The 71,634-nt window shown below is 44.1% G+C and overlaps 3 protein-coding genes across 3 annotated transcripts; all 3 read left to right on the top strand.

Annotated features, from left to right (window-relative positions):
- Positions 1-511: 511 nt before the first annotated feature.
- On the top strand, positions 512-32,846 carry HRNR (hornerin). The gene is made up of 6 exons (XM_070397092.1): positions 512-649; positions 2,228-2,664; positions 3,115-3,453; positions 3,532-3,698; positions 3,738-5,996; positions 32,782-32,846. Exons 1-6 carry the CDS (start codon positions 512-514, stop codon positions 32,844-32,846), a joined length of 3,405 nt encoding a protein of 1,134 aa, XP_070253193.1.
- A 2,606-nt stretch (positions 32,847-35,452) lies between these two features.
- RPTN (repetin) lies at positions 35,453-40,640 on the top strand. Its single transcript, XM_070396557.1, has 5 exons — positions 35,453-35,590; positions 36,608-37,034; positions 37,395-37,670; positions 37,743-38,665; positions 39,098-40,640. Exons 1-5 carry the CDS (start codon positions 35,453-35,455, stop codon positions 39,902-39,904), a joined length of 2,571 nt encoding a protein of 856 aa, XP_070252658.1. The 3' UTR covers positions 39,905-40,640.
- A 21,102-nt stretch (positions 40,641-61,742) lies between these two features.
- Positions 61,743-67,411, top strand: TCHH (trichohyalin). Its single transcript, XM_070395925.1, has 2 exons — positions 61,743-61,880; positions 62,647-67,411. Exons 1-2 carry the CDS (start codon positions 61,743-61,745, stop codon positions 66,370-66,372), a joined length of 3,864 nt encoding a protein of 1,287 aa, XP_070252026.1. The 3' UTR covers positions 66,373-67,411.
- Positions 67,412-71,634: the final 4,223 nt, after the last annotated feature.

The following is a 71,634-nucleotide window of genomic DNA, read 5'->3' on the forward strand; positions in this document are numbered from 1 at the left end:
TTGTCTTTGCTCACTTTATTTACTTTTTCTGGCCTAGAAGTCTAGAGGGTCTAGTTTAGACCCTGATACCCCTTAGTTGGAGTCAGGCATGCCATGTAGATAATAGACTTGTCCTTCCCTAGTGTGATGGTTGAGAGCTAGAAAGGAACTGAGGAAATGGATGGATTGGCACACCCAGGACTTCTACAGCTCCAGAACAAAGTTCATAAAATTATCCCTGGTAGAGGCAAAGAGACCAAAAAAGGAAGTTACCACTCCTATATTCATTCAGGAATGGAAATATGAGATATAGTTTCTGTTCCTAATTTCATCACTTTCTTGCTATATGACTTAAACAAGTCATTTAACTCTGGATTGGCTCTTGATCATAACAGAATTAATCATCCCTCATTAATTCTGAATAATTTTTACAAATAATTGAGACTACTTATGTATTTAAGCAAGAAAAAGGAACAATAAGAGGTGGGTCTCTCCTTTTCTTCCCTTTTAGGTTAATTAAATCTCCAAAAAGATGCCTAAACTCCTACAAGGCATTGTCACTGTCATCGATGTTTTCTACCAATATGCCACCAAGGATGAGGAGTGTGCCATGTTGAACAAGGGAGAAATGAAAGTATTTTTGGAAAATGAATTCCGTCAAATTATGAAGGTAAGAACTCCATATCAGGACTAAAACACTGCAATTCCCTACTTCTCCCTTTCTACCTTTTGTCACAAATGTCAAATTTCTAGAGGACTCTCCCAACTTAGTAATAGAGAACAGGGTTTAGTAAAGGCTTAAAACAAAGTCAAAAGTTGACCCCATAATAGTTTCTATAACATGAACAAGAAAAGTGATCCTTTTTTTTTTTTTTTTTTTAAAGACAAAAATTCATAGATTAAATGTCCTAAGTGAGTAATTCTTCTGGAACAACAACTGAGATGGTCCTCAGAAAAACTGAAAAGTAGATAAAATGTATCTTCTTCCCTTTCTTTGTCTTTCTTCTGCCCAAAATATCCTGACCACAGCCCATTTCTGAGATGCTGACACTATAAAGCCTTTGAGTTCAAGAAATTAGCATCTTACTCCTAAATCATGAAAGAGGGTGACCACCACCTTAAAATGTCAGTTCTGGAAATAAATATCTGGGAGCTTAGATGTTGTTCTTGATCTCCAACTCATTGAATCCAGCTACATACTAAATATTTTCATTTGGATTCCTATCAATGTCTCAAATTCAGTGTGTCAGATACAAAACTAAACTCTCCTTCTCCTGTGTGCCCAAAGCAGAAATGTGGTGCCATTTTAATTTCCTCTCTCAGCATGCTCCATCCTCCAACTTCCATCAAATTCATCAATAGTCTCTCAATCATCCCATTTCTCCCCATCACTATTGCTGGTTCAAGCCATTTCTTACTTCCAATCTCAGCATTAGATACAAATCTAATCATTTCACACTCATTTCAAAATCCTTCAATAGCTCCCAATTCTTAAAATAAAGTCCAAAGTTACTTAACATATCTTCAAAGGCATGATTTGCTCCATATTTACCTCCCTAGTCACGTCTCTTGACTGCTGAGACTCTAAATTTAGCAATTCTTTCGGTTCTTTCTATATGAGCCATGTCTTCTCTTACCTCCGGATCTTTGTTCATATTGTTCCCTCTACCTGGGTCCAACCAATCCTTCAAAAGACATCATTTCCCCTCATTAAACTTCCTTGAACCCCCAATGGCTCCCCTCTGGTGTATTCTCATAGAAACATCACAATAAACTGATTTTTAAGTTTGTGTGTCTGGCCCACTAGACTTTAAGTTCCATTTTGTCAAGAACCAGACTTGTTCATTGCACCTAACTGAATGAGAGGCAGATAGCAGGTGCAAAATAAATCTGTTAAATGAGTAAATGAATTAATGAGTCAATGAATTAAGCTGGACAAATAAAGAAAAATCATATATAATATAGGTATCCAAAATTATTATTTATAAATTAGCTAATCATTTATATTTGACCCATTCCTTATAAAAAATAATCTTCCAGTTGCATATTCTTCTATCTATTTCTCACTACATTATTCATTGCCTATTTCCTTCTCTCATGCTCAGGATAGCACAGTCCAGCCTAAGGGACTATGTGGTTTAACCTATGTAAGCTAAGCATTCATATTTCTACAGCCTTTCTTCAATTGGTTATCTGGGTATGTGGTCCATATTGACAGAGCTGCCCTTTGTACCTTGTTCCTGTACAGAATCCAGATGATCCAGACACTGTAAATATCATCATGCAAAGTCTGGATCGAGACCATAACAAGAAAGTGGATTTTACTGAGTATCTTCTGATGATATTCCAGCTGGCTCAGGCTTGTAATAAAATCATCGGCAAAGATTACTGCCAAGCTTCAGGGTCAAAGCAAAGAGATCACAGACACCAGCACCAAGAGGAACATAGTGAAACAGAAGAGAAGGACAACGGGGAAGAATCGTCTTCCAGCCATTCAAGTTGGAGTGCAGGAGAGAATGATTCCTATTCCAGGGGCTCCAGAGGACGCATTAAACACAGGCCTCAATCCAGCTCCAGAAGAATTGGGCATCAAGGAGGTTCGTCTAATTTGGGACACAGGCAAAGCTCTGGGGAAAGATGGAGAGAGTCAAGCTCGGGCCACTTCAAGGATAATAAGAAAAATAAGTATGGCTCTCATCAGCAAGAAAGGTCTAGGAGTGAAGAAGATGGTTATACTCAGTCAAATAACTATAGAAAAAGATCACACTCAGCAAATCAGTCAGGCGGTTGTGGAGAACAAGGGCATGGTTCCCACTCACAGAATCAGTCTTTCAGTTCTGACCAACATAGGTCTCACTCAAATGAATCTTTAGGAAATAGACTACAGGAGAAGAAATCAAATCAACATCATGGATTCAGCTCAGGGAGTTGTGGAGGACAAGACCACTGGTCAAATTCAAATGAGTCCACTGGTTATGGTCATGAGTCTGGCTCAGGTCAGTCCTCTAGTCAAAGAAGACATGGATCCAACTCAAGTGGTCAGTCAGGGAGCCATGAAAGACAAAAGCATGGCTCTGGATCAGGACAATCCTCTAATTATGGAAAATATGGATCTGGCTCTAATCAATCTTCTAGTCAGAGATACCATGAGCCTAGTTCAGAATCCAGTTTAGGTGAGTCATCAAGCTGTGGACAACATGGACCTGGGTTTGGTCAGTCTTCTGGCTTTGGGCAACATGGGTCTGGTTTAGGTCAATCCTCTAGTTATGGACAACATAGTTCTACTTCAAGGCAGTCATCAAACTTTGGACACCATGGAACTAGCTCAGGCCAGTCTTCCAGCTATGGTCAACATGGGTCTGGATCAAGTCAGTCTTCTAGCCACAGCCAACATGGGTCAGGCTCAGGTCAGTCTTCTAGCTATGGCCAACATGGATCAGGATTAGGCCAGGCTTCCAGTTATGAACAACATGGGTCTGAATCAGGTCAAACCTCTGGCTATGGCCGACAGAGGTCTGGCTCAGGTCAGTCTTCTAGCCATAGCCGACATAGGTCTGGATCAGGTCAATCTTCTGGCTGTGGTCAACACAGGTCTGGCTCACGTCAATCTTCTAGCCATAGCCGACATAGGTCTGGATCAGGTCAATCCTCTGGCTATGGCCGACACAGGTCTGGCTCAAGTCAGTCTTCTAGCCATAGTCAATATAGGTCTGGATCAGGTCCATCCTCTGGCTGTGGACAACACAGACATAGCTCAGGTCAATCTTCTGGCTTTGGGCAACATGGATTTGGATCAGGTCAATCCTCTAGTTATGGACAACATGGTTCTACTTCAGGACAGTCATCAAACTTTGGACACCATGGATCTAACTCATGTCAGTCTTCTAGATATAGTAAACATGGGTATGGCTCAGGTCAGTCTTCTTATGGTCAACATGGTTCTGGCTCAGGTCAGTCTTCTTATGGTCAACATGGTTCTGGCTCAGGTCAGTCTTCTTATGGTCAACATGGTTCTGGCTCAGGGCAGTCTTCTTATGGTCAACATGGTTCTGGCTCAGGTCAGTCTTCTTATGGTCAACATGGTTCTGGCTCAGGTCAGTCTTCTTATGGTCAACATGGTTCTGGCTCAGGTCAGTCTTCTTATGGTCAACATGGTTCTGGCTCAGGGCAGTCTTCTTATGGTCAACATGGTTCTGGCTCAGGTCAGTCTTCTTATGGTCAACATGGTTCTGGCTCAGGTCAGTCTTCTTATGGTCAACATGGTTCTGGCTCAGGTCAGTCTTCTTATGGACAACATGGTTCTGGCTCAGGTCAGTCTTCTTATGGTCAACATGGTTCTGGCTCAGGGCAGTCTTCTTATGGTCAACATGGGTCTGGCTCAGGTCAGTCTTCTTATGGTCAACATGTGTCTGGCTCAGGTCAGTCTTCTTATGGTCAACATGGGTCTGGCTCAGGTCAGTCTTCTTATGGTCAACATGGTTCTGGCTCAGGGCAGTCTTCTTATGGTCAACATGGTTCTGGCTCAGGTCAGTCTTCTTATGGACAACATGGTTCTGGCTCAGGTCAGTCTTCTTACGGTCAACATGGTTCTGGCTCAGGGCAGTCTTCTTATGGTCAACATGGTTCTGGCTCAGGTCAGTCTTCTAGCTGTGGTCAACATGGTTCTGGCTCAGGTCAGTCTTCTAGCTGTGGTCAACATGGTTCTGGCTCAGGTCAGTCTTCTAGCTGTGGTCAACATGGTTCTGGCTCAGGGCAGTCTTCTTATGGTCAACATGGTTCTGGCTCAGGTCAGTCTTCTTATAGTCAACATGGGTCTGGCTCAGGTCAGTCTTCTTATGGTCAACATGGGTCTGGCTCAGGTCAGTCTTCTTATGGTCAACATGGGTCTGGCTCAGGTCAGTCTTCTTATGGTCAACATGTGTCTGGCTCAGGTCAGTCTTCTTATGGTCAACATGGGTCTGGCTCAGGTCAGTCTTCTTATGGTCAACATGGTTCTGGCTCAGGTCAGTCTTCTTATGGTCAACATGGTTCTGGCTCAGGTCAGTCTTCTTATGGTCAACATGGTTCTGGCTCAGGTCAGTCTTCTTATAGTCAACATGGTTCTGGCTCAGGTCAGTCTTCTTATGGTCAACATGGGTCTGGCTCAGGTCAGTCTTCTTATGGTCAACATGTGTCTGGCTCAGGTCAGTCTTCTTATGGTCAACATGGGTCTGGCTCAGGTCAGTCTTCTTATGGTCAACATGGTTCTGGCTCAGGTCAGTCTTCTTATGGTCAACATGGTTCTGGCTCAGGTCAGTCTTCTTATGGTCAACATGGTTCTGGCTCAGGTCAGTCTTCTTATGGTCAACATGGTTCTGGCTCAGGTCAGTCTTCTTATAGTCAACATGGTTCTGGCTCAGGTCAGTCTTCTTATGGTCAACATGGTTCTGGCTCAGGTCAGTCTTCTTATGGTCAACATGGTTCTGGCTCAGGGCAGTCTTCTTATGGTCAACATGGTTCTGGCTCAGGTCAGTCTTCTTATGGTCAACATGTGTCTGGCTCAGGGCAGTCTTCTTATGGTCAACATGGTTCTGGCTCAGGTCAGTCTTCTTATGGTCAACATGGTTCTGGCTCAGGGCAGTCTTCTTATGGTCAACATGGTTCTGGCTCAGGTCAGTCTTCTTATGGTCAACATGGTTCTGGCTCAGGGCAGTCTTCTTATGGTCAACATGGTTCTGGCTCAGGTCAGTCTTCTTATGGTCAACATGGTTCTGGCTCAGGTCAGTCTTCTTATGGTCAACATGGTTCTGGCTCAGGTCAGTCTTCTCATGGTCAACATGGTTCTGGCTCAGGTCAGTCTTCTTATGGTCAACATGGTTCTGGCTCAGGTCAGTCTTCTCATGGACAACATGGTTCTGGCTCAGGTCAGTCTTCTTATGGTCAACATGGTTCTGGCTCAGGTCAGTCTTCTAGCTGTGGTCAACATGGGTATGGCTCATGTCAGTCTTCCAGCTATGGCCAACACAGGTCTGGATCAGGTCAGCCTTATAGCCAATCTGGGTGTGGATGGAGTCAGCCTTCTAGCTGTGGCCAACACAGATCTGCCTCTCACCATAGTCAACATGGATCTGGCTCAGGTCTGTGTTCTAGCTCTGAACAATCTGGGTTTGAATCTGGTCAGTATTCTGGCACTGGACAATATGGGTTTGGCTCATCTCACTCATCTAGCTCTGGACAATATGGTTTGGGATCTGGTCAGTGTTCTGACGCCGAACAATCTGGGTTTGGCTCATCTCACTCATCTATCTCCGGACAATATGGTTTGGGATCTGGTCAGTGTTCTGACGCCGAACAATCTGGGTTTGGCTCATCTCACTCATCTAACTCTAGACAATGTGGTTTTGGATCTGGTCAGTGTTCTGACAACGAACAATATGGTTATGGCTCGTGTCATTCATCTTGCCCTAAACAATGTGGTTCTGGATCCAGTTGGTGTCCTAGTTATGAGCAACATGAATTACAAGGAAGATGTGGGTTAATTTTCATTGGTACTCATGATGAGGACAGTAAACCCAAAATAGGCTCAACTCCCAATCAATCAAGAAGAAATAGCCAGGAATGGTCAGGGTACAATGAAGAAGAAAGAAGTAGTGAGTCTGAGAGATACGAGAGTATTCATGGACAAAGACAAGTAGAAAGCTCCTTGAGTTGTGGCTTTGGACAACCTACAGCCAACACACCCAATTTAGTGTTAATGTTCAAGGAGGATAATAGAGAAGATGGCCATTATTATTATCAGACAGAAGGCGATAACTGTGGAGATGGAAGCACCAACTCAAGTTCCCACAGTTCCAGTAGCAGCACTCCACTCTATAAATATGTCCAAGAGCACAGGTGTTAATTCTAATGATGAATAATAAATAGAAGTGAAATTAACTCAAGTAGTAATTTAAAAAATAAGAAACTATAACAGATAAGCAACTTAGTATAAAGCGTCTTTCTAAAAGTGAATGTATTTGTTTCTATCTTTTTCATTTGACTGTATTCTATTCATTGTTATTGGGTTCCTTCCAAAGAATGTAGGGTATGTGGGCTACATTGCTAGGAAATCCTGAGTTGAATAAATAATGTGTGGGACTAAATTTAGAAGCATAATATAAAGTATTTATGGAGCCTAGGGTTTAATTAAGGTGTCTTTTTGAGAGTTCACTATTCATTATTTATGCCAAACTAAGCCTGCATCTTTAAAAAGCAAAACATTATACTACCAGTTCTGGAGCCAAAGCTTCTCTCACATCAATGTAAACCATAATTTTTGGTGTGTCCCACATTGGATGGTAGATAGAAGATCCTAAAAGCAAAGATGTAATGTAGGAAGTTTCCCAGTTTATCAAAACCATCAAGCCCTTATTCTCGGGTGCATCTTTCACCAGTAACCTACAGCGTCATTAAAAAGTGGCACCAGGTGTTTGTTTCTCCCTAGCCAGTGAGTGAGAGCATTATTTCTTAAACAGCAGAGATGGACCAGTTCAGGATTAAGAAATCCAAATGAGGACTCTGACTTGTTTTTAGCAAGAAAGATGTTGCCCAAGAATTTGCTCTAGGTAAAAAAAAAAAAAAACTTTGGAAGAGCAATACCATGGAAATACAATGGCTCCAACCTATCTCTATAGTTCATTGGCCTTTCCACATAGGAAAATAGCCTTTAAACCCAGAGGGAAAGAAAGGCTAATCTGCCACTGCTGTATAGTTCCTTGGTTTGACTATAACATATTTGTTTCAAATAACTGGACTGCATTAAAATTAACAATAAAAAATAGTGATTAAACACTAAGGTTGTCTCATCTCTACTTCACTTCACTGTCACACACAGGTGGTCAGACTAGAACAGGGATGGGCAAACTTTTTGACTCGAGGGCCACAATGGGTTCTTAAACTGGACCGGAGGGCAGGAACAAAAGCATGGATGGAGTGTTTGTGTGAACTAATATAAATTCAAAGTAAACATCATTACATAAAAGGGCATGGTCTCTTTTTTTTTTAGTTTTATTCATTTCAAACGGGCCGGATCCGGCCCGCGGGCAGTAGTTTGCCCACGGCTGGACTAGAAACTAGCTCATATAGCTATTTTCAAGGTCCTATGCTTCATGAATAACCCAGATTTTAAAAGAAATTATTAAAACTCAATAATAAGACAAACAACTCATTTTGGACACTGCTGGAAACACACCAACTGAAACTCTACCTCTGATTCTCCTTTTCCTACCCTCAATGCAACACTTAATGTCCTTGAGGGACACTTGAGAAACACCCTCTTTCATTAGCAACACACTTAGAGAACAATTTCCAAGGGAGGATCCCTGCTTCAGATAACTCATCTCCTCACAATTAATTTATCTCGTCACATTTAATAATTCTCATTAGCTTCAATTCCAGAGGGTGGCATTTCTGACCTAGTCTTCCTTAGTACGCGCCTTATTTGAAGTTCACTATGGACTAATTATAAACAACCACCCACAGTTTTCCACTCTTTAAAAGACAAAGATCCTACATCCAATTCCCCTCAATAGCCAGAATTCCATATTTTGCCCTGTCCCCCTATCTACTCCTGTGCTCTGACTCTCTCACCCTGTGTGCTTTACCCCAAACATGAAAGATCCCTGAGCAGCGCTCCTAGCTGCTGCTCAGTCCTCATCTACACATCCTAGTCAGAGCATTCCAGATGTTGAAGACCTTAAATCAGTGGGTGCTCTGAGGCACATAACTAATAGATCTGCCATGCGATATTCCAGACTTCACAGACAAAGAAACTTCATGTGCGAAGACATCAAGGAAATAGTGTGTTCAAGGACCCAAGGGTATATGCCTTTGAACGAAGCACGTAGGGCAAAGAGTTTCAGGAATTGTGGCTTGGTAAAGCAAGCTGGAAGCAGGCTGTAAAGGGCTTTTAGGGGAGTATGAGGTAGGCAGAGAAGAAAAGTCAGTGAAAAACACTGATAAAGATAAATCTAGCCCTAGCTGGTGTGGCTCTGTTGTTTGAGTGTCATCCTGTGTCGAAAGTTGCTGGTTCGATTCCTGGTCAGGGTATGTACCCAGGTTGTGGACTCGATCCCAGGTTGAGATACATGTCAAAGGCAACCGATTGATATTTCTCTCTCACATCAATGTTTCTCTCTCTCCCCCTCTCCCCTCCTCTCTCTCTAAAATCAATAAAAACATATTTTTAAAAAAAATTAAAGAATGTGCCAGAAACATAGGAGGCACTTGATAAAAATTTATTAAATGAGTGAAAAGTATTTGTAAGCCAAGGGGAAGGCGATTGTGAAAAGGAAGAGGTTGTCAATACCAGAGAAGGATGTTCACTGATGACTCAAGTACCCAGAAGAAATGGCATAAATAGAATTAAAAGCACATATAGTGAAATCAGCCTTGAAAAGGAATAGGATATATCATATTCTTGAAGCAAAAAGAAGGTAAAAATAAGTGAAGATATAATTACCTCGGTGTTTCTAAAAGGATGAGCTGCATGGAATCACCTGAGGTAATTATTTAAAAAGCAAATTCTTGGACTCCATCCCAGACCCACTGAATCAGAATTTCTAGGTGATGAAGCCCAGCAACTTGCATTTTCAATGGTCTGTGGCCCAGTGAATTTCTTTGAGAAAAATGGAATTTAGGAGAATTCACATCTGTTGGCCACTTAGAGAAAGCAAAACTGATCCTTTGCCCAGCTACCACTATGACTACAATTACAGATCCCACAGTTGGAGAGGAGGAAAAAACCCTACACCCTGAGATAGCCTAGAAATAAGGAAGAAGATTTCATCTAGAATTAGTCTCCCCGAATCAATGAAGCTTAAGCCATTTCCTGTCAATTGCCGACTTCCTAATGTAAAAAAAACTCCCTGACTTTTGCAATACCGACGTCTACAAATATGATAATTATGTGGGGAAGTTTCTGTTTTGTCCACATAAACATACTAACTATAAACTTGGTAACCCTGTGATTTTGATTTTTTTCCTTTAAATGCCTTCTGTGTTATTTATTCAAGAGCATATTCGTCTCAGGAATGAACTAATGCTTTTTTTAATCACTCCACCATCCTCCCACTGATGGGGAGGGGAAAAGATAGGAGGCTTGGAAAGAGTCAGAAAGATTTGAAGCATTAGTTGAGGAGTCTGTAAAAGGGTACCAACCAGGAATGAGTAAAGAGAATCCCAGTTAGTATTCAGAATTGAGATAAAGTTGAAATCATAAACGTGTAGAGAGAAGCTAATGAATCACAATATGTGATATTCACTAAAACCAACAGCCTGGCAGAAGAAGCAAAGAAAATGAAGTCCATGTTAATTGTAAGTTTGGGATTTTCAGGGCAGGTGCAAGACTAAGTTATGGGTCCAGGACACTCAATGATACATACTGAGAATTACAAGTATAGGTGGGAAGGACAGAAACCCTTACAGAACTTCTCCTGGGCCTAAACCAGGAGTGGGCAAACTTTTTGACTTGAGGGCCACAGTGGGTTCTTAAACTGGACCGGAAGGACGGAACAAAAGCATGGATGGAGTGTTTGTGTGAACTAATATAAATTCAAAGTAAACATCATTACATAAACGGGTACGGTCTTTTTTTTTTTTTTAGTTTTATTCATTTCAAACGGGCCGGATCCGGCCTGCGGGCCGTAGTTTGCCCACGGCTGGCCTAAACTGCATGTGCGTGAAGGGTGGGATAATTTTACAGCCAAATTTCCCTCTACATTCAATTACTGTAGTGAAGATGGGCTTTGCTAGTAGCGGCAGCTCTTCAAGTAAAAGAAAATAACTATAAAATACACAGTCAGGAATATGGGATATATAATGTCAGGCCACGTATCCCTTTTAATTCACAATAACTTTTGGGGGCAGAGATCCTTAAGCTTCTTAGTGTGCAAACTGAGGTTTTTAGAAGTTAAGCCAAGAACACACAGCTTGTCCAGGATGTAGTTTAGACTTGAACTTAATTAAGTGGGCTGACTGGGAAACATTCTCAGTCCACTAGCCCATACTGACTTCACCAGGAATAGCTAGGTTCCACTTCATAGAGTTAATGGAAACAGCATCATCCAAGAAAAAATAAATTTCTGGTAGAATGGAGGGAGCATTCTAAGAAAAAATTAAGAACAGGGGCATTTTTTGGCAAGAGAACTTAAAAAGAGAGTCTTCTAGTTATGGTCAACCTAGGTCGATGCTCAACCACTGAACCACGCCAGCAGAGCGGGTATGCAATTTTTAAATAAATATGTTCTTTGTCATGTCTCTATTTCTTTAGTCTGTCAGTCAATCCTTTTTGCCTTTATTCATATCTATGCTGAATTTCATAATCACACTTTTGAAAATGTGGGTCTCCATGTTATAATGCAGCAATTTTCAACATTTTTCATCTCATGGCACATATAAACTAATTACTAAAATTCTGTGGCACACCAAAAAATGTCATATATTTTGCCAGTCTGACAAAAAAATAGATATAATTCTGATTCGTTCACATTGGGTGGCTATTGTGTTGGCTGTTGTCATTTTTTAAAATTTGATAATCTAAGGGTAAAGGGGTCAGTGCTCCTGACAAATAGTCAGGTATTGCATGCTTTAACAATTCCTGTGGAACACCACTTGAAAATAGCTGTTGTAATGCATTGTGATTATTGTCAGCGATGGGTAAGCATCTCAAGGAGCAAACCTAGTCTCCTGATTGCTTCCTAAAGAGGCAGAAGGAAAGGATGGGGTTAAGGGAGCAATAAGAGCCACCTCCTCCTGCCAGGAATGATGACTTCTACCTAGACAAGGCCTCCACCTCCTTTGAGAGGTCACACATAATGACAGTGAGTGGGCTAAGAACATTTGCTTCCTCTCACTTCCTTCCCCACCCTGCTCTTCCCTGCACCCCCACACTACTCTCCTCTCCAACCCTATGCACACTCTCCTTCACCCAGCAATCTGATTATTTAGTTATTTATTACCTGTTATTTGCTTTCCTCTATTAAAGAACACAATTTCAACCGAGTAAATGTAAAAATCTAATTGGCTTTATTGAACGAATTATGAATCTGGCAGCATCTGAGAAATCGTACTAAGTGGAAGGTTTTTATAAGCAGAAACTGGGCAGGACAAGAAAGTTATTAGCAAAAGATAAGAAAGTATGGTTTCAGGCTGGGTCACCTTTCTTTGGAGGAATGGTGACCAAGGTCTTATCAAGCAATTCTAGACTGGTTGGTTTAAAATTCCCCTACTGGGAGGGGCTGAAACTGCAATTAGCTTAGGTATTGAATCTTGATGGGACTTAACAAAAGTGACTCTATTTTGAACCTAATGCTTCTTTTTAATATCTTTCACCGATAGTTCTCCTACACGGGAGTGGTAGGTTTTACCAACAAATAAAAAAGAACCGGGACCTCTCAGAATAGAGATAAAGATGCCAACAGCATCAACAGAATCAGAATGCTGAAGGAGATTAACACAAAGCCGAGGCCAAACAATCAGTAAAATATTCAATCTTGGAAAATCAAGCTGGCACTGAATGAATGAAATAACTTGAGAGAACAGACAGAGAAACCTTAGGAAGTCGTAAATAGAGATTACTATCGTTCAGGAAAGTATCCATTCAAGGAACAAATGGAGAGAGCAGCCCACAAAAGAAGAGACTTGAAGTTTAGAGTCCAAAATGGATCCATATGGCAGGGAAAACCCAATATACTGAGACCTAAATCTTCTTAAAGATAGAACTAGAAAAGTGACTAGATCGGGATGGCTAAGAGGAAGACATCAAAATGTCAAAAAGGAACAGGAATAATTGGTACTTTCAGATGTCCTCTCATGCCACTGAGCTTCTCCAACACGCATGTCAAGACAAGACAAGACATGTCTTCTACTCCACAGCACTGAAGGGCTCTCTACAAGGCTTTCAGGCACCTTGGTGACACTCAGAGAGGGAGGCAGGTGTCCTCTCAGCTCCGGGATGCTCACACTTAGAGAGAGTGGACCGTTCATTGACACTGGAACTGTTAAAGAGACTCCTTTAATTGGAGAATGTGCTACTAAGACTGTAATTAAGGCCTTATTCAAAAAATACATCTATGCCTTTCTGTAATAATAATTATTATTATCATTATAATAATTATAATAATTCACCACTACTCATAACAGTCTTGGGTAAGAGAAGATCATAGACCCACACATTACATCCTACTCTGTATTTTTTTCTCCAAACTCCCCTCCACCCCTGTTTAGGTGGTCTTTTTTCTATTCTGGATAGAAGTGGGATAGAAAAAGAATAAATATTCTGTCCAATAGCATCTTCTTTGGAACTTTAATGTCTCGCACCTGCACCTTGCCTTTTGCATTCAGAAGAAAAGAATGTTGGTGTCTTCGCTTTCAGATCCTTCATGGAAGGACCCTCAGAATACACTGGTGTGAAGCCCCACAGAAGGGCTGGGAAAGGCCTCATGGATACTGCATATACCTGGCCACAGTCGTTTCTGTAGCTCTAAAATGTTTCACTTCCAAGAAGAATAAAAATAAATAAAATAAAAAATTAAAATGTTTCACTTCCAAATATTTCAACATTCAGCAAAATAAAATCACTCCAAAGTATAAAATAATGGGGATCAAATCCATCTTTGCTATGTCAGCAAGAATACCAAGTGCCTGGAATAGTGGGCCACAGGATTCAAGGGTGAAAAGTAATTTTTTATGGTTACTCAGTTTGGTAAAATCACCACACCTTCCTGGCCCACCTCACTGTCACCGCCGCCACTCTTGGAATGGAATATTGAGTTGTGTGTTCACTGAGGGTGGGAGACTCACAGTCAGGAAGGAGACGATGGGCAGGTGGAGAACTTCAATGTTGCATTAATAACCGTGATCATAATTTGCCTGGCTGCAGATTTGGCTGTCCTTTCCTCCTACAAAGAAAAAAATGGGTAGGAGCAGAGTTCTTTCAGTTGTCTGCACAGCCCCTCATAGAGAGAGCTAAGTGGTAACACCTCCTGAGTGTGTCAAGGAATTCACATCACATTTCACCAGAAATAATCCCATTTGGGACCCAATGCCTCCCTCGGTGGCCACTGCCATCTCCCACAGGAACTCGCTCCTCACTCAGCAAATTCTAGCTTCCCTTCACTATCACACCCTTCTGTCTCAGAGCAGCAGCCCCAACTGGCAACAGAACATATGATATGTCAATGACCCAATGAATATAAACAGCTACTAATGGCAAACACCTGCTAAGCATTGTATGTGCTAGTACTGCTCTAAGAACGTAATCAAAGTAACTCTGTGAGGTATTATTCCTACCCATGTTTTATAGAGGAGAAAACTGCGCCACAGAGAGGTAAAGCACCTTTCCCAAAGACACACAGCTAGGAAGTGGCAGAACCAGGATCTGAGCCCATACCCTTAACCACTATGTGATTTTGCCCTTGGAAGAGATCAAAACAGCTAATATGATGGTTACATTTAGAAATATGTAGTTTACAATTTGCCAGTGGCCCCCCTAATAAGTTCTCCTTTTCCTTCATTCTTCACGTCTGTTGCTTTCAGCCTTCACATCTACTAGTAAAATGCAATAACGTACGTTATGTTATCTTGTTGTAATGGAGCATAAAACAAGATCTCCGTAAGAGTATAGCCCCCATGTGAAATGTAGAAGTAGCCAGGTCTTCTGCCCAGTCTTCCTCAAGGTTGACTCCAAATTTCCAACTTTGCAGGCGAGATAGATGACATTAGCACTCAAGCATTCAAAAGGCAAAGAAGGTTTGGAGAAACAGATATTTTATTTAAGGTATTCATTCAGTCAACAAATATTTTTAGAGTGTTGAGTAGCTGATACTGTGCTGGATTCTGGGGATTCAACAAGGAATCAGGCAGAATCCTGGCCCTCTGGCAGCATTCATCTAAGGTACACTAGAGAAGACTGAGAATAAACAAGCAAAAAGTAGGTAAGAAACAGGATGCCCTTTCAAAACATCCAAGGGAACCCTCTTTGATATGGGGCATTCAGGAACGTAGTAAACGTGAGACGCTCAAAGATAGACAGACAGATATGTAGGTCCTATCATTATGCCTTTCTGCCACCTTCCAGGGAACTTCATACTTAAGAATAGTTTATGATGCTGAAATGCAAACGTCTTGACCTGGTGCTCCAGGCCCTGCTCCAGCTCACCCTTCCTATCAGTCCTCTTCCCAGCACCACTCCCAAACACACCTTCTCTGCTCCATTCCATTTAGGCTAATCTTTCATTGTGCCACAACACTTCAAGGTCACCCCCACCCTGTTCTCTCCCCTACACCCATTAATTCCAGCTGTCCTTCAAGATAAGGCTCCAGTTCCACCTTCCATTCTCTGCCACATTCTTACCCATTACAAGCTTACCAAACTCCAATTAATTACCTAAAAATACAGCCTCTGTTCTTCACTGATGTTGCACAAGTGCTATAACCCAGGACTTGCACACAGAGCACCACAATCTCCTCCCAGCAAGTGTGGGCAGGAAGGAAAGGGGACTCAGAGGCTGAGAGAACTGACTCAGGCTCAGAGAGGCTGCTTGAGGGAACCAACCACGGTGTCTACGCACAATTTCCAAATAGGAGGACACGAAGGAAGTCTCCAGTCAAGAGGTCAGATCTCAACAACTGTGGAGAGCATTTGAAATCTTGCTCCCTGGGATATGTCAGCTTGGCTCAAATAAACTCATACAAATTAAACAACAACAACAACAAAATTATGAATACAGGTGGCAAGGAGACAGTTCTAGAAGGCAACTAAGGATCCAGGTGGGAGACCTAATTGAAGCCTAGGAGTAGAGAGCAAAGTCTAAGCCTGCTTTCAGAGATTGGTCAACACAGGGCAGAGGGAGTGGAGACTGTAACCTATGGATAACCAGGGGCACCATGTACCAACTGGCAGCAAAGGGAATTGAGGGGGAAATTCAGGAAACTACAAACCAAGAATGGGTGACCAAGTTTGAGAACTTGACTGAATTCTAAGCTGTAGGTAGAGACCATTGGTGAACTTGTTTGGAGGAAAGTTGGAAAAGTAGATGAAAGAGAAGACATGAAGTCCAAAAGATGTTTATGAATAGCTTATTAGTCCCTTAGGTGCAGGGGCATGCCTCATTTCTATCCTCCACAGCACTTAGCAAAATAAATATTTTATTGATTATGTACAAATGAAAGATCACAACAGTTCTGGTATTGCCCAATGGGAAAATATGCCAGGATAATGTGAGTCATCACTTAAGCAAGCTGTGTATTGTGCAGGTTTACTGGAAGGCTCCATCACCTTGGCAAACAAAGTGATAATATAATCTAGTGAATAAACATGAGGCTAGAAATGAGGAGGTGAAGCTACACCAACTTTGCCATCAACCTCCTGTAAGACCTTAAATACAGTGGGGCCTTGACTTACAAGTGTCCCGACTAACGAGTTTTTTGAAATACCAGCTGTCTCTCGGCCGATTTTTTGCATTGAGTTGACAGAGTAATTTGAGTTAACGAGCTCCTTAACGAGCTCGGTCTCAGAACGTCATAAGTCAAGGCCCCACTGTACTAGTAAGTCATTTCACTTCTCTGAGTCTCAATTACCTCATCAATTAAAGGGTAAATGTAATTGCTCCAAACTATTCATAGTATCTAGAACACTCTTCCCCAGAATCTCTGCTTGGCTAACTTCATTTTTCTTTTTAATCTTTGCTCAAATCTTCCCTCCCCAATGAGGCCTGTCCTAGATACTACATTTAATACTGTAACCTGCCCATCCCAACAATCCCATCCCCACACACTCTAGTTTGCACTTTTATTTTTCTTAACACTTCTAACATGCTACATAATTTATTACCTTTACTAGAGGCCCGGTGCATGAAATTCATACACGGGAGGGGTCCCCTTAGCTCAGCCTGCACCCTCTCCAATCCGGGACCCCTTGGGGGATGTCCAACATCCCTCCCACAATCCTGGACTGCAGACTCCTAATTGCTCACCTGCCTGCCTGCCTGGTCACCCCTTACTGGCCCCCCTGTCGGCCTGGTCACACCTAACTGCCCCCCCCCACTGACCCGGTTGCCCCTCATGCCCCCTCTGCCAGCCTAATTGCCCCCAAACCCCCCCCCACTTCTGGCCTGGTTGCCCCCAACTGCATCCCTCACCCCGCCGGCCTTGTTGCCCCTAACTGCCCCCCTGCCAGCCTGGTCACCCCTAACTGCCCCCCCTGCAGGCCTGGTTGCCCTCAACTGCCCCCCAATCTGCTGGCCTGGTCACCCCTAACTGCACCCCCCTGCTAGCCTGGTTGCCCCCACACTGCCTACTGTTCAGTCATTTGGTCATCCCTCACTAACCCCCCTGCCAGCCTGGTCTTGTGAGGGCGTGAGGGTTAATTTGCATATTACCTCTTTATTATATCAGCTTGCTGCCTGCAAAAATGTAAGCTCTATGAGGGCAAGAATCTTTGTTCTACTTCATTGATATATATCAAGTCTCTGAATAACATATGGAACAAAGTAGGCATCTAATAAATATTTGTTGAATGAATATATGAACCAAATAAAAACCAAAATCTTGTATAAAAAAAAAAAAGACTAGAATAATAAATCATTAATATTATTCCTGAGGCCAAGGTCTCCTGCCCACACCCTCCAGCATCCCTATATCCCCGGAAACCTTGAACCACAGTGTTTATTATCAATCACAAAAGGGCAAACACATCCACGGTGCTCTTTCACCACCTGCTGGCCATTGTACTTAGTAGCAAACTAAGCAATTAAACTCACAGGATTTTCCAGGGGTGAATGGAGTTGCAGGGATTATCTCCCTTTGGCCAGTGAGGACAATCAGGCTCTACCTTAAAACAGGAGGAAGGAGCCCTAGCCGGTTTGGCTCAGTGGACAGAGTGTCGGCCTGGGGACTGAAGGGTCCTGGGTCTGATTCTGGTCAAGGGCACATGCTCGGGTTGCGGGCTCCATCTCGTGTGAGGCCTGCAAGAGGCAGCCGATCAGTGATTCTCTCATCATTGATGTTTCTATCTCTCTCTCCCTCTCCCTGAAATCGATATATTTACAAAAAAAAAAAATGAGTCTAGACCGGATATTTCCAAAAGCTCCTAGAACCTTCTCTGAAGGCCCATATGTCCCAGTGTTCCCCAGAACTCATTTTTCACTAAAATCCTAACAGTAAGAGCATATATGTACTGAGCTCTGCCATGTCAAGCACTTTTTTAAGCACTTTGGTGTATTATTTCATTTAATCCCCACATCAATCCCGTGGAGCAGGTACCATTATGACCCTTTTATAGACAGAAGTTTCCTTTTAAAATAAATGTTTTCATTTAAGTAAAGCAGCGAAACCATTTAAATTAAAATAGTAATAAGAGAAACCAAGCCATGCTGTGCCTGTGGTGCTTGGGGGTCCCCTCAAGCCAGGCGCACCCTTGGCCCTGGGCTCCGGGCACCGGAGGCCGCCCGGTCCCATTCTGATCACCGCAGAATAAGGAGGATGCCCGCCCCCCGCCCCCCGCCCCCCGCCCCCCCAATCCACTTCCCTCCATAGGCCACAGTCGAGCTCTGCGCGAGGGCGCTTTCTGGGCCCTAATGCTACCAACAGCCCTTCTTGCTGAGCTGGCCGGTCCTCTCACCCCGCCCCCCCACCCCCACCCCTCCCCCCTCCCTGCGTCTTCCCCTCTTTTGGGAAATCAGCTCACCCGCCCTCACCTGCGGGCGGCCTAAGGCGGAGCCTCTCGCTGTTTCCAAAAGTGCAGCCCCGCGTGGCACGAGGCTTCGAAGGAGACAGACAGACCGCCTCCCACCCGCAGGGCTCTCACCCTCTGCGGGGCGGCCTCTGCTCCGAGCATCCTCCGGTTCTGGGAAGATGGAAGCGCCTAGTCGTCGGGGCCTTACCTCCCCGTCGGGGCCCTGACACAGAGGGGGCCTTGGCGCCGCAGGTCTCGGGTCTGGGCCTCCAACGGCCTGGATTGCGGGCGCTCCGGGGCCTCAGCGCCGTGGAGGGCGCCCCTTGGTGGGATGAGGCCCAGGGCTCTCCTCTCCACCCTGCGCCCGGTGGGCCTGAAAAATACCGCCCTCCGCCCCCAACGCCCACCCATCCCCAGAGGGCTTCCGGGGTCAGCGGGCAACTGCGCCCCCTGCTGGCCAGTCGGAGGCTCGGGCACCTGCAAATTGGTTTTTAAATGCTACCATACTTTTAAAATGTTATTCTTATGTATGTTAGGAAAAAAATTACACCTCGTACAATAAATACCTTTATCTCGAATATTTAGTATGAGGCTAATTTTTAAGTGAATCGTTAACACTGGTTTAAAGAAAATACTAAATGCATAATACACAGATATTGGGAAAAATCATGAAAGTGGTATTCAAATGACTGATATAATGGGAAACTTCAGCCTCACGAGGACAATGAAGAGGAAAGGTGGGTGTGATGGCTCATTGTATGTGTCAACTTGCAAGGCGTTTTGGGGTGTGATTAACATTTAAATTAGGGAACTGAGTGAGGCAGAGTATCCCCCATAATGTGAATGGGTCACATGCAATCAGCTGAAGGTCTGAGGAGAACAAAAGGACCCACTGCCTTGAGCAAGAGGAAATTCTCGAGCAGACTGCCTTTGGGGCCTTCTCTGCACCGTTGGCTCTCCTGGGTCTCCAGCCTGCTGGTCCACACTGCAGGACTTAGGACTTGCCAGCCTCCATAATCATGGGAGCCAATCCAGTATAATATATGTATTATAACATACATATACAAACATCCTATTGGTTCTTTTTCTTTGGAGAGCCCTGACTACTCAAGTGGTCATCTCAAGTCCTCCCAGCTCTGGCACTGTGTGGGGCTGTGAGGAGGACAGAGGGGAGAGAGGGCTTGACTCCAATACCTGATGCTCTGATGCTTGGGGGTCCCCTCAAGCCAAGCGCACCCTTGGCTCTGGCCTGCAGAGGGGTCACCCTATGCCTAGTCACTGGACACCCTTACCCTGGCTTTACTGCTTCTCTTCCCCCGCCCCCCGCCCCCCGCCCCTTCCCACCAGGTCCTGGAGAGCTCCCACTGCTCACTCTTCCTGGAGGAAGACAATGTGCAATGCAGATGGAGTGATACCTAGTGTCCTGGTCCACCTCCCCCATGAACTTGCAACACTCACTTATCCAAGTCCTTTCTCCTTCCTGAAATTCTGTTGTGTCTGTACCATGAGGGGCTCAAGTAGTTGATGGTTAAGGCCTCTGCTGGATGGTAATGCTTTTCCCCCACTCCTGGCCTCTTCCTCTCTTTGTCCTTGAGATGGTAGGACTTAACTGATTAGCAAAGTTTGTAAGAATAATTGACTCAGCTTGGAGACTGAAGAGACCCTCCACACCAAAATGAGGACCAACACCTGGGGGCGGGGGGGGGGGGGGGGGGCATGCCCAGCCCAAGGCTGCCATTGGGTTGGTTCCTCTGCCTAATTCTTGGGTCTAGTATGAGCAAGCCTTGGCTAACAGACCTAGAGCCACTGTCGGTCATTTAACCACTATCAGTAAAAAGGTGGCATTGTGGCTACCATCTTTTCTTTCTCTTTAATTTCTCAACCCTGTTTAGAAAAAGAGAAGGAAAATAGCTGTTTATGTAATTTCTTTGAAGAACCCAACAATTCCTCTAGCCCCTCTAGCACTTTCATTCAATATGACAATAAAAACATTAATAAATAAATTCACACTGACGGGTTAATGTAACTCTTCATAGGATACTACACCTTTTAAAGCACTATAAGGAACTCTGAGGAAGGGCAATGCTTAATGGTAATAGTATACAACTACACTCCCTTCAGTGGAAAATACATTTTGGAGTAAGATCTTTTTTCAGGGTCCCTCAAGTAACAAACATGTCATTGACCAATCAACAGTTGTTTATTGAAAGTTAAAAGTAGAGATTATGGAATTAGATTGTCTGGATTCAAAGCCTATTTCCCTGACTAGTTATGTGACCTCAGGTAAGTTATTGAACCTTTCTGTGCCTCAGTGTTTTCATTTATAAAATAGGGATGATAGTAGGAATGTGAAAGGCATTTGTAAGCACCATAAGATGCTGTGGTAGCCCTAGGTCCACAGCACTTTACCTCTAGAAGAAAATCTATGGAATCAAGAAAAAAATGATTGTCAAGGTTGTGGGAATAGTAAAATTAAACCAGCCACAAGGATACATTTCTAGACAAACCTGCCTTAGAAAACAGGACCGTCTTCCCAGGATGAACCCCTTGGACTGATAGCAGACTGACTAACTCAACTTCCAAACCCAGAAAGTGCTTTGGGGGACCCCAGACACACCTGAGGAAGGTACACAGGGCTCTGCTCTCAGATTACACTGATTTTAATTCTTCTAATCGGCCACCAGGTGTCTGCAAACATTCACACTTCACCTCCTTGGCTCCAGAGTGAACAAATATGGAAGATGGAACAGAAAGGGGAGTAACTAACCCAATTCAGGCAGTTAAAACCTTGGGTTTCTTTATTGCAAATAAAGGGCTTCACTATTCTGTTGCATAGTACTGACTCAGAGCAAATTAAAACTGATTTCCACAATGGCCCGATGGCCTCCCTCTTCAGTGAAGATATGACGATAAAAAAAGAAATCACTAAACTGCAGGACTAAGGATTTAACTAAGTGAGATTCAAAAATGCATTTTCTAGAACTAACCTGAATTGTAACTTCAACACAAACCTATTCTCTAAAATTTAGTTAATCCCACATCTAATTTTTTTTAATGTTGACTCTATTATAGTTTATAGATGGATGTCAAAGTTAGAGATACTGCTAGGTTAAGCCTAGGGCAGACATAAAATTACTTTATGTGTTAAAATTTGCATTGTGTTATCATTTGTGGAAACATAAAAATTGATGTTATACTTAATTTTATATTTTGGTTTGGGTTGAGGTTATGAATTGAAAGAATACTTACGTGAGTGTCAAGAGTAGCATTTGTACAATGGTTATGTTTTGGTTTAAGGTTTGGTTTGAATTTCATATTGAAATTAAGTTTGCAATATAAATAAATAAATAGGAAAAAGGAAACCTTAAAAATGTATTTTCTAAAATAAATAAAAATAATAAAGAAAAAAGATTGTAAAAAATGAATATGAAAAGAAATAAACTACATGTGTAAAGGAAATTCAATCCTTTGGTCATTGTCTGTTTGTGTTGTCCCTGAACATTTTCAGTATAGATTAAATCCAGGGTGAGGAAACTTTTTCTGTAAAGGGCTAGATAATACATATTTTAGGCACTTGTGGCCTAAGGATATTACATAGGTACTTATATATAACAAAAGAGAAAACACATTTCCACGATTTTTTATTAACAATCGAAATTTCCTGAGAGAATAAAACTTTAAAATTCTCATTAAAAAAATATGTAATGTGATGGATGTGTTAATTAGCTAGATGGGAAGAATCCTTTCACGATGTACTAATATATATATATATATCAAGTCATCACAAGGTATCCTTTAAATATCTCAATTGTATTTACTTTATTTACCTCAATAAAGCTGAAAAACAATAATAATAACTAAAAGGATTATTATTAGAGAAGGAAAAAGTATTGGGAGCCTGAGGAATTAGAGCAGGCTTCCGGGAGGAGGTGGCTGCTGAAAGAGCATATATAGAGAAGAGGAGAGGGCTGAGCATAGTCAGGGACAAGGACACAGCTTGGAAGCTGGGTTTGTCAGGGAGCACGTGGGGGCCTTCAGATTGCCTGGGAGTCAGCTTTAAGGGTAATGCTGAAAGGATGAGGGAAAAGAGCAGAATTGGTTCATATTAACCTTATAGAAGAGCACAGTTTGCAGAGCAATTAGGATCCCTCTGAGATTATCCCCCCAAATGATGGCCTTGCCTGGACTTAAGGCCCAACCACTGCCATAGGCATAGCCCTGAAGGGGCCAGAGCCAGGGAAGCCAGCGAGGGGCATCACAGGGCCTCTCTAGACATGTATGTCATTGTTACCACCACCACTGACAGCGGCCAATATTTATTGGGCATCAATGAGCAGGGCATTGTGCCAGGGAACATGGAGGAATGAGATATTTTATTATTTCAAAGAGATATAATATATATTAGATAATACAATGGAGCATGTCCCAAGCCCAGGGATACTTTCTGGCCACAGGAAGCGCGGGTCTCAGGGCCCAGCCCAGCCCTGATCCCGGCCCTGCCCAGCTGTGTGTCCCTGTGGACACTGGACCTCCACTTCCACATCATAAACAAAGCAAATCGGATGCTGTCGTTTTCAAACTGTTTGACAGTGGAATCTCTTCCTCAAAGAAAAGCTTAGGATGCTTTAAAGATAAAAGCAGTTATTTGAATGAGCATGAGCGACAGAGGCCTTCCCACCAGGCCCCTCCCCTCAGCCCCTGACAGGTTCCGAGGAACACAGTTTGAAAACCGCTGGGTTGGGCATTTGTGGCTCGAAGATTCTGTGGGGTGGTAGATGCTGCTCTGAACCAAAGTGCTCTGCAAGATAAGATGTGCCCTGCAGCTCAGTTCAGGGAGAGGCCAAAGCAGGGCTCATGGACCATTTCATGGGAGGTGAGGGGGTCGATTTAAAGGGAGTGAGAGAAGAAGAAAACACATTTCCGGGAAGACTCACCACCTGAATGAAGGTGTGGAGATGGGCCCTGGGCTCCGCACAGACGCCACTTTAACTAGAGCAGGGGCGTTCTGAAGGGGAGATGGAGGCAGAAGTGGGAGCTAGATCAGATTATGAAGACCCAGGCAGAGCAAGGTCCGGCCGCAAGGCCCTGTGCCCACCCGATCAGTGAGGTCTGTGACACAGAGGACAAGGGAGCTATTGAGGTGTCCACACCGTGTCCCGCCATGGCTGTGGGTGACCATCAGCCACATCCCTTGTAAGGGCATCAGGTGCCATATACCTGAACTCTGTTGTCACCGGCCCTTTCGGGGGGAGGGGGGGACAGGAACTTGACACCCAAAGCAGCCGTCCCCAGATTTCCCAAATGGCAGCCACTGGGGGGACCACAGAGAAACAGAAGCATTGCCACAGGGAAATCTTGAGGCTTAGCAATGCATTGTGTCAGGTAAATCTCCTAATTAAGGAAGAGCTAAAAGCTTTTAAACTACCATCCTGTCCTTAATCCTAAAATGCCATTAATCCCCGGTAACATGGGCCTGCATTTTTGTGAGCATGAGGTGGCAGCGGCTATTACCTTCATTTAGCTGGAATGGAAACGCCAAGGAAGAATCCGTCATGATGCCTAAGACAACAAGAAATGTGAGATGGGGGGAGGACTGGAAATTTGGAGAGACATCCAACAAACACACAGGAGTGAACAGAAGGCGAGGGTGGAGGGCTGGAACTGAAGAACAAACTCCGTCTTAGACAAAGGTGACAGCACAGCTTAAAACAGCCTACTTTCCACATCCCACACCCTCAAGACACAAATTAATGGCACAGATCTTATTAGCCCTACACAATTCCTCCGCTGCTTCTCAGGGCAGCACCTCACCACTGTGGGTGGCTAGTCTATTAAAGCATGATAGCAACTAGTCTGTGCCCATAAAGTACTTGAACTTTTGACACAGTCTATAAATGGAGGCCCAAGTACACCCAGGGAGATCAGGACCTCTGATGCCCTGTGAGTTTCCAGAAAGGCGAGAATGGCCAAGCCACCTCAGAGGTGAAGGAGAGCGTGGCTGACTGCACCCTCCCCCGTGCCAGGCGCTGGGCGAGAACTCTCCCCCTGAGCAGACCTGCCTGACCTGGGGCCCTGCTTCTCCCTGCCTGGCGTTGGATCATTCAGTGTGGCTTGAGAAAAAGGATCACAGCATGGAGTGTCAAGACAAGAAAGATGGGTTGTCATGCAGCTGTAGGAGAACATTTGGATTCTAACCGTAGCTTTACTGTTACCATCTTGTAGGACCCTGTGTGACCTTGTAAAAAACTTTATCCTCTCTCTTCAGCCTTCATTTTCCCCTTTTCCCAGGCAGGAAGACTCTGGGTATTTGAAGCTCCCTGCTCTATGGGACCTGAGGGGCTTCACGTGCAGTGGCCTCCGCCCTTCCTTCCAGGTGGCGGGAGGCTCCCTGACGCACCTTCACCAGCCCACCTCCTCACGCAGCGTCAGGCTCCTGAGCACCCTGCTGAGGGGACTCCCGGCCCCTCCTCTGCACACCCACAGGAGCGGGCTGCACAGAATAACAAAGGTGAGAGGCTCAGAGAGGCAGCCAGGCTCCTACTGACTTTGACCAGCCCGGGCAACATGTCACAGAAGAATCCTGCCTGGGCCCCTCCCTTTCCTGCCACTTTTCCTCCTCTCATGCCTGAACTGCGCTGACCCTCGCTCCTCTCCCGGGACAGGAAGGCGCTGCTGTTTCTGGATGCTGTCAGAATCTAATGATTTCTTTCCTGCAGGTGACTGGGCCCGCGTGGAGCATTTGTGACCACAACAAAGAGTTTGGAGATTAAAAAAAAAGGATGAGTAGGCAGACCTCCCATGGAAAATTGATGTGGTAATTGGGCCAAGTCACAGCTGGGCACACAGAAGGGTGTGAACCTGCTGGGGCACAGGCGTTGGGGGCAGGAGCCAAGGGGTGGTGAGAGTGCTTGTCCGGGCTGGTCCCACTGTAGGGGGAGAATTAATGACGATGAAAGTGTGCTCTTCCCCCAACCCTGGCCATAACCTCTCTTAGAATCCTTTTCATTGTTAATGGTCTATCTTCCTCACTTAACATTTGTCAAGAGGATGAATGAATGAATGAATGAATGAACCAGCCGATCCATGAAGAAAACTCTGGCTTGGTCTCCAGCTCCTCAATCTTTCTTTCCTATTTCCTGACTATGCTCAGAATTTGTTAGGTGGACATGACAAGCAGGTGTATTATTCAAGAGTCAGCTGCCCTCTTTTGGGGACCAGACAAAAAAATCACAGAGGATTGGGGACAGCACTTCTCCCCACTCCCAGATAATCTCCACCAAGGGCCCTAGACTACCCCCTAGTGACCTCTCATAGTGCTGTGCTCTGCTGGCAAAGGCTTCCACAGGATTCCTCCGCTCACTGACACCTTTGCAATAGTTCCCACAGTTCCCTGTTGTTCTCTCCCTGCTCTCTCAGGACCCTGGATCCAGCATCCGCTATGCTTGACAGCTGAGGCAATGAGACACAGATGTGAGCTTCTTGGGAACAGTGGGTAATCTGCTCCTCTGGGGAGTTTTAGGATTGAGATGAGCAGAGGAAGGCCTGGGCACTGACTCCCCCCTTTCTCCACCTGCCCCCCACCCCGGGACAGAGGCAGGGCATGATGACCTCCAGAGGCCTGACTGCTCCCCAACACTGCTTTCGGCTTGCCTGCTCCAGAACTCCCTGTGCACATGCTGGCTGGTGTCACAGACACACTCTTGTCTGTGATGGTGAGAGCTATGGCTCCTGGGCTGTGCCTCAGATCCCAGCGTCTCCACTGGGCCTGGGAACCAGAGTGTCCGGATCTTTCTGGGAAACTAAAGCAGTGCCTCTGTTCTTTCCCATATAAACTCTTCAAGCTACCGGCAGCCACTCCCCAGGCCTCCTGCAGTTATCATAGCCCACTACTGCTCCAGCTTCCAGACCCATCTCTCTGCCCCATACTCTGTAAGGAGATAATCTTCACAAGGTAGTCCCTTAATTCCCAAGAGGCAAGCCACAAACAAGCTCTAAATCCCAAATCAGAACTGCCCATGGAGCCCGGATGCAGTACATTGCAGAGGTGGCAAGCCATCCGGTTCAGCCGTCCACGGGAGCCTAGCACTGTGGCAGGACACACATGGGGATCAGAAGGGAAGTCAAGGTCTCATCCTCAGAGAATTCATCCTCTGATTCACAAGTAAAAATGTTACATAGGAAACAGCCGAAAGTACTAAAAGACTACACGAAATACAAGCTTAAACTCCCATTATACCAGGGGCACAGGAGCTAGAGAAAGCCACCCCATTTAAAAGACACCGTCCTGTAAATGGCAGAGCAGAGCTTGTAGGAGACAGATGAATTAAGGGACTGTCTTTTTCCTCATTGAACTCAAAATCTACTGAGACAAACGTGTACGCAGCCATCTACAGAACACCAACGAGAACATTACAGAGCCTGTGAAAGGCTGCAGCGTTAGGGAGGGGACAGAGAAGAGAGAGGAGAGTTCTGTGAGGAAAACTTGGAAATGTTTTTATAGAAAAGGTGAGTGCTGAAATGTGTTCAAAATGGGTAGGATTTTGATAGATATAAATAGGAAGGAGGGCTCCAGGGGGAAGAAACAGTGTGCATAAAAGTAGAAAGAGCAGTGCAGGGTTTAGTTAGAGAACACTGAGAAGTCCATTGCGGTGGGGAGAAGTAAGGCCACTGGAAACCTCTAAGGTCTACTTGCTGTGGAGCCCCTTGAAGAGCCTGCTAAGAACTTTGAGCTTGTTTCTCATGGAAAAATGATAACCCTTCTTGAGAAGAGAAAATTAGTCTAGGGATATAGTGTGAAATAAATTAGAAAGGAAGATTGGAGGCAGAGAGACAAGTTGATAGCTGCACGCAGTCCTAGCAAACAGTTATGGGTTTCCCTCCCGGGCTGTAGCAGCAGTGAAGGGGGAAAAAGGAGGAGGGGAGAGAGACAAGAAACGGGTTAGTACAGAATCTGAGAGTGCCCAGAGAGCTCAGACTTGCAGAGGTGGGAAACCATCCCATTCAGCCAGTCATCGCTTCAAACCCCTTCTTTTTTTTTAGATAAGGAAGGAAACTGAGTCCCAAAGCAGAAACGTCTTCTCCAAGGTCACAGTGAAAGTTGGAGGTGGGCCCTGGTGAGAACCCAGGGCTTCCAGCTCTCGTCCTCGGGCTCTCTGGGCACCAAGGTGAAGGGCCAGAAGCTGTAGGAGATCTGACTGCTTTTGAAAGGGGAATAGGTGACTGAGCACTGACATCCACAGACCCCGATTCCCAGGGTAACCTCTTCCCTTCCTGACAGAGTTTCTCTGGGAGTGGAAGGGAGGGGGCAGGGATCTGCAAACACTGATGGGCACCCCAAATGAATTGCTAATAACTCGTAAAATATTATTGAAACTTCACAGATTACTAAGCATATTTGTTTACCTTCCCCACCCCATTTCCTCCACTCCCACTTTACCTCAGAACACATTCATTCATTTGGTCAACAAACCTTCACAGGTGCCTACTATTGTGGGATCTTTGATGGCCTCTGGGTTGCAAGGTTGTGCAAGACCAGGAAGACGCAGAACCACAGCAGTAACTGACATGCCTTGTCTCTGCCGAGGTTCAGCCTGTTGGCATCTTCAAGCCAAGGCCTTTAAACCAACCATCCCTCTCCAGAAAGTTTCTTAAAAACAACGCAACTGTGTGTGTGGCAGGTCCTCAAAAACTTAAACAGAGTAATCATGTGACCCAGCAACTCCACTCCTGTGTGCATGTCCACGAGAACTAAAAACATGTCCACACAAAAACTTTTACACAAATGTTCAGAGTAGCATTAGTCACTGTAGTCAACAGGTGGCAAGTAAGTGCCTATCAGTGGCTGAGTGAATAAACAATGGAATATCATTTAGTCTTAAAAAGAAATGAAGTGCCGATACATGTTGTAACATGGATGAACCTTGGAAACACACTATGCTAAAAAAGCCAGACAATAAAGGCCACATATGTATGACCCGTTTATATGAAATTTCCAGAACAGGCAAATCTGTCAGGACAGAAAGTAGATTAATGATTGCTATGGGATGGAAGAGGGTTTCCTGGGGGCTAAGGGGAGTGTTCTTAAACTAGATTTCAGTGATGGTTGTGCAATAGTAAAAATAACATTGAATTGTACACTTTAAATGGGTAGATTGTAAGGTATGTCAATTACATTTCAATAAAGCTCTTTAACAAAAAGAAACCTCAGAAACCTGGCCTGACTGATCCAAATTCTGCTACATGTGGCCAACTTTGAAGACATCTGTTTTGGTCTGGAGCAATATTAACCAGGTTCTAGGAATTACCTAAAATCCCACGGTCTGTGCTCAGCAATGACTTTTGACAATTTCTGGTTCATTTCATTGAAGGAGGGAGGGGAGACTATGGCCTGAGACATTGGGAGCGGAGGGATGATGGGGTCTTACAGCCAGAAACAAAAGAAATAGAAGAAATGGCTGAGCTACAAGCTGGCAACGAGGAGCCCAGCTCCTGATGAAAACCTGTGTGCTAGACCCCAGGAACCCTAGACCTCCTTTCTTGGACTGAGACACATTTTCTGACAAGGTTAAAATATCGCTGAGGCCAGTGTTACCTTCAAAAACCACTGACTCTCACAGATATCATTAAAGAAAAATGGCCTGTAATTAACAGGAGCATAATTTATCTGCAAGGACAGATTTTAAAATGAGAACTTATTTTGTAGATGATAATAAATGACCTTCCAATATCAACAAATCTCAAAGAGTTTTATGTCTATTAATTAGGCCCACTCCTCTCCAGGGCAAGGTGGTCATTTGCTCCATCTGTAGTTTATCTACCTGCTTCATGCCAGAGGGCTAAGCAGGAGTGGAGAGCCTGTCCGGGTTACACGGGGCCTCCCATATACTACAAACACTCAGCCATCCTCTGGTTCCTATGGGTTTCCTCTCACCAAATAGCCACCCAACATCTCCACGGAAGGAAAAGGAAATCTAAGAATTCCATGATCATTATCCTTAATCAAAATTTGACAGGGTGACTCCCTGAAAATTCCATTAGGTAAAATAGTACCTGTCATACCCACTGGGCACATCTGCACCCATGGAAAGTGGACAGCAAAGGCTTGCAAGAGTCAAGAAACAAAGAAATGGGCAATAAGAGGATACCTTCAATCACATTCTATCCATTGTAAAAACAGAAGGGTACATTTTCTACGTAGGTTGCTTTTCTTGTTTTTCATATTTATATATATAAAAGCCTAAGCGACCAGCCAACCAGCCGGTATCTATGACGCGCACTGACCACCAGGGGGCAGACGCTCGACGCAGGAGCTGCTGAGCAGCAGCAACTTGGCAGAGTGCCCTCTCCCACTCCAGGACCCCTTGGGGGATGTCGGACTGCTGGTTTCGGCCTGATCCCCACAGGTCAGGCTGAGGGACCCCACCGGTACACGAATCCATGTACTGGGCCTATAGTATAAATACAAGCATCTGTCTGGTCTCCCCAAATAGATTATAAGCACCTTCAGTATTGGAACCATTTAGATGCTGGAGAAGCACAGGAAAATAATAAATATTTGACAGCTTATGCACTGGGAGGTTCTTATTTCAAGGCTGGATTCCTTCACTGACTGTCATTACGAAATTATTTCGTTCTTACTCATGTCAGCCTTTGTGAAAAGCTATTTCTCTCACTGGGAAGTGGGCGATCACTAGTCCTGTTCCAAAGGGGATGGTGTAACAGAAGGGTTGCAAACAAGGGCTTTGGAATCAGGAAGTTGTGGATTCAAACCCCAGCTCAGCTGTGCCAAGTAGCATGACCTTGAGCAAGCTACTTATCTTTCTCTAGATCTCCATTTCCTTGTTAGAAAACTGATGATAATATTGCCTGCCTCCCGAAGTTGTTGTGGGAATCAAACAAGATAACATAGTATGTAAAATGCTTAACACACAGCCTGCCCTACATAGTAAGATCAATAAATTGTAGCTTAAAAACATCTAGCCTTTGTGACCACAAAGCTGCATTCTAACATGAATGCAAATAAAAAGCCGCAAAACACAGCCCAGGCCTTCAAAATGCTACATAACAGGACACCCATTATTGTCCTCCTGTTCCCCACAGAGGAAGACTGAGGAGCACAAAGTTATGAGGCCTTTATCAAATTCATGAATAGAGCAGTTATAATACATCTTCAAAAGCTCCTGCTGACGTAAGATCGGAATTCCAGAATCTTAGCATGTTAATGCCAAAATAAAAATAAAAAAGCTTCGCCCAGCCAGCATGGCTCAGCGGTTGAGCGTCAACCTATGAACCAGAGGTCACAGTTAAATTCCTGGTCAGGGTACATGCAGCCTCAATCCCCAGTGTGGGGCATGCAGGAGGCAGCCGATCAATGATTCTCTCTCATCATTGATGTTTCTATCTCTCTCTCCCTCTCCCTTCCTCTCTGAAATAAAAATTAAAAAAAATATATTTTCTTTTTTAAAAAAAAGCTTAGAGTTCAGTCCAACCCTCTCCTTTTATAGATGAAGAAACTCAAGGCCAAGAGGCTAAGCAATTGACCCAAAATTACCCAGTATGTTTCATAATTTCTTTAAATATGTATTATTTTTAGCTCCTGGATCCTTCCCTTCTTCCCTCTAATCAGTCCCTCTCAATATCCTAGCATTGAGAGCAGGGTTTGAACTATAGAAAAGGATCCTGTGTAGCCTACCTCCCAGGAGAATGAAAGTCCCTAAGCACAAGGACTGTGCCTTTATCTCAGTGCCTACAGAATGGTGCTCAAAACGCACAACTCTCCACTGATTAACTGAGCAATACACACAGTTCTCTGCTTGTCCTATAGGAACTTCCTGAGTGTTTGATGAAGGCATATGTAACAGACCCTCCTCCTAAGAACATGATCCTCCTCTCCACTGCAGCATCAGGCAGAGAACTGCCTGCCCGACGAACCTGACGAAACAGCTGCTAGGGAGCCTGAGAGACGTCCACAGAAAGGAGCCCCCCGCTTCGCTGCTCTCTACCCCCTACCCACCCACCTCCACTCCCCTTATTGGTCCCTGGAGTCACCAACCCTTCTCTTGGTTTTTGGTTCTAATAGACAAAAAGAGGCATAACTAAACAGGTCTCATAGGTCGAAATACAAAAGCAGAAATAGAATCTCAGCATGACCAGCTCTCAGGAGGTATAAACACATCTTAGCAAGGCCTGCCCAGTGCTGGGAGACCCCAAACAGCACTGGGTGCAAACTGGCAGGAAGGTGACAAGATCCCAAAGGCAACACCCTGTGGAGTGCCAGTGGGGTGGGGGGGGTGGGGGGGTTCTGAACCTCAGACCCCATAGAGCCCTCAGGAGTCGCATTTCTTCAGTACACCGCAGCTCTCCTAGTTTCCTAGGCTTAAAGCCTTGGAGTCTCACCTGACTTCTCCCCTTCCCTGCCCCTCATCGAATCTGTCCCCAACCCCATCCTTCCTTCTCCTCTATCACCCAGCACCTTCCTATAGTTATGAACTGCTGCATCCACACTCCCCACGTGGCCGTACAAGAGACTCCTAACAGGCCTCCCTGCTCAGACAGGGCTCTTTCCAATTCATCTTATACTCCACAGTCTGGGGTGATCAATTTGTCCCGAGTTTCCCAGAATCCTCCCAGTTTTCGCTCTGAAGGTCTCACCTCCGGGTAGCTCCTCAGTCCCAACTGAGACAGCTGGTCACCTTACTGCAATCAGATCAAAATCTTCCCCCAAACAATGCTTTTATCGTGTCACTTTCCTGACCAAAATGTTCCCTGTTTCACATTTCTCATTAAAATAAACCCTAAAGCAGACTGCAAGTCTGCCTCTGAGAATTTATAAGAAAGCATGGTGGGATCGGGTAAAGGGACAAGGGTTCTAGGCCCGACTTTAGTCATAACCCTGTTGGACGCCTGGCAATCACTCAATCTAGCTGGGCTTTAGTTTCCTCATCTGTAAAATTAGGAGGCTAAGACTAGATTTCTTTTTCAGCTGAAAAATTTTCTATTTCTATTCTCCTGTACACCCTCTGCTCCAGCCAGACTTACCAACTCACTCTAATCCAAACACACCCTGTAAATTCTCACCTTTGTCTCTTTGGTCTTTCCCTTCTCCCCACCAGAATTTCTCTTCTTTCCTTTCTGCCACCTGAATCCTTCAGGGATCAACACAAATCCCACCTTCTAAGGGAAGTCTGGGCCCAGCCCCTGGGTATGTATGAACACTCCATACATACCCAGGTTTTCCAACACTCAACACTCCTCGTGTTCTGTCCCTGTCATTCAAAATCTTTCTTCTACATAAAGCTTCTTTACTCCAACTGGATTAAAATCTCCCTGCACTTTTGTGATTCCCTTGCAGAATCCCAAGCACTACTAACTGGTTGATGGATAGCTACATAGAAAAAAGTATAACCAGAAACAAAAATAGAAAGTACAGCAAATCTAGAATTTTTTGCATTTTACACAAAATTCCCAAACGCTTTCCTAACCAATAATTCACTTACTCCACCAAGACTTACTTTGACTCTCCTATGCTTAAGACACTGGTGCATGTCACAGGTGCAGAGGTGGAGAATGACTAGAGGCCCAGGTCTCTGACCGCATCTCTACTCACAAATAGCATAAGCTCCCATGTTGTTCCTAAACTCTAACTTTTTAAAAAATATGCATTATTGATTTCAGAGAGCATGGGAAAGGGGGAGAGAGATAGAAATACCAATGATGAGAGAGAAGTATTAATCGGCTGCCTCTGGCATGCCCCACACTGGGGCCCACAACCCAAGCATGTGCCCTGATTGGGACCTCCTGGTTCATAGGTTGACGCTCAACCACTGAGCCATGCTGGCCAGGTGCTAAACTCTAACTTTTTCATAAAACCTTAAAAGGTTCAAGTAATGATAGCAACACCATCATCACAGCACTCCTCTCCCCAATCAGTCATGTGTCTACTGCCCCCACTAGCCTGCAGAGCTGTTAAAAAAAATTTTAATTCAAAATAGGTCAATAGATTAAAATACACATACAATACACACAAGCAAGACATTAGCCTAGGACAAATCTCTTCCAAGAACTATAACCTGGCCATATACCCAGAATCTCTAGTCCCTGCGTTGACGGATTTTTGTAACATGAACATATTGCTAATCTTCTTTGACTATTGTCCTCCATTAGTCTTGGTGAGTGACACATCTTAAGAATGAACATCTCTGTCTTTTCGGACCCCCACAGCACGCATGCACACGCATACTCCCCTAATTAAATGGGGCTGGGACTTGAACCGTGTCACCTAATCTAATGACAAACAAGTTCATGAGCAAGTGGGGGAAGTAAATAAACTAAACGGTTTGTAGAGGGAGAGGCCAAGCTGGGCTGAGCTGGGCTGGGTCCAGGATGATTCAGGCTCTGCCACAGAATGGGTGTCTCCTACGATGGCCTCGTAGGACAATTAAAACCCCTATAAATAGGATGGGTTTTCAGGCCTCCAATATCCTCTTCAGCTTCTCAATCTTCTGCTCATTCCTCCTTACACAGGTAAGGCATGCATGGGGGAGCAATGGCAATATCCATGAGGCTCTTGATGGTGGCTGTGATGTGCTGGGCTGGAGAGGTCTGAGACTACTCTCTGAGGGTGATAGCCGCGGGTACCCTTCTGCTTCATTTTCTTAGCTCTGTCTGAGAATATGATCATAGCTAGGATTGCCTACTTCTGAGGCTATAAAATATACGCTTTTTTAATAGTGTGTCCTAGGTATTCCAAAATCAAGGGCTAGAACTATTGGTGGTTTGCTAGTCTCCCCTAGTGGAGCACTTGCCTTTTGTGCAAGTTGGGCAAGACCCAAGAGTTTAGAGCTCATCAGGGGCAAGGCCCTGGACCATGGGCCACATAATATTCAAGTCTCATTGTAATGAATCGACACTAGGGACTCAGTCCCATGCAATTTGTTATTTGCCACTTGTCCGTACAGGCAGCATTGCATGCTATTGGAAGTCCAATGTGTTTTGCAGTTAGGGTTTCTGTTTGGAGGCCTATAAGTCCAGTAACTGGGATTTTCACAACGTAAGAAGAAATAGCTTTGAGATCCAGATCCCCAAAGACCCTCTGCCTCTTAGCATGGCCAATGTGAACTTCTCTGATTGTATCAGACTTCCCATCATCTATGCAGTTAATTTGGCTTGCTATTTCATCTGCAGCAGTTTTGTATTCACTGATTCTATTTTATAATCATATCCAAAGTGATCATCCAGGCCAGAAGCACTTACTGGAATTTAGTCTCCCAGAAAGTTTCCTTGGCCATGGCGAGAGACCTCTAGCCTTCTTCCCCACTTGAGCAAGGCTCATTAGAAGACTGCGGCCTGCAGTGGGGTCAATGTAGTGCCCCGTTCAGCATGCTAGTCATTGGTGGAAAATTATGCTTCATGACACTGGCTTTGGTCCTGCCTTATAGCTTCCTACCCATCTTTCCCTTTTGTTCTAATATGAGAATTTCAATTAAGCAAGTCCCATCTGGAGTAGAAGATGGGGCATGTAAAACACCTATTGTATTTTTGTTTTTTGTTTTTAGGAAATAGCCATTTTTTTCTAGCAGGGAACCCATAGTCTGCACCCATCTCCCACTGTGTGATATTTGGAGCCAGACTATGGGTCAAAGGGGGTCAGGGGTGTGGCTAAGGAGAAGCTCTGTCCCTGACCAAGAGGGGCCACTTTCCCTCTGAAAATGCTGTCTCCTGGGCTTCGTCCTAAACACAGACAAAATCTTGTTTCTTCTTTTAGGTTTACCTATCTTTTCCAAAATGGCTCCACTCCTGAACAGCATACTCACCGTGATCAAGGTGTTCCAGAAATATGCTAAAGAGGACGGGGACTGTGCTCTGCTGTGCAAGAAGGAATTGAAGCAGCTGCTCTTGGCTGAGTTTGGAAACATCCTCCGGGTAAGATGCATAGAGTCTGTTTTGCGATATTACTGAATTTATTTATTAGCTCTAACAGTTTTTTGGTGGTCTTTTGGGTTTTCTATATATAGTATCATGAAATCTGCAAATGATACTTTTGCATCTTCCTTTCCAACTTAGAAGCCTTTTATTACCTTTTCCTGCCCAATTGCTCTGGCTAAAATTCCCAATACTTTGTTGAATAAAAGTGATGAGACTATGAAAAAAAAAAAAAAAAGATGCATAGAGTCTGGATCCCATGGAGTCAAGTGCGTGTGACTCTGAAACCTGCATCTAGGGCTTAGTTTTTGTTTTCTTTGGTCATGCTCCACCCTGGAACTAAAAGAGTTACAGGTAGCTCCTTAATAGCTTGCTCCCAGCACACAGACATGTGTGCACGGGCATGCTCACACACACACACACACACACACACACACACACACACACACACATCTCCTTGTATCTGAGCTCGAACAGGAGGAAGTAGAACTTTGAACTGGAAATCATTTCTCAGAAGAAATCTACATTAATGTCTTAGTTTCTGTATTTTAATGCTGTCCACACATTTTCTCATTCATTCATTCAATAAAGAATCATTAAGCACCTACTCCACAACAGCGCCATACTAGCCACTGAGGATACAAACATAGATAATAAAGCCAGCTTTTACTCCCTCCAGGAGCTCACACTGTGGTTGGAAAAATGTTGATAAACAAACAACTATCAGGTGATGGGGTGGGACAGCTTCCCCAAATTCATTATGAAGGGAGCTGATTTTAAATAAGTATATCTCTACTCCCCATAGTCCTGCTCCCTCCAATGAGTCAGGAAGGGATGAGGTTCTAAGAACCAGCTGATCAAAGATGAGAACCAAGGTAGCCTACACCACTTCAAATTAATGGCTTCTCACACAAGGGAGGCTCATTCAAACTAAATGGACTGGGGCATGAACCTAGGCACGTATCTTAGTGTCCACAGGAAAACATCTGATTTTTCTCTTTGTTTTTCTTCCCACAGAGACCAAATGACCCAGAGACTGTGGAAACCATCCTGAACCTCTTGGATAAAGACAGAAATGGACATGTTGATTTTCGTGAATATCTCTTGCTAGTGTTCCAGTTGGTCCAAGCTTGCTATAATAAGGAAGAAAATAAGGCATGTGGAGATAGAACCTCCCAGCAAGAAGGGGAGCAGGAGGGAAAACAAGACCATAGCTTTCCAGGAAATACAGGCAGACAACATAGGCAGAGGCATGAGGAAGAAAGGCAGGACTCCCACCACCGTCAGTCTGAGAGACAAGATAGGGACTCCCACCATGGTCAGTCTGAGAAACAGTATCAGGACTCCCACCATGGCCAGTCTGAGAGACAGGGTCAGGACTCCCACCATGGTCAGTCTGAGAGGCAGGGTCAGGACTCCCACCATGGTCAGTCTGAGAGACAGGGTCAGGACTCCCACCATGGTCAGTCTGAGAGACAGGGTCAGGACTCCCACCATGGCCAGTCTGAGAGACAGGGTCAGGACTCCCACCATGGTCAGTCTGAGAGACAGGGTCAGGACTCCCACCATGGTCAGTCTGAGAGACAGGGTCAGGACTCCCACCACCGTCAGTCTGAGAGACAGGGTCAGGACTCCCACCATGGTCAGTCTGAGAGACAGGGTCAGGACTCCCACCATGGCCAGTCTGAGAGACGGGGTCAGGACTCCCACCATGGTCAGTCTGAGAGACGGGGTCAGGACTCCCACCATGGTCAGTCTGAGAGACAGGGTCAGGACTCCCACCATGGTCAGTCTGAGACACAAGACAGGAACTCCTGCTATAGTCGGTCTGAGAGGCAAGGTCAGGACTTTAGCTCTGATCAAAGACTGAGTCATAAATCTAGCAGTGACCAGACTAAAAGAGAAGGATATTTATTTGCTTTAACTCAGTATGAGACACAAGTTCAGGATTCTCATGATGGCTGGTCTGAAGGGCTTAGACAACAACAAAGCCAGCCTAAAAGACTTAGAGAGGATTCATGCTGTAGCCAAAGAAACCAACAGGAATCAGGCTCTTATTATGGGCATTCTGCAAGGCTGGGTCAGGAATCAGGCTATCATCAGAGAGACAGGCAAGAATTTGATTCTCAATATGGCCAGACCGACAGACAAGGCCAGCATTCCCACTATGGACAGGCAGACAGACAAGGCCAGAGTTCTCACTATGGTCAGGCAGACAGACAAGGCCAGAGTTCCCACTATGGTCAGGCAGACAGGCAAGGCCAGAGTTCCCACTATGGTCAGGCAGACAGGCAAGGCCAGAGTTCCCACTATGGTCAGGCAGACAGACAAGGCCAGAGTTCCCACTATGGTCAGGCAGACAGACAAGGCCAGAGTTCCCACTACGGACAGACAGACAGACAAGGCCAGAGTTCCCACTACGGTCAGGCAGACAGACAAGGCCAGAGTTCCCACTACGGTCAGGCAGACAGACTAGGCCAGCATTCCCACTATGGTCAGGCAGACAGGCAAGGCCAGAGTTCCCACTACGGACAGGCAGACAGGCAAGGCCAGAGTTCCCACTACGGACAGGCAGACAGGCAAGGCCAGAGTTCTCACTACGGTCAGGCAGACAGACAAGGCCAGAGTTCCCACTATGGTCAGGCAGACAGACAAGGCCAGCATTCCCACTATGGTCAGGCAGACAGGCAAGGCCAGAGTTCCCACTACGGACAGGCAGACAGGCAAGGCCAGAGTTCCCACTACGGACAGGCAGACAGGCAAGGCCAGAGTTCTCACTACGGACAGGCAGACAGACAAGACCAGAGTTCTCACTATGGACAGGCAGACAGACAAGGCCAAAGTTCCCACTATGGTCAGGCAGACAGACAAGGCCAGAGTTCCCACTATGGTCAGGCAGACAGACAAGGCCAGAGTTCCCACTATGGTCAGGCAGACAGACAAGGCCAGAGTTCCCACTATGGACAGACAGACAGACAAGGCCAGAGTTCCCACTATGGTCAGGCAGACAGGCAAGGCCAGAGTTCTCACTATGGTCAGGCAGACAGACAAGGCCAAAGTTCCCACTATGGTCAGGCAGACAGACAAGGCCAGAGTTCCCACTATGGTCAGGCAGACAGACAAGGCCAGAGTTCCCACTATGGTCAGGCAGACAGACAAGGCCAGAGTTCCCACTATGGACAGACAGACAGACAAGGCCAGAGTTCCCACTATGGTCAGGCAGACAGGCAAGGCCAGAGTTCCCACTACGGACAGGCAGACAGACAAGGCTCAATCTCTCAATATGACCAGACAGACAGACAAGGCCAGAGTTATCATTATGGTCAGGCAGACAGACAAGGCCAGAGTTCTCACTATGGTCAGGCAGACAGACAAGGCCAGAGTTCCCACTATGGTCAGGCAGACAGGCAAGGCCAGAGTTCCCACTATGGTCAAGCAGACAGGCAAGGCCAGAGTTCCCACTATGGTCAAGCAGACAGGCAAGGCCTGAGTTCTCAATGCAGTCAGTCAGAACCTGGGGAAACAGGGCAAAATAGGTGCTTCCAAGGGAATGAGCGAACAAGCAGAGGCTCATATGTTGAGCAATCAGGAAGTTCAGGGAGACCCAGTCAACAGACTCAAGGACAAAAAGTGAACCAAAATCAGGGACAGAGATTTCAGTCTAGGCTAGAGCAGCAGAACAGTCACCAGGCATGGGAGCCTGAGGAGGATTGTCAACACCACCAACACAAACTCATAGCACAAATTCAGCAAGAAAGGCCACACTCTCACAAAGGGAGTGATAGGCAGGGTCACAGAGAGGCCCAGACCAAGGAGAGTCATGATGAGAGACAGAGCCACCAGGTAGAGGAAGAGAAGGGTCACCAAATCAGGGGTAGACATGGTCATGAGGGTCAGGAAACTCCATGTGAGACACAGGACAGGCAAACCCACAAAGAGGAACAAAGCCATCAGACACGGGGCAGGAAAACCCATGAAGATGAGCAGAACCGCCAGAGACAAGACAGGCAACCTCATGAAGAAGATCAAAACTGTCAGCAAACCCATGAGAAGAAAGAGAAATATCAAGGGTCCCAGGATCGACAATCCCATGGAACCCAGCGAGGCAGTGCTAACAGAGAAAAATTCCACATGAATGAGGATGACCAGAGCCAAGGCTCCCAGGGAAGACACAGTGACCTGGCCTTCCATCCAACCCAGAGCAGGGGGAGGCCCCAAAGAAGAGAAGAGGGTGGAAGTCACCCAACCAAGGCAGCAATTGCTCCCAACCCCCTCTATGACTATCTACAAGAGCAGAGAGAGCATTGGCACTAGGCCTTATTGCACAACAGAGCTACTGCCAAAGAAGAAATCTACAGATCAAGTTCATATTTACTTCTGTTTAAGAGATTGAAAATGTATGTCTTCCTTCTCTCCTCTACTTTCTATCTACTTGCAAGGATGCTTTTGAGGATTAGCATTTACTTTTAGGGCATGTCAGTTCTTTGAGCAGCAAATCCAGGGTGTCCTGGCGGGGTGAAATCTGAGTGGTAAATTGGGTGAAATAATCAGATCCCAATTTTGATTAGCTTGGGGATTTAAATCATTTCCTGGTTTGCCCTCCATGTACATAGGGCATGGTTGGGTCACTGAAAGGTAGAAACTTCTCCCAAAATTCAGAAACAGGAAAGGTATTCTGAAGATACCTATCACAAACTAAGAAGAGGCTATCTGGGCTTCAGTGAGCTTTGGCTCCTGTGGATGAAACATCAGGAATTTCAAGCCTCATAGTCTACACTTAAATGAAACACAGTGAGAGGCTGCTAGGAGAGTCAGAGACCACAGAGGACATCTCTGATTCACAATACTTCCAGCAACCAGGCTCCTACCCTTCATCAGAGGGACTGTCCTGGCTCCTAGCACTAAAGCTGACTAGACTGGTTTTCGCTCAATGCCTTTCTAGTTTCTGACCATATTAAATAGAGAGGACGCATATGTCATCTGTTTTCAGATCCTAACGAACCAAAATTGTTGACCCAAAGATACTGGGGCCTGAAAACCCTTCAGAAGAAAATCTATGGAATTGTATTTAAATGCCCAATAAATAATTGGTGAGCAATGACCTTGATGACTCTTTTTTCTTCTTCACTGTGGGGCTATGCTATCTTCACTTGTGGGTCATTTTCCAAGAACAAGGCATAATTTCTTGACTTCTAAGATCACTTTGTTCTTTGAGTTCCTATCAAAATCAATAGGAAACAAAGAAAAAGGAGTCAAAAGCAACTTATCTAGATATCATTTACAGCTCCTTCCCCTGCAGAGAAGTCAAATTTGACTCTTCCCCCTCATTCACTTACACATTCAAATGATCATTAAGTCATGCCAATTCTGTATCCTCCATACCTCTTGAATCTCTTCCCATTTCTCCATTTCCACTGCCTTAATCTCCCTTCTCTTCAGTGACTCAAAGTGACTTGAGAATAAAGTTAACACATCAGCTCTAAGGTCAAAAGCCAATGACCAGAAAGGGGGCAGTCCACCCTCAAGAAGGGTGTGAAAGGAGGGAGGGGAGCGTCCTAATGGGACACAGGCTGACCAGAAGTGGTCTCTGCAGCTGGGGGCGGGGGGGGGGGGGGGGGGGGGACGCGGGGCGGGGAGCAGCTCTCTGAATCTGAGCCACAGAACAACATTCCAAATTTCCTCAACTGAAAAGTCCAAACAGAAGGCCATTACTCTTAAGTGCTGTCTCTATTCCCAAACTCTGAGAAACATACTATGAGGCTAATTCACAGTGCTTCCTCCAAATATACTAAATCAGAAAGACATCATTTCCTTACAGAAAACTGATCTTTATTTCACTGCAGCCCAACTTCCTTCCCCTTGGGAATCACTCCTCAGCTGCCTTCTCCTCTTTTCTAACCACAGGTAACCTTATCCAGTCCTGTGACTTTAACTATCATCACTATTTCTAAGATTCTCAAATCTTCATCTCCAACCCTACCTCTTTCCTAAACTCCAGACTCATATATCTAATTATCTACTTGGCATTTCATTTGGACATGAAATAATATCTCAATCTTAGCATTCTCAAACAGAGCTCTTGACTTAACCTGTTTCTCCCTCAATTTTCTCCATTTCAGTAAGCTAGTAGCATCATCCACATTGCTCAGTCAAAAACTAGGCCCTAACTGGTTTGGCTCAGTGGATAGAGCGTAGGCCTGCGGACTGAAGGGTCCCAGGTTCGATTCCAGTCAAGGGCATGTACCTTGGTTGCAGGCACATCCCCAGTGGGGGGTGTGCAGGAGGCAGCTGATCGATGTTTCTCTCTCATCGATGTTTCTAGCTCTCTATCCCTCTCCCTTCCTCTCTGTAAAAAATCAATAAAATATATTTTTTAAAAAACTAGGAGATATTTTTTATTGTAATCATTCTCTCCCCCAAAACAAACTCATTAGCAAGACCACTTGTTTCTATTAAAATACAGGACAGCTCAACTCCATCATTCTTGTCACCTTTGCTCCTATCACCCCCATCACCACATCTCTCTCTTAAACGCAGCAACAGCTTCCTGATGGGACTCTCTACTCCTTTGCAATTTTACATATCATGTCACTTTCCTATGTCCTGATGATATTCCAAGGTTGCAGGTTCAACCCTGGGACAGGACACATATTTCCCTGCTTAAAATGCTTGGTAGTTTTCCACCATACTGAGTATAAAATTTAACATTCTCCCCAGGGCCTTCCTAGGATGGGGCCCTGCCAGACCTCATCTTGCACCTCTTCTCTTCAGTCACTATTTACCATCTTGAGGCCTTGAAACAGCTATTTCTTCTGCCTGGAATATTCTTCTCCCTGATCTTTTTGTGGCTAGCTCCTTATTTCATTGAGGTCTCAGCTAAAAAGTCATCTCCTCAAAGAAGCTTCTCTAACATTTAATCTAAGATTATGCCCCAATCACTCTCTCACACATACTCCTCTTCTTGTTTATTGTTCTTAGCATTTTTCATATTTGATATCTTGCTTTTGTTACTTGTTCATTGTCTTCTGCCCCCTACTGGAGCTTAAGGTCCACAACAGCAAGGATTTTGTTTCTCTTGTTTGCCACTATACCCTCTGCATCAAAACTAGTGGCTGCTCTTGGTCTGATGTATTTTGTATCAAGTATCATGAATGTGATAAAATACCCCAAGGCTTAATATGAATGTCTCATAGCATGGCTTGCTGTACAGTTTGGAGTTGGTCCTTAGTGTAGAAATTTATGGCATCTGACCCTTGAAAGGCCAGTTCCAAACTTAACTCCTTTAATCCTCCCTCAGTGCTCTGTTGAGCTCCATATGCTCAGATTTCCCAGTGTGCATTCTGCCTTCTGATAGCAGTATAAACAAGTATTCTCCTGTTGCTTCAATTATGTCGTGCATCCTTTCCATAGAAGCGATAAGATCATTAAGAATCTGATGAGTCTCCTATTCCTTTGAGAACCCAGCACAAGTGGCTATACAGCCATAGCCATTATTGTTGGCTAATTTACTGAGACTTACTCAAGCAGTTGGAGCCTAATTTGAATGGAATATTTATTGACTGAATATTTACTGTCAAAATACAATCTCTTATTGCATTTTGCATACAAGAAACTTGTATTTTCGAGAGGAAAGGATGCTAAGAACACAACTAAACATATAGTAACAGTTTAAGAGAGGGAGGGGGGTCAGGAAAGGAGTTCTTGTCCTGGCTCTGCTGCTAATGCCACATATGACTTTAGGTAATTTTTGACCCCTTACTGTGCTCCAGTTTTCTCATCCTTAAAATGAGGAGTTAGCACAATGCAATCTATAATGTCTCCTTCAAGTCATAACGCTATGGTTGTATAACTAAATGTCTAGAATAATCAACCAGGCCGATTTAGCACAGTAAATATTCCAGAGGCTGATAAATACCTTGGAAGCCAACTGGAAAAAAAGATCATATGGAGCTATAGCGCCATCTACTGATCACTGGATTCCCTGTGTCTTCAGATCCAGAAAATTACAAAGGCTGTTGAGAATGAATGCCTACCATGTGTTTCAAGATCTAGACACCAAGGATATAGCAGTTTTAAAAACATAGACAAAAGACATGGTCCTTGTAGAGTTTACATCCTAATGGAAAGTCAAGAGGGAATAAGTAAAATACATATCAGATCATAACAGGTGCTACAGAAAAAAAAAAATCAGTGAAGGAAGATAAATGCTGAGGGTCACGAAAATGAAATAACGTTGTCAGGGTGGGTCTCCTGAGAAAGTAACATTGGAACAAAGACCCAAAGAAGATAAGGGAAAGAAACCAATGAACATCCAAAGAAGAGCATTTCAGAAGGAACAGCACCTGCAAAGGCTCTAAAGCCGTGTACTCAGGAAATAGTAGAGATGAGTGGATACAAATGAGCAAGGGGGTGAGTCACAGGAGACGAGGTCAGAGAGGTCTCTCTGCAGATTCACAGCCATGCGGGGCTTGGTAGGCTTGAGGATTTTGGATTTTCCTCAGAGCAATCTGCAGAGTCATCAGATGGTTTTGCCTCAAGCCTTTTCCATTTACTGCACATACCTAGGATTTTTCCCCTATGTGTCTGCAGCCTACAGATCTAGACTAGGTGATACTGATTCAAATGACATAGAAGTGCAGGCTGTCATCTGACACTTGGTCCTGCTCAAAGATCCAGAAGTCCTGTCCCCTGGGAGCAACACCCTTAAGGTTGCTGCACTTGGTTAACCCCGTGAGCCCCCAAAGCTAAAAGGGGTTCGAAAAGAAACAAAACACAGTTTCTGTCTTCAAGTTTATAATCCAGTTAAAAATCAAACACACACACACACACACACACTTTGGGATGCTTGCAAAGCAACCGATGGACAAATGTAAAACTTAATAATACCACCCTATGCCATACCACATGTATAGTTTTTTTATAGTCTCACACGCAAATCTTATATCAACCCTTCAAAGTAGTTATAGCCATGAATACTTTACAGATAAAGAAACTGATGAGCTTTAATAACTTCTCCAACAGGGTCCAGCTAATTAACTTGTACAGAGTCGGAATTTGAACCCAGATCTTCAGAGTCTAAGTCCTGGACTCTTGGCACTGCTCCACAGCAGGGCCATCTTTAGCAAGCAACTACATGCATAAGGGACTACCTAAATAGGAGTAATCAGAATCTCGTCAAAGTAACCAGATATTCTTAGGAGGACAAGCTTTGAGCCAAGTCTTAAATATGGAATGGATGTGGATTGGCATCCTGGAAAAGGGCAGGGTTCCTAGGTATGGGAGTAGTCTGAGTAGAGACACAGATGGGTATCTTATGAAGTTAAATGATGGAAATAGCAAACAGATTAGGTAAGGGACATTTTAGGAAGCGACTGAAGATTATGTAGAGAGGGGTCTCACTCTTTTCTTCTTGACCTCTCCATCCAGAACACCCATAATCCCTTTTCTCTCCAAGTTCTCTTATCATCAGGGAACTTCTTAGGCTCCCTCATGAGTTTCTCCTCCCTTTTTGACAACTTTAATGAGACTTTCCCTATTCTCATTTCTGCCTGCCAAATGCTTGTCTACTTTGGATGCCACTCTATCAATTTGGAGAGTTCTAAAGAACGTGGATGCCTGGATTCCATTCCCAACATTCTAATTTTATAGGTCTGTGGTGTGACCAAGCTATGTGGCTTCTTAAATGCAGAATTTAAGAAGTTCCCCCAGGTGGTTCCTAAGGCACAGCCAAGGACGAGAACCACTGTACTACACCTTCTTCCTGCTCAATCTCATCTCCTCTTGAGGTTGCAATCACTTTATTCCTAATGATGGCTTCCAAGTTTCTATCTCCAGCCAGATTTCTCTCCTGAGTTCCAGACCTATATGTACTACTGAATCTTGGACCTCTTTATCTAGGTGTCTCACAGGCATCTCACACTGAAAGTTTTCAAAATGGAACTCCTCCTTTTATGTCCCTCTCCCTATAAATAGCTTCACTGTCTGTCCAGCTGCTCAAGCCAAAAACCCAGACCTCCTCCTGACTCCTTCCTCTTCCTCACCTTTGATATCCAATACATCAGCAAACCTTATGGATTTCTGCTTCTTTAAATCTTTCTGATTCAAGTGGTTTTCTCCAGTCCAACTATAAATACCTTAATTCAGGCCTTCGTTTCTCACCTGTTTTACTACAATGACTACCTAAGTGATTGCTACCTCCTATATGACCTTCCTCCAATCTATTCTCAATGCTTCTGCCATAATGTCCTCTCTAAAATGTAAATCTGCTTATGTCATCATGTCATCTCCTGCCTAAAATCCTATAATAATGACTCTCCATAGTCATGGGATAAAGTCTACATTTCTTTTGCCCACAAAGTCCTTCATGATCTCCCCTGTTTAGCTTTCCCAACCCCACCCCTATCCCTCCCGATCTCACACCCTACACCCAACTTGTCCTACAGGATTCAGCATAAGCATCACCTTCTCTAAGCTGTCCTCCTTCAGCCCACTCTCTGGGTGAGGTGCCCCTTCAATGTGCTACCATGACTCCCTCTATCATAGCCTTTATTATCCTGGATTAAAATAATGGGCTGACCCCATGACTCCCTGACCACATTGTAATCTCCTCAAAGTCTTGGACCATGTATCATTCCTCTTTGTAGCCCCAGTTCTTTGCACATCACAAGTGTTTAATTAAGGTTTGTTGAGTAAATGAATGAATGCATGCATGGAAAAAGTCAGCAGGCAAAGAGAACTGAACAACCATTTGACAGTTGTACATTAGGAACAGGTTGTCACTTAATCAGAAAAATGGGATAATGAAATAGTATTTGAGGAAGAATATTTTGATAATAGATTATGGTATAGCTTGGTCACCAGATAGTAGGACATGAAGCAAATCACTAAACCCCACAAGCACCAGTTTCTTCATCTAAAAAAAAAACAACTAAAAACAAAAATGGAACATTATTACCATGGTGCCTATTTCATAAGGCTGTTGCAGGTGGAAAATGAAATCAAATTTGTAAAAACTTTCTGAAGCCATAAATCACTATACAAATGCAAGAAACTATAATTATGTAAATAAGAAGAAGTGTGACTACCAATGAGTGTTTAGTAAAACCCAAAACAGCAGGGCATAGCTGGAAAGTGTGGGCTGAATGTCAGTTCCACCCCTTCACTGTCATGGGACCTTGTGCAGGTCACTTGACTTCTCTATGCCTACTTTTCCTCATCTGCAAAATATGATTACCACACTCATGGGTTTACTGTGTTATTTTTGTATCTAGTATAGAGCATGACAAATGGAAAGCATTCAATAAATTATAGTTTTTCTTCCCTCCTGAGCAACCACTCTGCACTTAGCCCTGTGAGATATTATCCCAAGCCTCTGACAAGGACTAGAGCCCAGAGAAAAGGAGGGTAAGTGGAGAGCTGCACTAACCAAGACGTGTAAAGTACTTAGTCTAATAAGAGAAGGAAAACCCTTTGCAACCAAGTGAGAACTATAAGGCGATAATGGGCTAAATGATGCCTTAGGTAAATGAATTACGTCAAAGATTAGCAACAGTTGGGAGGAGGCAACAAAATAGCTTTGGAACCTGATTTCTAAGCAGACAAGTTCAATGGACTAGATGGTGTGGGGTCTGGGAGTGAGGTCAGGGAAGAAGAATCCTTCACTCACATCCCTCTCTCCCTTGTGCTCATGAGTCACCCTGTGGCTACAAGCTCTGTCTCCAACTCATCCTTAAGAAAATGAGCATCAGGATAATATTAGCATAGTAAAAAAAAAAAAAAAAAAAACTGAAATGTTTGGGCTCCTGACGGCAAAAAGTCGCTGAGATGACAGATCCTGATACTCCGAGATAAAGACAGGTTACAACACCAGTGCTGGATTGGCTGGGCACATGGTAAGAAAGGCCAATGCAAGGACAGATTTCCAGCAATCGTATCTGAGTTTCAGCAAGTGGGTGCTTGGCAAGGTTTAATGAAGAGACTTTGCCTGAATCCTGACATGAATAAGATTTCATGCAGAACTATGAACTAATCAGACTGAACATCCCATAATAACAGAAGCTGATGATCAACTGATAGATAAAGGACAGAGAACACAAGCCTCACAGCATTCACGGTGCTTTCTAGGACAGTCGGATCCTATACTCTGAAAGCAAAGGCCCCTGGGCAGTTCCACACACAGGAATCTTCCAGGCCTTGATTCTCTCCTCCTGGATCTTTTCCCTGGATTCTGCATTTAGATACTAAGAGAAGAACATGGGGAACCTTTAAAAAATCCTCCTCTTGTCCAGCCATTATGGCTCAGTGGTTGAGCATCGACCCATGCAAGAGGTCACTGGTTCGATTCCTGGTCAGGGCATGTGCCCAGTTGCAAGCTTGATCCTCAGCGGGGGATGTGCAAGAGGCAGCCATTGACATTGATGTTTCTATCTCATCTATGTTTCTATCTCTCCCTCTCCCTTCTCTCTCTAAAATCTAAAAACAAAACAAACAAAAAAAAACACCTCTTTTCTAAAAATCCTCTTCTTGCCTTTTTTCCTATAAGCTGAAAGCACTTTACAATTTATGATCTCATTTTCCTCCCACCCCCAGGAGGAAGGGAGGAAGCAAGAGTCATTATCCTAATTTCAGAGATAGACAGACACCGGGACCCAGAGATTTTAAGTGACTCACCTAAGGTCAGAGAGAATACCAGTGTCTGAGCTGGGCCCACAGCAGGAACTCTCCTTCTCCTCTTCCCACTCCCCCCCCCCCGACCCCCCCCACCCCCCACCCCCCGCCCTCAGCCCGCCCCAAGTTCCCAATTTACCACATGGCCAGCCAGATTTATTTAAAAATTAACAATTCCTAAAGAAAACACATTCTTACCCCCTGACACTACTGTGTATAAAAAAGATCCCAGTGCACAGTTCTGGGAGAAAAGTTGGTGGGGCTAGCACAAGGCCATTCTAATTATGTTGAAAAATTCTTGGCATAAATGATTTCAAGATGCTGTCCATAATATAACCTACTGGATCTGCACTCCTAAGACCTCTATAGTAATTTATGTCCCAATACATACCCTATAATCAAAACTTACCTATTATAATACAGTTGGCATAATTGAACAGGGGGAAAAAAAGTTCAGGTCAGAAGATATCTGGCTCATTTCCTGGCCGTGGGTACAAGTTCGTGCCTAGTAGGTTTGTGCAGTAAAGATATTTCACCCCAAATTTGTTTCCCATAATTCCACAGGGCAAATGAAGCCCATGAGGAGCCACAGAAAGAAGGAAGGGGACTGTGTGCTGCCTGACTGAATGGGGCCTGTTGAGAATCTCTGAGCTCGAATTTCCTCAGGGTTATTCCGTGGAATGACACTGTCAGAAGATAGCACAAGGAGAAAATAGAGTTGGTGGTCAACAAGTTTCAGACATGATTTACGCTTGAGTCCTCCCTTGGAAACTCACAATACACAGGAGGCTTTGAGACGTCCTGCTGTGCAAGATAAATAAAAAATTAATAAGTAACATTTCAGTTTGCTTAACCCCGAATTCCCAAAATGAGTTAACATTAGAGCCTGAAGTACCTGAATGCCTAGGAAGACCCCATGAAACTAATGCTTTAACTAGAAACCCTCTGGAGAAGAAGAGGATGTCATAATGCCACCTTCAAACGAAAGAGAGGGATCTTAAGCTTCACACATGGTGTGCAATCAGCATGGTGAGCCCCACCCACCACTTGGATCCTTCTCTAAATGCCTGGAACTTGGAATCACTCCTTCAAGACCAAGTTCTTCTAGAGAGCAGAGGGAAAGATGGCACATAGGAAAGGGAGAGCCAAAGAAGAACAATGTTGGAGGTATCACATTTCTTGATTTTAAACTATATTATAAAGCTATAGTAATCAAAACAGTATAGTACTGGCACAAAAACAGACACATAGATCAACAGAACAGAATAGAGACCCCATAAGTAAACCCACACTTATATTATTATATCATATCAATTAATCTATGACAAAAGAGGCAAGAATATACAATGGGGGAAAAGATAGTCTTCAATAAATGGTGTTGAGAAAACTGGATAGCTACATGCAAAAAACTGAATGTGGGAAAGATCAACCAAAGGACTTATATGCATGCATAAAAGCATAACCAATGGGCATAAGCAATGGACACAGACACTAGGAGGGTGGGGGGAATTGGGGTGATAAGGACACATATGTAATATCTTAATCAATAAAGAAAAAATAAAATGCCGAAACCGGTTTGGCTCAGTGGCTAGAGCGTCGGCTTGCGGACTGGGGGGTCCCAGGTTCGATTCCGGTCAAGGGCATGTACCTGGGTTGCGGGCACATCCCCAGTAGGAGATGTGCAGGAGGCAGCTGTTCGATGTTTCTCTCTCATCGATGCTTCTAGCTCTCTATCTCTCTCCCTTCCTCTCTGTGAAAAATCAATAAAATATATTTTTTTTAAAAAAAGAAAATAAATAAAAAAGAAAAAAACTGAATGTGAACCACTTTCTTACACTATATACAAAATAAACTCAAAATGGATTATATAGGTTGTCCCCAAACTGTATATACACACTTTGAATAATTATAAAGGCAATATTTATTAAAATAGATTTCATTTTCAAAATTGAGCTAACAGCTCTTAAAGTATGTACATATTTTTGGGGATACCCTGTAGACTTCAATATAATACCAGAAACCAGAAAACTCCTAAGAGAAAACATAGGTAGGAAACTGTTTAACATCCATCTAAGAAATATTGTTTTGGTTATGTCTCCCCAGGCAAGGACAACAAAAGCCAAAGTAATGTGATTACATTAAACTAAGAAGCTTTTGCACAGTGAAGGGAATCATCAACCAAACGAAAAGGCAACCCACCGAATGAGAGAAGATACAAATGATACATCAATAGGGGTTAATATCCAAAATATATAAATAACTATTGTACACCTCAAACTCATATAAGGTTGTAATGCCAACTATACTTTAATATTTTTTTAATGTTAATTTAAAAGAAAGGGGGAGAACCGCAGAAGGGAAATAGGCATGACTCGGTTCTTCTACATTTGATTTATCAAATTCTCACTGAATGACAAATTTCAAACAACATGTCTTACTACCTTCCAGACGCCCAGCATATTATTTCGTTAGCTCTAAGTTTCCACGGCTCCCACATAAACAGATCAGCCTCAAGGAGAACACCACATCTGGCCAATCCAGCAAGTCAGAACTCCAGCTCAGCCGCTGGGTGACCTCTGGCAGAAACCTTAAATTCACGGTGGCCCTGCTTCCATATCTTCAAAGCAGAGGTGGCAGCCCTTTCATCAGGCTAGGCAGGATGGGGAAAAGAAGATCATAAAATCCTTTGCAATGCACTCATTGTCCTGTAAAAGCTTAATGATTATAATCAAGCTGTGGCTAGCAGTCTGCTAGGTCTGCACATGACATTCAGCAGTCACTGCCCTGGTATCTGATAACAGGATGCTCTCAGCCCCAGTGTGTCCATGAGCTGCACAAGCTGGTCTTGGCCAAGTCAGGTTTCTTCACACAAAACTGTCAGGGGAAAAACATTGCTGAAGTCAAGTCATCTTGATCTAATCATCACCGTGTCTCATTGGAGACAAGATCCTCCCAGCCTCCTGACGAAGACCATGAACTTCGGTATACCTGTGGCAGGCTGAGGGGACCACCTTCATGAAACAGACACCTGCTTCAGAGGGCCACCCACTGTACAGCATGTGCTTGTTCTAACCACATCAAAGGGAGCAAAGGCATTACCTGAACTATGATGGGGGGAGAGGGATAAGGGAAGATCTTTTAACTTTCCATATCAACATATTGTCACTCCACATAGGCAGCAGACTTAAAGGAGTAGTGTGTTGGATGGATTGGTCAGGAGTTTGGGTTTTAAAGTCAGATGTATCTGGATTCAGATAGCAGTTCTTCCATTTGCCAACTTCTTTGACCTTAAGTAAGTCATCTTGTTACTAGAGAGCCGCCCACGTCGGAGGGGGCTCTCACCTCTTCGGCTCTGAGAAAGAATTCACATGAGTGACAGAAAGCAGTGTCGAAGCAAAGCAAGCAAATTTATTAAGGAAGCAAAGCCATTGGATTTATTATGAATACACTTGGCATAAAGCACAAGTGGACAACTCAGCTAGTCTGAGCGCCCCACCTAGTGGGTGGGGGTTCAAGGGTTTTATCCTTCTTGCCCCTATAGGTTTCAAAGTTCCCCTGCTGAATACCTTAGGCAACAGGCTAGATTTCAAGGTGATTTCATCTTGGCAAGCCCAAGACTGCTGACTTCTTTGTTCAGTCGGTGAGATAAACTCCCCTTTCCACCTCCTCTTCCCCTCCTCTTACCCTAGCAACTATCTATCCTACCTAACAATTTAATATCTCAAAGTCTCAGTTTTCCCCTCTACAGAATGGGAATGATCATGCTTACCAAAATTGGTTAAGAATCAAATGAGATGACAGTTACTTGTCATTTCTGGCTTAGGTGGTGATGATGATGATGATGATGATGATGATGATGGTGATGGTGATGATAATGATGATTACAAAAACAAAAAAATAAATTCCTCACCACATGCCATATAGAGAGGCCAAAACTCTACTAAACCGGACAGAGGTAATCTCTTCTCCATCTTTGCATTCTCAGTACCTGGGCCAGTGCTCAGTAAATTTGATTAGACTAAATTGATTGTATGATGCTGAGTGCAAAGGATTAGGCTGAAAAGTGGCAGATGCTTGGATTAGAAAGATGAGGCCTCCTTCATGAGCCATTGTTTAAATATGGACAAAACTAGTCCAGTTAGCCTCACCTAGACTGGTGCCTAAGCAGTTTTCCTGACACAAATTCTGCTTATTCAAGTCCTCATTTGAATAATAATAGCAGAGGAAGCTCAGACTGGTTCAGGTGATACTCTTGGAATTGCTTTTAAGATATAGATATGAAACCAGCCCTTTGGCAAAAATAATTTCTTTTTCCCAACCTTTGTTTTTAATCTCTCCAAAAGAAAGCACTGACCAGGCCAGTGTAGACAGAACTAGCATACTAGTTTTAATATCATTACTCTTGTCTTTCTCATCCTCACTCCCATCCCTTACATACTGACCACCATTCTAGCCGTCTATTCTACCATCCATTCCATACTCCCAGTAAGATTTTAAAGAAGTAAAATTGTGCCCTCTCTTCTGTCTTATGGTTCATTGTGACTTCTTTCACGTGTTCCTTTTCTATCCCTTCTCTTCCTCCTAATCTCCCATCAAAAAGTGGCTTCTTTTTCTTTACTCTTAAAGGGCTACTTTCTGATCAGGTCTTGTATATATGACACATAAATGCAATTCATTCATTCTTTCAACCAACAAATGTTTCCTGAGTGCCTGCTCTATGACAGGCTCTGGAAATTCAGTAGCAAACAAAACAGATATGGAACCTGCTTTCATAGAACCTACATCTTATTGTACTCAATTCCTTCCTAAACAAATAAATGGGTGGTTAAACCCAACATCTCTTCTGTATGGTCAACCTTTGAAAGAACCAAGGAGATACTGCCCTTGATCAAAGAGTGATAGAATCTCCACTATAATCTGACTGGTTAACTACCTCTTTCTCAAAATATACTTTGTCCATTCTACTCCCCAGCTTTCTTCAGACTGTCTGCAATGCTTCCCTACTCCTCTTGGCCTGCCTATAATGCACTCATCCTATCCAGAATAAGACCCATATCCTCCCAGAAGCCCTCCCAAACTACTTTGGCCATCAGTGGTACCTTCCTTCTTCAACCTGTAGAGTGCTTGTGAATTATAATCAAACTTCACAATTATATCATACTCTCTGAATTCCTGAGATGGTATATTTTCCAATGTTCTAGTCCCTTTCACCTAGTGCAGTACCTTCCATTTAACAGGTTTTAGCAAAAGTTTTAGATTAGCTGAGTAGCAAAGCACTCTGAACATTCATGGGATAGGTAAGGGTACATAAATCACTATTCTAAGGCATGCATTCAAAGACATTCAAAAATTTTTGCACCTTGAAAAGCATAACAGAAAAGACCCCCAAATCTAATCTTGAAATACAGGGCAAGGCTAAATGATGTTGATTATGCAAAACATGGCTTATTCTTATATTATTATTATTATTATTATTATTTATTAATGATTATATTTTCTATCTGTGCACCTACTTTTGCCCACCCTGTATATGGGCACTGAAAGAAGGGATTACATTAATATCAGAAAAACTGACTTTTTGCCCTATAAGAAGTTATCATCACTCCCCATTTGTAACACCCTATAGAAAATATGCTTCACTTCCAAGGCCCAATTTGTGCTGCTGAAGGCCCTTGCTCGTGTAACTTGGGAGATGCTTTCCAATGATGTGGTTCTAGATGAGCCTTTAATGGTGTGCCCTCTGCCCAGATCTGACAGCAAGCCCAGAGCTAGGACAGACACCCAGAGAAGCTGAATTCACAGCACTCTTCACCTGCAGATAAGGAAAAGCCTCAAAAACATGTATCTGAAAAGTTCCAATTAAAACATCTGACAGAACAGCTAAAAGGCTAAGACAAATGTCTATTGTACAACCTCGTTAGTGAGTTTTTAAGGTTTAAAAGTTTTAAGGGTTATTTAACTTCATCACACTTAAGAAGTACCCTGCCAGGCACAACATAAAGGAAGTAATATGCATTCTTGTCTTCTAGAAGTTTTGATCCCTAGAAATTCTCCTGTTTCTGCTCTTTCACAACCTAGAATGAAAATTTTAATTCCTGGTGATACTTTGATAGTTATCGTCTATGTGTTTCATCTCCTTTCTCTTGGAATTAAACTTTTATTTTCAGAGTTTAAAGTGTTCAATTTTTGAATAGGTAACTCATTCACATGGTTCAAATATCAGAAAGTTTAAGAAAGTATACCGTAAAAAGGTACTTTCCCATCCCTTGCCCTGCAGGTAACCACTGTTAGTTTTTTTGTGTGTGTTATTAGAAAAATATCATAGCCCAGCCGGTGTGGCTCAGTGGTTGAGTGTCAACCTATGGACCAGGAGGTCCTGGTCAGGGCTTTATTTTTGGAATTAAATCTTTCTTATCACAATATCTTCCACTCCAAGTCATCAGTGCCTTCTGGTAAGAGGTTCAGTGCTTTGCACCATGCCTGGTGTAGAATGGGGGACTCAATAAATGCTTGTGAATCAAGAGACTACTGTGGGAAGAAGAGAGAAATGCACAGCCTGTCTTCTGCTTCTCCACTAATACTATGAACTGGGTCAGATCCTCCTTGAGGCAAAGGGACAATGACTTTGGCCTTCCAAAGTCCCTTCAACCCTGTCCCATTTCAAGTGGTTTTGAGGATGGGATGGGAAAGGGAAATTTTTTTAAAGTAGAAGAGAATCAGGTGACTCTTTCCCCCTCCCCACGTGGGAATTAGTGCTTGTTTCTCAATAAATTTCCACATTTTGCTATAAAAAAGTAGAAGAGAATCAGAAATGAAGACAGGAAGGCGACTGAAAGGAAGATACTGTGTAGAAGAGTGGGGGGTGCAGACTCCAGAGAAGCGTGCACCTGTCTGGAAGGGAGGGGTCAGAATGAAAGCCACTGAAATTTCTAGACATTGACACGCACACCCTCGTTCCACTCCCATACTTACTTCAGGGTGGGATTCAGGGTGGGAAACACTCAGATTAGGATTCAATAACTGGACCATGACGCAGGCGATGACTGAACGCCTGGGCCTGGAGGAAACATCCCCAGCCAGACTGTCACATGCCTGCTTGTGCTGAAAGTGCTCTTTCCATATTTGGGAGGCCATGACCTTTACTTATGCAACCTAAAGCATCTACTGAGTGCAAAGCCTTAGCTCCCAACATCCTTTATGTTATGCCTTCTTATCAGAAGGAAAACCTCTCTCACAAAGTTTTTTGTTTTGTTTTGTTCTTTTGATACAAATCCTCATCTCATCCCAAAGAGTGACTTACCATTTGACTAGAAACAGATCTAAATCCAAGAAAATAGAAAATGTCACACAGCACCTCTACCTTTGAAAAGCTATGGCCCTTCTTCCATATGGCAGCTGTCAACCTTTTCATCTGAGATACAAAAAAAAAAAACAACTCCACAGCCCAATCAAAAATGCCTGCTTCCTTCATTCAGAGTATTCACCAAAATACAAAAAATTAAGGGTTCCCCCCCCCCATTCAGTGTGTCTTTTGCCAAATCCCAAAGCTCTGTGAAGCTGAGGAGCTGCTGGTTAGGAGAAAGATACAGTTACAGAACAGAGAAAACAGAGCACTTGACATCTATGGCCACCTCAATGGCAAAGAGAGCCAGGAGTTCTCTGCTACTCTGGGTGACAGCTGGAGTGGGCAGAAGGTGGAAGTGCCCTCCGGGGCTCACTTGTGCTCAGTCACCCTGTATGACATGATGTAAGATGGAAAAGCATCTGCTGACTCTCCGAGGTAATAATTACCACCAGGGTGGGGGTATAATTAAAGTAAGGGTAATTTACCTTAAAGAAGATAAAAATTAAGAATTATTAATGATCATAATAATTAGCCCTTTTATATCTAAGAGTCACAAAATGCTTTACAAGCTATAATTATCACAGCTCCCCTCTGAGGAAGGGATTCATATCTTACAGCTCCTCACTTAACAGAGGGGTGAAGCGATGGGCATGGAGGAGGCAGAGAGGGGTGAAGTAATGCTTCCTCTGTCATCTGTCCTGTAAGTAGCAAAACTAGAAAGAGGCCCCAGAAGGGCTGACTCCCATGATGGTATGTGCCCTCATCCTCAGGCCATCACCCAAATCACAGAACTCCATTTCAGATCAAGCGACTCATCTCATTCACACTTGGCCATTTAAACTGCGGCAGTATAATAAAATTACATCAGATCAGCAAGGATTTTACTAAACACCTGCTAGAAATAAAAGATACAGCATTGCCTCCAAGGAACTTAAAACCTAATCAAGAAGACAGAGCAAGCACCCATTAAATTAGAGGAAAATATGGAAATTACACATTAACTAGTGCTGGGTTGTATGATGCTGACTATGCATGCTGTGGAAAGAAATTTTTTTAATTGGAAGATTGTTATATGGAAAGGTCAAGGAAGGTCTGGGAGGGCAGATGGAATTTGCATGGGGCCTCAGAGAAAATACAGTAGATTTTGGATGGGCAGAGGTAGTGTTCTAGGGCATGGGTCAATGAGTAAGAAGAAATAATAGAAAAACTTGAAAGGTTTAACACATAATTTTAAAGAAAAGGTCTTCATTGGGAAGGTATTTCGATAGCTCACCAAAGAATCTTACTTTTTATAAAGCCATCTTAAAGTCATCCCACTTGGACATTTACCCAGAGTTCCATGTCATGACCCATAGTGGGCTCTGGAAAAGCTCATTAGGCTGAGAACACTAGCACCTTCTCTGCTTTATCTAAATTTTCACAATAAGGCCAAGACAGGGTTTGATCCTGGTCAAATACCGCAGAATGTCAAGTCTATTATCTACTTTTTCCGGATTTTGACTGGAGAAAATGGGAAAAGAGCCTTTGAAAGAGTTGAAGACCAGGGAAACCTGGTACTTCGTTAGTTCTATTTGTTAACCCAGCAGAGCTCCACACCCAGAGATTTCAAGCATGGATGAGGCTTCAGGAATGAATAATATAAATTTTGTTTTCTCTTTTCAATTCTTCTGTAATAAAGAGCTCACATCTCAAAGCCAAGTATCAGTACAATACTGTAGCTATGCTCTGAACCCACTGGCATTAATCCTTGATAAAGAAGGATATTCTTACATAATGGAGCAGGAGTATATGGGTGATTCCTGGGCCAGTCAGGAACGTTCTCTGACCTTTCAGTGCCTCAGTCTCCAGTCTTATAAAAGAAAGATAATGAGGCCTTTTGTCTATAAAGAAGATTAGGATGCTCAGATTATACAAACACCATTCTTTTTTGATGAACCACAATGAGTGGACACTGCCTCATTGCAGGGATTCTCAGTTGATCTTTCAAAAAAATGGAATGAACCAATGTCAGTACTTGATTATTTTCTACATTCTCTGGTTTTGTTTTGTTTTTTTTAATATATTTTTTATTGATTTTTTACAGAGAGACAGGGAGAGAGATAGAGAGTTAGAAACATCGATGAGAGAGAAACATCGATCAGCTGCCTCCTGCACATCTCCCACTGGGGATGTGCCCGCAACCCAGGTACATGCCCTTGACCGGAATCGAACCCGGGACCTTTCAGTCCGCAGGCCGACGCTCTATCCACTGAGCCAAACCGGTTTTGGCCATTCTCTGGTTTTGGATGGGCAGAGGTGGTGTCCCAAGGCATGACATTTTAAATATCACTTAAAATGATATTTTTAAATAATGGTACTGTGTTAAATAAAAGAGCATTATGTAGCAACAAGGGCCACTTCATTAGAAGAATATCAAACCTGACTTTAGAATTTTAGCATTTGAATCTACCTACAATCTTTCTGATGTTGGACCAAGAGCAGCAAGGCAGACAGGCCAATTCTCATAGGTTAGTTCAGGTTTTTTAATATCTTTCCTTGTGATATCCTGACTTTAAATGAGAATGGATAAGAGAGCCATCACTGGATTTAAGATCTAGCTTCATTCAGAGTGGGGAAGGAGGTTTTTGTTATGGTGAATGCAATTTCGGCCTTCTTCTTCTGCTTCTGCTTCTGCTTCTGTTTTGTTTTGTTTTGTTTTTGGTGGAGGATGCAGGCATTTTCTTAAGGCTGTTTGGAAGCATTTCCCTTTTGGTTTTGCTTCTATATTTTATTTGCTTGCTCAAACATGATTTTGGAATGATTAATATTTTCCCTTTTTTCCCATAGAAGCTAATGAATGTCTGGTCCTCTTTTGACTACTTTGTGTCTTTGACTATTGTAAGGTAATGGAATCACACAAATGCATCCCACCACCTGGGCTAAGGTTCCTCACAGACTACACACAGGTGGATAAAAAGAGAACCAGACACAGGCAGGGTTTGTCCAGAGAATTCCTTGGAGGACACTCATAACAAAGGCTCATATGCACCCTGGATGGTGGTGTTCAGTGGTTAGAGTGATGGCCCATGCACCAAAGGGTGCCAGGTTTGATTCCTAGCCCCAGGCAGGGCACAGGTGGGAGGCAACCAATTGATGTGTCTCCTCATATCGATGTTTCTCTGAGGATTTTTGTTTTTTTTTAAGGCACATATCCTCCATGAGAGATAGAGGTTTCATGGTGATTTGTGGTTGCAGTGCTCATGATAGTTCTATCCTAGAATTCGAAGATGAAAATAACTGAATAAAACCCAAAATAGAAGGTAGAAGTGGGGAGAGAAATCTTTACTCTTCACTAAGGAGCTGCTACATCAAGTTTGCTAACTGATCTCAAGAAAAGTGACAGTTCTAGGAAAAACCCGAGATCACAGAATTGAACCAGGCTAACAGTTGCCTTCCCATCACCTATCATTTCCACTTTCTTCTCCCCCCACCTCTGGGAGGGCAGCAAAGAAGGAGTCAAATAGAATTCAATTCCATCATCATTTGGACCAATCTGCACATAAAGGAAGAGTCATCGAGATTTAGGCTCCAAATTACATTCCATTGAAGGACCCTACAGAGTCTCCTCAAAATTTACTTGCCTCTGTTGGACAAAGGAGAAGACCAAAATGCCAAAAGCCACTGAATCATTTCATAGTCTCCATAAACGTATTTTGAACCAAAGTTTCATATAGTCTGAAATGTAAGGGTGGGAGTCACTGACAACCAAGGATAAAATCCAGTTCCTTACAATAAAACAGCACTGGGGTTTGCATATGATCTCCAGGGTTGAGAAAGCCCCAGAAGACATAATGGGCTAGAGTGACCGATTACATTAATGCACTTCCAAGAGAAGCAGAGTCAAGTGCTTCGGTGTCATAATCATTAGTGACTTGAGCTGAGCAGGATGATTATATCTAAAAAAAAAAACAGATTACACCAGCTCTTTTTCTCCAGGAGCATCAATATGTTAATGAGAAAAGAGCAAACTTCATTTAGATGTAACATCCCTAAGAAAGAAATTTGACAGATTTCAAATTCTCTTATAAGTAATTTAATGAAACATTTTTAAACTAACACCCAAAATTGTTTACTAAGAAGACAATCCTCAACTATAGGAAAATCATTATAAGACCCAAGAATATAAGTGCAATTTTTCTCCATTTGCATTTTAGAGAAGAAACTAAAATCAATTCCTTATACCCTTTCATTGTCCTAGAATTGTTTCAGACAGGGCTATACGCAGCTCCCTGTGGACTGTCATATCCCAGAGAGAAATTAACTAGTTCTCATTAGTTTATGTCAAAGTGTCTGTTTGACCCCAGCCTATAAGTTAGATTTTTTTATATAGTAAATGGCTTAGAAGTTACTACTTTGTAATAAAATCATAATTAATCAAGATTCTGACCATTAATTTTTGTTTTATTTCATTTTAACAATTTAAAAAAATTAGAGATTCTGCCAAACATTCTATCCTTTCATGTTAGGTGGGGCCAGTACCCTGTCAGGAGGCAAGGTCTGTGAACCTCATGCCAAATAGGTATGTGAGCAAATAGTGAGATAAACAAACCATTTGTGGAGACAGAGGTGGAGCTGGGCTTGGTTAGGAATGAATCAGGCCATCCCACAGAGTGGGTGTCTCCTTTCCAAGTAGGTCTTCAGGGCACAATTAGAACCCCTATAAAAGACCCAGCTACCAACTGCCCAGTACACTTGCCAGTGGTGTCAGCGAGCACTCAACTTCTCCCTCTCGTGAAGTGGGTAAGTCCCATTCAATGGGATCATGTTCTTCTGTATGTTGCTTCATTTTCCAGTTGTTGTAGATGTTGGCAGGAGGGGGAGTATGGGGGGAGTCTATTGTGTCAGAAGACATCAGTATCTTACAGAGATGTCTAACTCCATGCCATCTTCTTATGGTTGGAGCCATTACTCAAATAGAGACATGGTCTCCTCCCGAGGCTCTGAACTCTCTAAGTATGTTTGCATGTCAGGGGTTGGAAGATAAGTTATGTGTGACTCTGATGGGATTCATCTTTCTAAAAACTGCTATCTCCAAAGTTTACCAACTCTTGGTTCTCTTTTTATATTGGTTCTGCTCAATATGGGCCAACTTCATGTAATTATGGTATCTGCAGTATTTCAAGTTGAGTAGTAACTAAAGAAGCCAGCTAGATGAACCACTATTCTCACCCAGTCAGTGAAACCTCCCATGTATTTTTTTTTAACATTGATCTGCTCTTAGCTAAGTTCCATTTTTTATAATGCCAAGATTCAAAGGGTTTATTTGGGTTTAACAAAACTAACAATAAAACCAATGTTATTCAAATTTGTCCAGGTTCAATTTGACCCATCAACCCTGGTAGCCAGTCAGGAAGAACCTCTCAGAAGCTTTCAATAACTGAATATCTGTGATATATCTTAGTTAAGGCAGATAAAATGTACTCTTTGTTTTCTGCATTGGTTTATCTGAATATTGCAATGCCACCTTTAACTATGGAGAAGTAGTGCTTAATCTTAAAACTGCTGACTTGTGAATTATATTCCTAGATCTCTTATGGGCTATAATGTTGGGGAATAATCCACATTCCCTTTTTAATGTTCTAGTTGCCACTAAATGTTTTGCTCCACACCTAGGTGTATGCGGCTTCTATTCATTTTAAGATACTTTCAGATCTTCCTTCACCTTTTGGCTTTCACCTACCCTCTTTGTTCAGTTTTAGAGGCAGATGCTATGAGTAGCAACATATCAAATTTAAATTTCTACATTATACTCTACACTGTCTGATCTGAAATATATTAAGAAGGAGAAAGAGAGAAGAGGAAAAGAGATGGATAATTCAGATTGTGTGAACAATCTGAAAGCTGACTACAGGATAGTCTGCAGATAATTCCCAGGCTTGAAGTTTCTCAGGATCTCTCTTCCCTTTTCTAAGAGCTGTACAATATTAAAAAAATAAAATGCTTTGAAAGTCGAGGTTGAAAATAACTACTATTGTAAAGTCAAATTATTTAAGGATCTGCCCAAAAGAGTGGGGCTAAAACCTCCCAAAGATCAGAAATAGAGTTTGATTCTGGATCCTATTTTATTGTTTTAGGTTTACTTGAACTGAAGAAAGGAAAAAAATGTCTCCACTTCTAAGAAGCATCTTCGATATCACTGAAGTTTTCAATCAATATGCCTCACATGATTGTGATGGGGCAGCACTATGCAAAAAAGACCTGAAGAACCTCCTTGAAAGGGAATTTGGAGCTATTCTTCGGGTAAGAAATATGAAAAGGACATTTCTTTATTCATTTGGGGTTATGAACTTCCTTCTCAGGAGCAACCAGAGCAAGGAATGGTGACTTTATATTCATTTTACACCATGATAGCTCTACACTACATTCCCATTCATTTTTGAGGCTGAAGATACCTAATTGTCATTGTAGTCTGAGTACTAAAGAAGTTACTAGCAATTATTTCATGTACTTGATGACAATGGCAATGTGGATGAACTGGTGGTCATGGGAGGTTATCACCAAAGATGTTAGATCAAACTAGACTTGGAAGGAATTTAAAATTACTTGCAAATTTCGGTAATTAAATTCATATTGTTCACTAGTAAAATGGTGTTACCATAAATGTTTTGTTCTCTTTTCAAACATAGACTAAAAGTCAAATCAAAGGAACTAGCTATTTCAGACAGAAATGGCTGTTGCACATCTTCATAAAGTCCCATTTATTTCTCTCAGTTGAGAATAAGTTCATTCTTATTCACCCAGCTAAAGAGAACTTGTGTTCTTTTAATCAGCATTAAATTACAAGATGCAAACACTTCCAACAAATGTATGCTATAAAATGAGGTATTCACATTTTTACATGAAGACAACAAAACTTCACCATACACCCTGGGATTTTCCTAATTGCTCTTCTGTCTTTTGAGTGTCTGCATGTCGTAAAATGCATATTGAGTGAGAACGTTTACTAGCTGTAAATGGTACATTAAAAAAAAAAAAACTTTTGTTTTCATCTTTTTTTTTTTCATAGCGACCACATGATCCTGAAACGGTAGATTTGATCCTGGAACTTCTGGATCGCGACTGTAACGGGCTGGTAGATTTCAACGAGTACCTCCTGTTCATTTTCAAAGTGGCTCAAGCTTGTTACTACGCTCTGGCCGAGGCGTCGGGGCTGGAGGAGGAAGCCCCGTGCGAGGGAAAGGGGGCCCCGTTACTCGATCGCAGGCAAGAAGACCGAAGGAGGTTTGATCCCCGGGACAGAGAGTTGGAAGAAGAACGCTGGCAGAAGAGGCAGCAACTAGAGAGGGAGCTCGCTGAGGAAGAGGAGCAGAGGGAGAAGCTAGAGAGGCGAGAGCAGCGGCTGCAAAGGCGAGAGCAGGAAGTGCGCCGCCAGGAGGAAGAGGAGCTGCAGGAGCGCAAGGGGCGGGCGCCCGAGGAGTTTCCCGACCAAGAGCGGAGGCGAGAGAGGCGGGAGCAGCGAGAGCTGGAGCGCGAGCGCCAGCGCCTGGAGGAGAAACTGCGGGAGCTCCAGGAAGAGGAGCAGCTACCCCGGCGGGAACGGCAGGAGCTGAGGGAGCGCCTGGAGGAGGAGAAGGAAGAGGTGGAAGAGCAGCTGCAGAGGCTTAGGCGCGGGCGCCAGGAGCCCTTGGAGCAGGAGCTGAGGCGCGAGCAGGAACCGCGCTTGGAACAGAAGCTGAGGCGGGAGCAGGAAGAGAGGCGCGAGCAGGAGCTCAGGCGGGAGCAGGAGCCGCTCTTGGAGCAGCTGAGGCGCGAGCAGGAGCTGAGGCTCGAGCAGGAAGAGAGGCGGGAGCAGGAGCTGAGGCTCGAGCAGGAAGAGAGGCGGGAGCAGGAGCTGCGGCAGGAGCAGGAAGAGAGGCTCGAGCAGGAGCTCGGGCGAGAGCAACTGCTGAGGCGAGAGCGGGAGCAGGAGCTGAGGCGAGAGCAGGAACCGCGCCTGGAAAAGAAGCTGCGGCGGGAGCAGGAAGAGAGGCGCGAGCAGGAGCTCAGGCGGGAGCAGGAGCCGCTCTTGGAGCAGCTGAGGCGCGAGCAGGAGCTGAGGCGCAAGCAGGAAGAGAGGCGAGAGCAGGAGCTCAGGCGCGAGCAGGAGCTGAGGCGCGAGCAGGAACCGCGCTTGGAAAAGCTGAGGCGGGAGCAAGAAGAGAGGCGAGAGCAGGAAGAGAGGCTAGAGCAGGAGCTCAGGCGCGAGCAGGAGCTCAGGCGCGAGCAGGAACCGCGTTTGGAACAGAAGCTGAGGCGGGAGCAGGAAGAGAGGCGAGAGCAGCTGCTGAGGCGCGAGCAGGAACCGCGCTTGGAAAAGCTGAGGCGGGAGCAGGAAGAGAGGCGAGAGCAGGAAGAGAGGCTAGAGCAGGAAGAGAGGCTAGAGCAGGAGCTCAGGCGCGAGCAGGAACCGCGCTTGGAAAAGCTGAGGCGGGAGCAGGAAGAGAGGCGAGAGCAGCTGCTGAGGCGCGAGCAGGAACCGCGCTTGGAAAAGCTGAGGCGGGAGCAGGAAGAGAGGCGAGAGCAGCTGCTGAGGCGCGAGCAGGAACCGCGCTTGGAAAAGCTACGGCGGGAGCAGGAAGAGAGGCGAGAGCAGCTGCTGAGGCGCGAGCAGGAACCGCGCTTGGAAAAGCTGAGGCGGAAGCAGGAAGAGAGGCGAGAGCAGCTGCTGAGGCGCGAGCAGGAACCGCGCTTGGAAAAGCTGCGGCGGGAGCAGGAAGAGAGGCGAGAGCAAGAGCTCAGGCGCGAGCAGGAACCGCGCTTGGAAAAGCTGCGGCGGGAGCAGGAAGAGAGGCGCGAGCAGCTGCTGAGGCGCGAGCGGGAACCGCGTTTGGAACAGAGGCTGAGGCGGGAGCAGGAGCCGCTCTTGGAGCAGCTGAGGCGCGAGCAGGAGGAGCGGCGAGAGCAGCAGCTGAGGCGGGAGCAGGAGTTGGCTGAGGAGGAGGCACTGCAAGAAGAGGCCCGTGAGCTGGGCGAGAGCCGTGCCCTGCGGTGGCAGCGGCAGCTGGAAAGCGAGGCCGAAGCCCGGCAGAGCAAGGTCTACTCGAGGCCCCGCAGGCCCCGCAGGCAGGGGCCACTGAGGCGCCGCCAAGAGCAGGAGGAAGAGGAGGAGAGGCGGCTGCAGGAGCGCGAGCAGCGGCTGCGGGAGCGGGAGGAGGAGGATCAGCGCCTGCAGGGATTTGAGAGGAAGCGGGAGCGGCAATTCCTCGAGCAGGAGGAGCAGCTCCAGGAGGAAGAGCGGCGCCAGGAGGAGCTGCTCCGCGACCAAAAATGGAGGTGGCAACTAGAAGAGGAAAGCCAGAGGCGCCGCCACACACTGTACTCCAAACCTGCTCTACGTGAGCAGCTGCAGCGCGAGGAGGAGCAGCTGCTGAAGGAGGAAAGAGAGGAGAAAAGACGCCTTCAGGAAGAAGAGAGAAAGTTCCGTGAGGAGGAACAGCTCCTCCAGGAACGGAAAGAACAGGAGCTGCGCCGCCAGGAGCTCGACAGAAAACTCCGCGAGGAGGAACAGCAGCTGCGCCGCCAGGAGCTGGAGCAAGAGCTTCGCCAGGAGGAACAGCAGCTGCGCCGCCAGGAGCTCGAGCAAGAGCTTCGCCAGGAGGAACAGCAGCTGCGCCGCCAGGAGCGCGACAGGAAGCTCCGAGCGGAGGAACAGCTCCTCAAGGAACAGGAAGAACAGCAGCTGCGCCGCCAGGAGCGCGACAGGAAGCTCCGAGCGGAGGAACAGCTCCTCCAGGAACGGAAAGAACAGCAGCTGCGCCGCCAGGAGCTCGACAGAAAACTCCGCGAGGAGGAACAGCAGCTGCGCCGCCAGGAGCTCGAGCAAGAGCTTCGCCAGGAGGAACAGCAGCTGCGCCGCCAGGAGCGCGACAGGAAGCTCCGAGCGGAGGAACAGCTCCTCAAGGAACGGGAAGAACAGCAGCTGCGCCGCCAGGAACTCGAGCAAGAGCTTCGCCAGGAGGAACAGCAGCTGCGCCGCCAGGAGCGAGACAGAAAGCTCCGCGAGGAGGAACAGCTCCTCAAGGAACGGGAAGAACAGCAGCTGCGCCGCCAGGAGCGCGACAGGAAGCTCCGAGCGGAGGAACAGCTCCTCAAGGAACGGGAAGAACAGCAGCTGCGCCGCCAGGAGCTCGACAGGAAGCTCCGAGCGGAGGAACAGCTCCTCCAGGAACGGGAAGAACAGCAGCTGCGCCGCCAGGAGCTCGACAGGAAGCTCCGAGCGGAGGAACAGCTCCTCCAGGAACGGGAAGAACAGCAGCTGCGCCGCCAGGAGCTCGACAGGAAGCTCCGAGCGGAGGAACAGCTCCTCAAGGAACGGGAAGAACAGCAGCTGCGCCGCCGGGAACTCGAACAAGAGCTTCGCCAAGAGCGCGACAGAAAGCTCCGCGAGGAGGAACAGCAGCTGCGCCGCCGGGAAGGCCAGGAACAGCTTCGCCGGGAACGCGACAGAAAGTTCCTTGAAGATCAACAGCTCCTCCGGGAACCGGAAGAACAGCTACTACGTCGCCAAGAAGAGCAGCAGCTGCGGGAGGAGCAAGAACTGAGGCGCCGGCAGGAGCGGGAGAGGAAATTCCGGGAAGAAGAGCAGCTCCGCCAGCTGGAAGAGGCGCAGAGGCGCGGCCGAGGCTGGGAGGAAAAAGATAAGGGCCGGCAGCAGATTCTGGAGTCTGGCAAGCGTCCGTTTGCCGGTGTCCCGGTGCGCTCCAGCCCTCTCTATGAGTACATCCAAGAGCAGAGGTCCCAATACCGTCCTTAAGAAATGCCGCCATATCCCGACACTTGCCAAAGCTTCAGCAAAGGAAAATGGGAAACACTGGGTACCAGATGACTCAAATGTTTTTGGTTGTGGGAAAACTCTGTTATGTTAGAATGTCTTTTTTTCCAAAATCTTAAACTATACTCATTTCATGTACTTTGTACTTCTTTTAGTCTTCCTCAAGTAATTCTTTACTGCAGGATGTCTTTGCTCTTTGGTGCAGATGTGGTGTGCATTTTTAAAAACAAGTCATTTAATTTGTTTAAGGAGTTTTGTTTGGGGAACATGTTAATTTACTGCTTTCAGAAGTAACAAGAATAATCAGATGTGAGAGTCAAAAGCATCAGGTCTGTTTTTTAAATGGTTGACCTATCTTGTGGAGAATTTAGATATTTTTTAGTGTTCAAGTTGGTATTTCTTCTTGGGCCTAAAATACATTTATATTTACCTCCAAATAACCTCTCATCTTTCTGACATAATTAGCATAAATTGTGAAAGGGGACTGGATTTTTACTGTAGGGAAACTGACTTCTACAGAAACTGACTTCCATGTGAAAGTAGTCCATAATTGGAAGAAATCTCTATTAACATTTAGCTTTAAAACTTAGAATTTGATTTTTTTTTTTACACTTGACTCCATAAACACTTTAAAATCTCAAAGCAAAAGTAAGGTGTTTCTCAAAAACTCCAGAACTCAAATTTTAGAACTGTTTTTGCTGTAATCTATAGTCCTCAGTTCTCTTCCCCCCAATCTTTGATAAATTTCAGAATATTACTACCTTTATTAATTTTACCTGAGAGGAAACCTGCTTAGGATCCAGTAGACATCTATCTTCCTCTAGGGCCAATAAGAGATCACAGAGAGCATTTTGGGGGAGGGGAAGGGAAAAATTTGTAAACAGAGGGGCAAGTTCCTACAGGCCCTTAAGAAGACCCATCAGCCCACAATCCTTTGAAGCCTATTGATACTACCTTGGAGACATTCTTGTTGAAATAATTGGACTGTATTAAAAATTAATAATAAATGTTTAGCAAACAATTATTTTTGTCTGTTTTAATTATGCATCAAATCATAGCTCAGTATCTAGTGGTCTAGGAACTGAAAAAAACTGCCATTCACTTAAGGGTATTTGGTTATAATTATGTCTAAATTTTAAAAAAAGAAAGAGGAAAAAAAATCTTTGTTTTCCCCAACCATTTTTCCCTGTTAGGGTGAACCCTATATTATCTGCCCCCTCCCCCCTGCCCCCAAAGCTAGGATTCTCTGCCCAAGTGTTTTTATTCTTGACCTCACAGCTTTCTGTGCTTGTTTTTTGTTTTGTTTGTTTTTTGCAGTGACTCACTCTTATGGCAAATAATGGTGCTCCCAATATTTGTTAATATTTCATTTCAAGAATACAGCAACTTCTTTGTCTTTGATGTCTAATGAGCTGATAGTAGGAAATGGCCTGAAAGTTTAGCCCAGCATTATAGAAATTGTAGATGAGCTGTTGGTTTAAGCAACACAGTCTATTAAGTGACAGTCAGAATGTGTTTAATAGTAATGCCAAAAATATCAAATTATTATCTAATGATCCTGTGCCATCTGCTGGAGTCTATATTTAGTATTCAGGCCTTGGTACGAGGAATAAGTCCAAAGAAGGCCCTGACCCAGGATAGTATTTCAAATTGTGAGGGTCATGGATGACAAGGCATCCTAAGTTATAGATACTCATCATGTTTGTAAGTTGTGGAGACAAGAAAGCTCTGCTGCTGAGTATCATTCTGATGGAGTAAGATGGCATTTTCTGCAAGGAGCACCAGCCTCTCCCTCACTTGAACACAAATAGCAGATGCCCACCAAAGACAGAACCTGGAAATCCCCTGACACACTACCATGGAACATCACCTATTTCAAATGATTTCTAACTACAAAACTATTCTTCCCCTAAGATCAGTGTATGTTTTTCTTTACTTGAGGATCTTCCTGGAAACCATGGAAGAGCCTCCCTGGCTTTCTCAAAGGTCCATTCAATAGGCATTTATTTCAGAGCCCCAGGATACTCCTGAAATATACACTCATCATCTAAGCTACAGTTCAACAATAATAACTATGGTAAAAACAATCAAAGCCCTCCCGATTTTACAAGATGAGGAAAGAGCCATTTTCAAAGAAGAAAGTATTGTTTCGTCAGTTATAATAACCTCATTAAAAAAAAAAATGGGCGAGCCAGCCCATGCCCTATGGCTCTTCTTTTAGCAATGTGACAGGCTAACCCTCCTGCTTCACCTAGTTAATATACATACATGGGCAGAAGCTTAAGGCTGTTGGGCAATTGACTGCTTAAATATACACTGGGAGCTCTATTAACATTACCTTGGCTGCTGCTAAAGAATGGGGTTGAGGGTTTAAAATGCTCTGTGATGGCAAAGCTGGTCTCTATGTGTTATGGGCTGAATTATGTCCCCCCCCAAAAAAAGTATATATATTGAAGTTTTAACCCCCAGTACTTTAGAATATATGAGATGCAGTATTTAAATAAATATTTTATTTAAATGAGATCATTAGGTGGGCCCTAACCCAGAATGAATGGAAATTTGGACACACATGATAGAGGGAAGATGATGTGAAGACACAGGAAGAAGATGGCCATCTACAAGCCAAGGACAGAGGCCTGGAACAGATACTTCCCTCATAACCTTCAGAATAAAAAAACAAAAACAACCTTACCAACCCCTTGATCTTAGATTTATGGCCTCCAGAATTGTGAGAAAATAAATTTCCATTGGCTAAGCAACCCATTCTGTGGCTGTTATGATAGCCCTAGCAAACTAATACATCACGTAAGGGGAAGTTCTTTTGCTAGGGAAATCTATCTGTATTATAATGACCTTTATCCTCTAACATTGTGCAGGCCTGTCCCAGTTGCTCAAAGACCCTCTTTTTCCTTTTTTTTTTTTTATTAAATCTGTCATAGTTTCTATGGTGCAGTGGAAATAATACTACAAGTAATAAGAAGCCTGGGGATTATTTATTCATTCATTTAATAAATATTTATTGAGCTCCTGCTGTGTGTCAGACATTCTAGGCAATATGCATACAGTGGTGAAGTAGACATTCTGGCCTATTCCTTCACTTTACTATCTGTGTGTCCTTGTGCAAGCCATTTAAGCTTTCTGGGCCTCCATTGTTTCATATTTCCAACTGTGAGTCTAGAATAGCTATCACCAAGGTTATTCCCAGTACTGAAAAATAATTACTTTAATTCTAACATTCAGCTTGTCCAACTGAAACTCTCAAAGCAACTCAAAATAATCCCTCAGCCCAACTCTACAGAAAACAGGGGGGAAAGTTAACTACTAAAGGTGATCATCAGAGCCTAGTTCCAGTTCCAAAGATCTTTCTTTTCTAGCCAATCAGACCTGAACTTCTCTCAATTTGTCTCCCAAATTCCTCTCCAAAGTGCCTATCATCCTAAGTTTATTCATTGAAGGAAAAGAACCCTACCTACTCCATTTTCTGTGACCCTAGTACAGCCGTGGGCAAACTACAGCCGGTTTGAAATGAATAAAACTAAAAAAAAAAAAAAAAAAGACCATACCCTTTTATGTAATGATGTTTACTTTGAATTTATATTAGTTCACACAAACACTCCATCCATGCTTTTGTTCCGGCCCTCGGGTCCAGTTTAAGAACCCATTGTGGCCCTTGAGTCAAAAAGTTTGCCCACCCCTGCCCTAGTACTTTCAAAGACCATTGCTCAGATCTGTGAACCTCACATATGCATTTAATTACTCTCATTTCTTTTCTGAAGAGAAAGCAAGTCCTGGAACTTAGTTCCCTCGAACTGAAAGTCTGTGGCCATTAGTTAAGTATGAACCCATCTCTACATTAATTACACATTGCTAATATTTTCATTCAATCATAGTAATTATGTTTGTTTAGCAAGTGTACTAGACTGTAATCTTCTGAAGATTATAATCTATGTAATATGTAATAAGCACATGTTTCCCTTGTTAATAAAAGCTGACAGTCACATGCAATAACCTGAAACAAAACAAAAGTAGATTTCTGAATAGGTTATTATTTTCTGAACCCTCCAGACATCCATGGCAGGCACTCAAATTACAAAAACTTTTTTAAAATCTGATTTCTATTTGTCATTACTCCCCCTTTTTAAAAAAAATCTGTTATATTTTCTGCAAGATAAACTCTAAAGTCTTTAGCTTGGAATTTAAGGCCCTCCACTTTCTAGAGGCAATCCACCTTTTAAACTCTGGTCCCTACCACAAGGAATTATTGTCATTTTAAACAGGGGAGTAATTAACCAAATTGATAGTTTATAAGGATCACTCTGGCTGCAATGTGGATGATGGGCTGGAGAGGGTCAAAATGAAAGCATTAGGAGGATATTATAATAATCCCTGTGAAGCCCGGCTGGCGTGGCACAGTGGTTGAGCATCAACCTATGAACCTGGAGCTCATGGTTCGATTCCCAGTCAGGGTACATCCCCGGATTGCAGGCTCAATCCCCAGTGTGGGGCATGCAGGAGGCACCCATTTAATGATTCTCTCTCATCACTGATGTTTCTATCTCTCTATCCCTCTCCCTCTCTGGAATCAATAAAAATATATTTAAAAAGCAACAACAATAATCCCTATGAGAGACTATGATAACCTGAGCTAGTATAATAGATATGGGATCAAGAAAAGTGGGTATAGTTGAGACCTACTTGAGAATTAGAGTCAGTAGGAGTTACATTGAAGAGATGATGGAGAGGAGGAGATAAAAGACGATATTAGATTTATAGCTGAAGAAGCTGGGTAGGTAGCGGTATCATTATTGAAGCACAAGAGAACCTCAGGTTTATAGTGAAAGGAAATGACAAGTTCAGTTTAGTTACATTGAGTGGGAGGTGTATTTGAGGCTTCCAGGAAGCATTATTTGGTAACTGGTTAGAGGAGTCTGAAGCACAGGTGAGGGGTTTGGATTTGATATATAAAAGGGGACTATCAGCCTATCAGTTGTAATAGAAGCCATAAGAATAGATACGATTGTTCAGGACATGGAGAGAGGAAGTTGAAAAGCTGGGCTAAGACAGAACCCTAAGAAACAGCAACATTTAAGGGAAAGACAAAATTTAAAAACAAAAACAAAAAGGGGAATTAAAAGGAGCAGTCAGAGAGGTAGGAAGGAAACCAGTAATGAATTAAAACTTCCCGCAAATGCTCTTTTTTTGGCACAAAATTCGACATTTTTAAGCGTAAAAATATCTATGATG

The sequence above is a fragment of the Myotis yumanensis genome, unplaced genomic scaffold (genome assembly GCF_028538775.1).
Source record: "Myotis yumanensis isolate MYYU_CA2020_CCGP unplaced genomic scaffold, mMyoYum1.0.hap1 SCAF_17, whole genome shotgun sequence".
NCBI classification, from domain to species: Eukaryota; Metazoa; Chordata; class Mammalia; order Chiroptera; family Vespertilionidae; genus Myotis; species Myotis yumanensis.

Bases quoted from the DNA above. Each gene is read 5' to 3' on its own strand.
- HRNR (XM_070397092.1), top strand. From the start codon at position 512: ATGCCTAAACTCCTACAAGGCATTGTCACTGTCATCGATGTTTTCTAC. The intron at 3,454-3,531 runs GTCTGAATCAGG...TAGCCGACATAG, and splicing joins TCCAGTTATGAACAACATGG to GTCTGGATCAGGTCAATCTT. The intron at 5,997-32,781 runs GTCAGCCTTATA...TCTCCCCACCAG, and splicing joins CCAACACAGGTCTGGATCAG to AATTTCTCTTCTTTCCTTTC.
- RPTN (XM_070396557.1), top strand. From the start codon at position 35,453: ATGGCTCCACTCCTGAACAGCATACTCACCGTGATCAAGGTGTTCCAG. The intron at 37,671-37,742 runs GTCAGGAATCAG...CCGACAGACAAG, and splicing joins TGGGCATTCTGCAAGGCTGG to GCCAGCATTCCCACTATGGA. The intron at 38,666-39,097 runs GCAGACAGACAA...CAATGCAGTCAG, and splicing joins AAAGTTCCCACTATGGTCAG to TCAGAACCTGGGGAAACAGG.
- TCHH (XM_070395925.1), top strand. From the start codon at position 61,743: ATGTCTCCACTTCTAAGAAGCATCTTCGATATCACTGAAGTTTTCAAT. The intron at 61,881-62,646 runs GTAAGAAATATG...TTTTTTTCATAG, and splicing joins AATTTGGAGCTATTCTTCGG to CGACCACATGATCCTGAAAC.